This window comes from Pomacea canaliculata, linkage group LG10 (genome assembly GCF_003073045.1).
Source record: "Pomacea canaliculata isolate SZHN2017 linkage group LG10, ASM307304v1, whole genome shotgun sequence".
Taxonomy (NCBI): domain Eukaryota; kingdom Metazoa; phylum Mollusca; class Gastropoda; order Architaenioglossa; family Ampullariidae; genus Pomacea; species Pomacea canaliculata.
In genome coordinates, this window is record NC_037599.1 from 3620447 (window position 1) to 3674118 (window position 53672).

Here is a 53672-nt window from a genome sequence, read left to right on the forward strand (position 1 = left end):
TACATGGCCTGGCTGATTTCACGTGTTGAACTAGATGAGCACCAGGAACATTCCAACAAGTAAAAAGGTTAACATAGAGGAAATATTTGGCACTCTTTATTTAACACAAATTTCCGTGATGTCAGATTTACGGACGTTTATATGTGGGCTGCTGTCTGTTTGCCGAGACCAACGGTGAGCCTTTTGCGAAGTTCTCTGCTATAAGTCTCTGCGAGCCTAAACAATGAATATGACTAAACCGGAAGCTTTATATACAGCAGCCTCATTCTAGTAGTTAAGATGAAAAATTGGCTAAACCGGAAGGTTTTTATACACCAGCCTCGTTTCAATAGTTAACCCCTGTAAGCAGTCCAGTAATACAATTTGTGGTCAGTTTAGTTTACAGCGGACATGGCGGCCTTCGTCATGAGTCAAACAGACTAGAACACTTTATAGTCTGTGGATCTGAGAAGGTACGCATAACATTCTCGATATTTTATCTCTGCTGAGCAGAGATCTGTGTAGACATCATCGAGATCTTAGCAAGCGCCAACAGTCCGTCTGCTGCACCGAGTTCCATTATATGACTATCATCTGTTGCGAAACCCTGCTGTCGTCTGCTGCCGTGAGATCAAGATTGACAGCATCGACATCAACCACATTTTGCAGGTAAAATTTCAGTTTTATAAATGAAAGCAATGAAAGAGCTGGATGAAACGTTTAGACTATGCTTCAAAACACCTATTCTTAAGAGGGCTAGATTAATAATTTTGTACGATACGAAGCTGACGAAACAGGTAAACAACAGAAATCTAATAATGGTGGCCATGGCGATATTTTCCACAATACAAACCTGTAAAAAATTCTTTATTATTAAATTAAATTGTTAGAAATGAACAAATTTTCTAGGGAGCAATCCTTGAGTTGAGTTTTTCTTGATTTAATCCATTCTGATCGCAGGAAGGGAAACAGCTTATTCAATTCATTGATTCTGACCATGAGGCTGCTGGAAAGCTACCGTATGACCCATATGTTAAAAGAAGTGCCCTTTAAAAAAAGTTAGATCTGAGATATATATACCCATGCATGTTGAATATTTCCATAATTTTCTGTGTGATTGTATACTTTTATTTTTTGTAATATATAAACTAGAACGTACCAATTCATCACTTCATTTTAGTGTAAGTTGCACATAGATTTTTTTATGTGGTAGAGGGATGCAGAATGGTAACAATTTTCAAGTTTTCTTTCATATAAACATTTAGTAAACGAAGTCAGTGGGAAACTGACTGTTCCTTGAAAGATTCTTAAATTTTCTGAGACCTGCTTAAAAACAGCAGCAAAGAAAATGTGTGGGCAAAATTTGACATGGCAATGACAGACCAAGACAATTTCAGGTCAATTGATAAGATGATCACTTCAGTTGTTTCACCATGGTTGTGTTTTGGAGCTTTCATTAGCACTGCTTTTGATAAATTTTGCAAGACAAGAATTCAATGCACTGAAAAATGAGATCAAACACTTAAATATACAAAGAACATTATATCAGAGGAGCAATTTTGCAAAACTCAAGCAGAAAGCTTAAAGATGGAAAAACCAAGATGCAACAAGCAGTATCTGGATGTAACTTTGAATGTATGTGTGCATACTGACTTGCATATAACATGCCCAAAATATGGCTTTGGTCATTTATCAATAAAGCAACACATTCTTGCAATAACTCCCTTGTCACACCTTCGCATATTATACATATGCAGTTCAGGTTTGTCCAGCTTCAAATTTTCCTTGTTCACAGTCTTGGTGAGAGCATAGACTATACTAACACATTGTTATGATTACTATTAGCGTATTCAAGCTGGAGCATATGAACAGTTTTCCAGCCCACATCACAATTACACCAGAAATAATTATCAGAGTTGAGTGAGAGTAAAGACACTTAAAACACATTATTTCTTCCCCTTCTCCATTCCTCCACCTGAAAAGGATTCTAAGAATTAAAGGCTATTTAGTTAGTTTAATTTAATTCATCTAGAGTACTTCCATTTAACATAATCAAATTAATTTTTGTATTCCAAGAAAAGATGTCATTGAAATCCATAGTAATTTTAGTTTCTAAGGGAGGTCAGCATAATTTTTTCAGTAATTTAAAAATATTTTATGTACATGCAAATCTAGGTAGTACTAATGGTGACCTAGTATGAGTTTTTTTGTGGAATGAGATGTGTGTGTTGAATATTCAGCCAACATTGGGGAAATAGTATTTACACTGCGCTTTACCCGACAATGAGAAGAAAAGAAAAACTGTCGCAAACCATTGGCACCTTAAGTAGCGATTCGATGTTAGCGCTGGTTTTCGCTGCAGTGTTAAACCTGGACCGATGCCTCCTCGGAAAACCCCCGACCAATCTTCCAGCGCTTTTCATGGAGATGAGGACTCTTCGGGTCTCGTCTTGCCCGAGGAAATCGGTGAGGACCAAGAGGAGAAAGAGCATGACAACCTTTTCTTCGAGCAAGACGCATTGGACAAGAATAAAGAGGGTGATGAAGAAGAATCCCACGTAATTCAGACCAGCAGCATTTTCTTCGACGAGGACTTGACCATCTCAGGTAAATCTTCAGGTGTAAGTTCTGAGGTGGGTGAAACCCTTTTTCCTTAACGCGACCTTTTTCTGTGTCGTTGGTGCCTTATTCCCATCTACCACCCGAGTCACTTTGCTTAATGCGTTAATTTAATATACTATGTTTTGACATGTTCCCTGCTTGTAATGCCACTAATACAGTGAGGGTTAGCTGTCCTGGTTCAGCTTTCGTCTCGGGCACGCTATTCGTTCTCAGCATGCGACATTTGTTTGACTGCCTTGCCATGATTTACCCTTATTTGCTGGTTCGGCGTAAAACGACGATTCCCTCATCTACTCCTGCTTGTAACTTCCTGTCATATTTATGTGTTTTAACGGGCTCTCTGCTTGCATCCCGTTTGCTTGTTGTATCGCTTGTCATATTCATGTACTTACATGTATGTTTTGACATGTTCCTCGCTTGTAAATTTGCGTATTACGCTTCTTAAAACACCATCTATTGACTCATCTATCCACGACGTAGCAACTTCGACTAATCCGTTTTCCCCCTTCCCCTTGCTCGATTAAATATCGTGCCGGCAGACGATTTCCTTCTCTCTCTGACTTCTGCCAGCAATTAGTCATCGTGTGTTCAGGTCTTGCGCCACAAAACACCTGGTGTAACAGCACGGACAGCCAAATCCTGAAAGACTTGTACCACAAAGCCTGTGAGGCATTAAAGGTCATTCCGTGCGGGAAGTTTCTGCGCGATGCTGATCAGAGACGACTGGTGCTCAACAACCAGGGGATCGATTCGCTAGGCGTCAAAGCCGTCTGCCTTTCGCTCGTGGTCAGTAGACATCAGTGTTTCCAGTAACTACACGTGTGAGTATTTGTTGGTGTTCAAATACGTTAATTATTTGGATGTCTACAGACGCAGAATGAAAGAAGAAACCATCATATGCTCGAAAACGTCTTGTACTTGTGGTTTAGAATCTCAGGTAACAGGTACCCAAGACCATAACCGAATGTCCGTATATAGGAGAGGGGGAAAGGTAGTGAACAATGTGTGGTTTACTGTATCTTAAACAAGGCATATAGAAGGTGATGCTCAGTTTGCTCTTTCCGATTTCTTTTGAACTTACTTTAAAAATGAGGTAGTTATTGAATGTACAGGAACGTTTTCCAGTCAATGGTCCGTGGAAAGCTCGTATCATGCGCTCCTGGTTGATCCAAGCTCTATACAGTATAACACATCCAGGGCATGCAAAACTGTCAACTATAATTACTCTAGTGTATTTTTCCCCGAGTCTAAGGCACAGGATGGAAAGTTGTAATCAACCCTCCTCTTCCGATGCCATTTTTCTTGATAATCATGTACCCATGGCAACTGATAGACACACATATATATAATTACCTCTCATTTAAGCTCGGATCTCCGAGAACTTCTTGACAGAATTTACTATTATACTGTTAGAGCTATATCCGTGTCTGTCAAAAAAAAAAATTAAAAAATTAATAAAATAAAGTCTTGTAAATAACTGGTGCTAATTTTTGTGGTTCTCAGGGTAATTTGACCATCCGAGAACTGTACCTTAAAGGCTGCAGGATGGATACCGAGGGCATGAAATGTTTGGCAGACATGTTAATGACAAACCCAGCCATCAAGGTGCTTGTAAGTTGCACGGAATACTTTTTCTTTCATAATGATGAGACTGGTTTTTTAGCAGGAAAGTCGAGCGAGCGTTTTAAGATTATAAAAATCTACCTGTTTATGCATCTCTGTGTCTCTCTTTCCCTCTCTTCCTCTGTAAAACAAGATTGAAGAAGAAAAAAAGGTGGATATTAATGGAGTAGAATGGGGAGAGTTTGAGAGAGAGAGAGAGAGAGCTGTTAAGACTGATCGAAGAGAGAAACATGTGTGACGTCACCGTGTCGCTGGGTGTCAACAGGACGTGTCTAACAACGATTTGGGAACAGTCGGCGCCAACATCCTGAGCGACGTCATCGCGGTCAGCGAAACTTTGGAAAGGATTAGAGCATCATGTTGGTAGTCCTTACCCCATTCCCATCTACAAACAGCACCTTCTGTCCACCTCGTCGGGTTCACGGGTAGGGGTAGGGTGCTAGAGAAAGAGCACGGCGCCGCTGACTGGGGCAGCAAAATTGTCCACAGCTGGCGCCAAGCTTTGGCGTGCAATGACCTTAGCACGACGAGTAGTCGTTATACGTGCTTAAACTATTTCCCCTAAAGAATGTGTGTGTAAGTGTTCAAGGGTGATAATAGTAGTGGTAGATATGCATAGGATAATTAGTTTTCATTGCTGAATGTAGCGATGATAAACGTTACGAAAATAGCGTGATAGCCTTACAATAACCTTACGTATATGTCATGTCTTATTGTTATCGTTCTTCGTTTTTAATAACCAGTGCAACATTTTACCCTCTACAATATTATTGTGTTGTTTCGATTTTCTTTGCAGCTAATAACTTTGGAGTCCAAGCTTCTCAGTTTATAGGCCAAGCACTTGAGGTATAATACCGTCATTTAACCTCCATGACCTCACTCTCATGATGTAGTATTGTTATCATTCTCTCTTTCACGATATACATCTCATGGCATAATTAACAAAATCGTCTAACTCTGCTTGCCCTTGATTAGACATTGTCATCAGTGTTAGCCTGCAGGTTTCAGAGCAGTTTGAAGTACTAGAAGATTTTCAGCCTCATAATAGCATCTGCGAAATATCTTTAACACCAACAAGATCTCTGCTGTATTTTAATAGACTTCATGAGACATTTTACGGTTTATAGCATGCACGACTGTGAGCAAGCATCATTGCCAGCATTATCAACGTATTAGAATATCTATATGACATGAATACAAAATGCAGTCTTTCCAACACCTGCAACTGGTTCATAAAATAGGTTTGCTAAGTCTGTGTACTCTCCCCTAAATCACTCAACATCTTCCTTGAAAGAGCCAGGTATATGCACTAAAAATAAAAACAAAAAAGGAGTGTTCAGTCAGCAGTGGCAGCAGGGCATCTTGCAGTTTACAGATGATGTGGATTAGCTGGCAGAAAAACAAGAGCTTACTGATCTTGATGACCGCCTTGAAAAAAGTGACTACGTCATTAGACAAGTATAAAAGATTAAGCTGATGATCTACAACGGACTGAAGATTAGAATCAAGGAAGATAAGCTAGATACAGTCACTGACGAGGAGGTGCAAAAGTAAATAAGGGAAATAATTAGGCCCAGCGAAGATCTCTTCACAACGAAGAGATGCAAACTTCAGTGACCTGGGCACGTCTCAAGATAGTCAGTGTTCACAAAGGCCATCAGGCAAGAAACAGCACATGATGGCAGAGAAAGAGCCAGGCAATAAAAAATGGGAGACCACTTTGAGAAAGTTGGCGAGTGTTGGTGGTAATAATTATGGATATTGAAATGCTAGAAACCCCTAACACCCGAACGTTCAGCCAGCCACCGTTGTAGCATCGTTGGGGCTCTTTCGAGCTTCCTATTCACCGATAAGACATCAAGCACATGAAGCACATCACATGCTCGACCCAAGGCCCGTTAGGGAAGCGTGTGAGTGTCCAGGATAATCCAGCAAGCAGACTGTTTAAAAGAGCACCTGCTGAAGGTAGGTGCGAGACCAACAATCGACTGTGTCTCTCTGTCTCTCTGTTGAAGCATGGTGATTACAAACACTACCAGGACTGGCATTACAATCACCACCAGGACTGGGATTACCATCACCACCAGGACTAGCATTACAAATACTAGCATCCCTGGCAGTACAACTATTACCTAGGGCCCTAGGCAGTCATTACATCCACTACCAGCACTGACATTACAATTATCTGGAACATTACATCCACTACTAGGGCGCAGTTGTCAGTTTTCTAACGTGTGCTATGTTTCCCTGTACATCATGAGTGTGCTTTATTTATAACTGCAGCGGAATTCAAGCCTCCTAGTCTTGGACCTTAGCAATAATCATTTCGAGGCAAAGAGTGGAGTGTTCCTAGGCCAGGGGCTGAGTGAGTTCCTTGAGCGATTAACTAACACTAACTCTGACTACTGCTTCCTCTTCAATCATTTGTTCTCAGGTCTTCTTTCTCTCCTTCCTTTCTCTTTCTGTGTGTTTGTGTGTGTGAGAGAGAGAATACCAACTTCGATACATTAACGTGCGCGGCCTTTTAAATAATTGCGTTTTAGTTTCCATATGAATATATTAAAATTTATAAAGATGTGTGTGTGTGTCGAATGGGTGGCATTGGTCGGGCGATCGGTTGTTTGCTTGGTCTTCAGGTAAGAACTATTCTCTCCACACGCTAGACATCAGCTACAATCACTTAAACGAGGCTGGAATTCGTGGCCTGGCCCTGGCGCTGAAGGTAATGTCATCTTTTTTTTTCTCTTCACCCACCTATTCTCTCCCTCATCTTGTGCGGCGGAGAATGGGCCTGAATGTGAGTCGGGTACGGAAATGTCAGCTCTTTCTTTAAACAGGAGGGGACGGTCCTGCGGAGCCTCAACCTGTCCTGGAATGGTGTAGGCAAGACAGGCGCCGCACAGCTGGGCATCGCTTTTTCACAGAATACACATCTCGTCTCCCTTAATCTCGCAGGCTGCCGCATCCCCATCGATGGTGTTGTCGATTTCTTAAAACGTCTGGACTCCAACAAAAACCTCAAGACCGTGGATGTGAGTGTGATGGGGTAGTGGGATTTTTTTTTCTCTCTCTCTCTGAATTGTGTGTATGTGTGCATTCAGCGAAAGTTTTCCAGCAGGATTAAGCTCATGACGACTGGATACAAAAACATAGCAAGGGGGTTCATAGTAGTTATACAAGGAAGAAGAGATGACGATACATAACGGAAAAGACCATGTTTTCGCGTTTATGCATGGAACGCGTGACCACACGGGTAACGAACCGGCGACGTCTCCAGTCTGACGCTGGTGCCGTCTCCCCTCTAGCTGTCCTCTTTCCAAAAGAAGTTGGAGGGAACAAACTGGTGTGTCATCAGTCTTTTTTTGAAATGTTTCTCGTGGCAGTTTTCTGACAACCCTTTGACATCAACAGACTCAACAACTTTATTAAGCGTTCTCAAATCAAAGCCAAACAGCGGCATCGACAATATAGAAATCAAGGTAAGAACTTCAGTTTGGATCTATTAACAGCTTTGACACCTACCTTCTTCGGCAGCATCAGTAACTTTAGTCTCTGTTGCGATGAAAAACTTTCAGGTTAGCTAAGCGTATTCAGTATGTTAGCAGTAAGAGTTTTCTTTAAGTCTCTAGGTTCACTTCTTCCCTTTCCATCATTTCCCGTGTGTCACTGGTGTACCCGTCCGAGCACTTGGTCTTGCCACCAGCTATATTTCTCTCAGCTCTTGTCCCGGATTCTTCATGTGCATGTCTTTTCCGATTCTCATTTTTCATTTAATTGTTCCCTTTGTTCTTACAGGCTTGGTTTACCACTGTAACTTCTGTTATGTGTTATGATGATGATGATGATGGTGATGATGATGATGATGATGATGAGGAGGAGGAGGAGGAGGAGGAGGATTGATGAAGATGATTGATGAATGATTGATGGATGATTGATGATGATGGGCCTGAAGTTGAGTGAGGTACAGAAATGTCAGATTTTTCTTGTAGCAGGGGTAGACGGTCCTACGGAGCCTCCACTGTCCACTGTAGAATGGTGTAGGCAAGACAGGCGCCACACAGCTGGGCAGCGCTCTGGCCCAGAATACACTTCCCGCCTCCCTTAATCTTGCAGGCTTTATTATTATTATTGATGATGATGATAATTGATGGTAATTGATGATAATGATGATGATGGATGATGATGGATGACGATGATGATTGATGATTGATGATGATGATGTAGAGATTGCTGAGTATTTCTTTCTACACGTGTTTGCTCACGTGCGTTTGTGTGTGTTTTTTGCTTGCCTCTCTTGTAAAGAGCATCTCAGTGCCACAAACATTCATGAACATGCTCGAGGAGCTGCGGGAGATCAAACCCACCTTCACAGTAGTCTACGGCACCGTGCTAGGAACTAAATCCAACCACGATTACACCGGTTTTGACCTGTTAAGCAGTGACCCCATGTCCATACTGGTGAAGTTTGTGAAGGCCAAAAACATGAGCATTTTGGACTTATTCGACGCATCTGGTACGGACGCGTCCTACAGCCTCTCCCACCAGCTGCTGGTCGAATACATGCAGGTACCATGGCCACCAGATTTGTGATAAAAGTGTGATTATCATAGATTCAGATTTCGTCCATGGGGGTCACAGCTGGAAATCCCTCCCCCAATATTAACCTTTAGAGACCAATGCTGTGATTATTTACAAACGCGTGGGTTAAATGTGTTACGGTTGTTAGAGGAATCTGCATCGGCTAAAGGTTATAAAAAAGCTGTATTGTGAGTGACTGTAAGGGACAATTTTGCGTTCTTGAGTGAAAAGATTCAGCGGTAGTTGTTAGTGGTAGGATACAGAGGTAGGTTGTGAGTGACAAGACACACTTATGAATGTATGGAACTCGCTAGGAGAAACGTAAATCTCATTTTGATGATGACGTGTGTCTACCATGATTACCTACAGCAGCATTTACGAAAAGGTATAACAATAACACTGATTTATTTCTGTTTCTAGTCCTTGTTGTAAAGGTTTTTTAAATGTTGCTTTTGTTTCTGAATCCCTATAAACTTGAGGTTCAAACGAGTGAGGTTTATATAGTACTTCAAGGCTATACCGAATTTCACGTTATTCTTCAATGCTAGAGCAGAATACAGTAAATTCTTCCAAGGAACGGGATACATCATTATGGCCGCTGCGCACTGTTCATATGCATGGACTGGCGATACCACTATGTCGTGGTAGGATATTTGCGCATGGGAGCGAGATTTTGCAAAACTTGCTGATTACAGGTGCAAATCGCAAAATTTAAAATCACATAATAAATAAACGGTTGTATGTCACGCACTGAAATTTACGGATATATAATTGTATTTTACCTACATGAATCTGTGTAAAACGTGGATCACCCGACTAGGATTTTAAGCATTTGCGAGTGTTTCAAAGTAAGCAGTGCAATTAATGCTAAGAATTCGGTGGCCTAAACCTCTGTTCTCCTTTCCCAGCCCCTGACTGCTACTGTCGTGCATTGCAGGAAGCTGGCCTGATGTTGAGCATCGCGCAGATGGACAAACTGCTGATGGTGCTTGACAAGGACGGCAAAGGGAAAATCATGTTCTCGTAAGCTGAAGAAAAGGAGGACACCGTCTGTTCCTTGCTTCGAAACAAACTTTTCCTCATTCGCTCCATATTCTTCCCTTTCTCTTTTCCCTCGTTAATGCATTTACTCACCCACCGTCCCATCCACGCATTCTCTTTAACTGGAATATTTTATTTTACATAGCTCCGGAAATAATTTTATTTGAATTTTGTTAATGCACATCAGTTGTTGCTGCTGTTGTTTTTGTTTTCTTTTTTCAGGGAACTTATGGAAGCGTATAACAGTTCCATGGAGAGGATGGTGAAGAGAGGAATGTATTCAAGAAGCAGCTTCTTAGAGTCCCACGACATGCCGAAGTCCACAAAGCAAAGCTCTGTCCATTCGTCCCATGAGGAGTTGGAACACATTCCCTTACCTTCTGTATTGCCAGAAGATTAGAAGAATTCAAGCGTCTCAATGTCCAGGTATTTTCGTAACCTTTCAAGTGATGAGACAAATAAAAATACAAGTCGTTCCCCATATATCTAGAGAGAGATTCTTAATTTTCTACTCACATTCTCAGTTATCCAGACTTCCCTTTTTCTCTCACACACACGTCCCCATCCATTACCCATTCCTCCCAAAAAGAGAGAAAGGTAAAGTTATAGACCCAAAGAGACAAGATCGCTGCTGCGGATACTGGCGTTTCAGCCATAAAAAGTTAAGCGTTTCACACAGTTTAAAGCCAGAGTTTACCAAACGGGGACAAAAAGCTTTAAAAATGTTATGATACTGAGGGGGAGATGATCATGTATAGCCTGACATCCACTGACGCAAAGAGGAACTTTTCCAGAAGAGTAACATTTCATTATTAATACCAGCGGTCTTTGTGTGGCCTAAAAGATGGCTAACACTTCATTGTTTTTAGAATTTTTCTCCGCGATTTGAACCTTCCCGTTTATTTATATTAAAAACGGATTTTGCATTTATTTCTTCATTATTTAGTCCACAGGAATGGAAGGATATCCTGGAAGTTCCCAGCCCATGAAGTATGTTCTGGCTGCTGGCAGCCGGTGGTTATTCCATATATAATTACACCCCACTGCCCTCCTGGCGGCTAGGGGGCGTTGACTAGGACCAGGACGGCTCCGGAAGCTGGGAAGCTTGTGCGTGCTACATATCTGAGTAAAACTCTGAGGCAAGACTGACTTGTCACTTTGTTCACGAAATATGTACATATGTTGCAGATACACACCAATTTGTTTCCCTTTCTCTCTCTGCGCGCGCACGTACACGTGTTTGTTTGTGATTATGTATGCGTATATTGGAAGGGGGCGTGCCCATATGTGTGCATGCGCGTGTGTTCAGAGTTTGTTTGCATTTCCCTAATGCTCATCCGGTGATGATTGGTTGTCTCTTGGGTTCAGATCTCATCTCGGGCACACTGATTTTTTATCTGCATGTAGCATCTGTTTACAGGGATTGCTGCTTTGCCATGATATGAGCCATAATTGCTGGCTCGGCGTAAAGCACGAATATCGTCCTCCTCCTTAGCGTCCTTGTGCGTGTTTTCATTTGTTTCCTCTTTCTACCGCCCACTTATATTCCTGAATGTGTTTAACTGCATTGGTGTGTACGTGCACTCGTTAATGTATATGCTCACATGCCGACTTTATCTGTGTGCAGGTCCATTTTAATGATAACATGCTTCTACATGTGCTCTTCTCTGCTCTACTCACCGCCACCACCGATTTCTATGACTTTGAGTATCAACAATAATTTTAAAATAAACAATGCTTTTTTGTGATCAGGGCATAAATGAGAGAAAAAAAAGTGGAATTATCTATCAGGAGAAGAGTGCTATCCACATTTGCATTACAAGAATTAACTATCAGGTTAAGAGTGCATTTAACATTCACATTCAAGAATTAGCTCTCACGTTAAGAGGGCGAGTGCTGTCTACTTTCACATTACAAGCCAGAGGAGAGCGCACTCCACGCGTGGGCACCCAGCTGTTCTCCAGCTTTTCGACAGCTGGGCCCAGCAGCATGGAGAACATGTTATCACTGGTATTTGACGACTGGGCCAACACCACCTAACGAGTGTTTTACACTGCTAAACTAATAATAATCTATTTAACGTGTGTCTATAATTTGCCTTGAGTGTATGTTGTAAAAGTGTGCGTGTCTGTTACATAGGTGCATGGTTGTTGGTGATTTAGTCTGTGTATTATTTAGGTAAAGCGCTCTTAGACAGTCTTTTGAAAGGCGCTATATTATTATTATTGGTGTCTGGTCGCGTAGTAGTTGAAACACTTAAGAGCCAAGGGTCTTTATTAGACAATGTTCGCAGTGGTCTTCATGGTGTCTTGTCCTAGAACTCGGGTTTCCTTCTCCCCATCCCCTCATAGTGCAAAATCCCCTCTAAGGGGAAACACTTTCCTGTCAGTGTAGCCAACCAGTGCAAGGCATGGAGAAAGTTCTTTTGCTGAGTGTGGAGTGTGGAAACAGCTTTTGCCACAGAATGAAGAGGGTGACGCGTTCTTCCTCCCAACCACCCACCCACTTTAAAATCGATGGATTTGTGTGTAATCATATGCATGTACATACCTAAACAATCAGACAAATTCTGTTGAAAGCACAAAAATTAATGTAATATTCTCCTTCGTTTGGGAATTTCTTTTACCCTTTTGATTTGCATAAAATGTCGCATACAGTTCACATATAAATTCTATGAAGAGTTCGGTCAAGCTGTTTGAATAACGTGAATGCCATTGGTGAACCCGTGTTTTACAGAAACTCAAATAGTTAACAGCGTTGCATGACATCAAACTGATAAACAATGAAATAAAGAATTTAAAGACATTGAGGCATGGTCCTGAAAGGTCACGCTGCCATCTTAGGAGAAGAACATTAAAAGTGCAGGCTTTTTTCTACAGTAAACGCCGCAAAGGACTGATGTAAAGTTGTTATAATAATAATAATATCACAACTAGAAGAGTCAGCGACAGAAATCACCACGGGGAAAAGCCGGGTACCTTGCTAGTTCTTAATGCTCTTTTTTTCCACACAGACCAGCTCCCAAGTAAGATTACTTTTAAAATTAATCTACAGATGAAGTTCGTTAACTGAAACGCACTTCAATTTCGCCAGTGTTGCACAGATCTCATCTGTTTCACACGCCTTTCTAAAACCTTACAGAACGAAGGAGATAACATGTTTAATAGCTTTAATAACTGAAGAAAACCATTTTGTTTCAGTGAAATGAAATTATTCAGACATGTTTTTTAGTTGCAGGATGACTAACTACCCCCTTCCTCATAGCGTTTCTCATTTTCTGTGCTCGCTAGAGGAAGCTGCAGTTGCGACGGTGCAGTGGGCCAACTCTGGCATTGTGTTAAGTGGCTGTCACTAATGGTAAAGCATTTTCTATGTTAACACGGACACTTTGTATCAGCGGGCAGGGGGCGCCACTTTCCACCAAAAAGAAAAAAAAAAAAAAAAAAAAAGACACGTGATCCATACACAACGTGCAGCGAGACGAGGTCGCTGGTGTGGCTACCTCCTCCTACCTCCCAACCCAGTCACGTGCCGAACTGCGTTGTCACGAGGATGCTCGCCATAAGTTCTCGCCTGCCAGCAAAATATTAGGTGCTGATATTCACGTTGCGCCTGCAATCCAGCAGTTACATGACAGTTGAACCTGGACAATAGGACGGGGGATGTTGATATTGCCTCATAGGGACACGATCTACACATGATATGAAGACACTGATACAGCACGAGGTGAGATAAAGAGTGATGAAGGAACTAACAGAGCGTAATACACAGTGGCATGAACAAACTGACAATACAAGGTGGTATGAAGAATCGGACATAATTCACTGTGGTATGTTAAGAAGTAACACGTTGGCATGAAAAATTGACATAATAGCTGACCGTATGCAGGAAGTGGCATAATACTCAGTGACATGTAACAACGGACGTGATACATGGGTGAGTGGTTTGGGGTAATGGGGAGGGGCACGTGCTTCTCCGAGGTAGTCAGCATTCGCTCCCTTTTCAGCCTACATGGGTATGGGCGCGGCTTGCATTTCATCTGCGTATCTCAAAATTATGCACTCTCTACAATCTCATTTATTTTCAATGTCTTTTCATGGTTTAGTGCTGTTTATGAGCTGCAGATTTATATTCTAAAATAGAAATGTATAACATGTGCGCAGCTTGAAATAATCTGTTTACTGCTTTTTGACATGTTCGACCCTGCATCTTGTGTAGTGAATGTCATTGGCTTTTTTAAATCTTCAAAGCTGTCTGACGTTTACGGAAAGCTGCACAGACATCAGAAATGTACATGGCCATGTTTACAAGGCCTAACCAACAGGAGAGCTGGAGCCATCTTTTAATTAGGCGCAGACCTCGTTCTGCGAATAATGTTTGTAGGCTTGACTCGTAAGAACGGAGAGGCGGAGATGATGGATGAAGGGGGATGATATGTCTTCAGATTTGTGGAAACAGTATTTTGTACCAAACTTAACTGAATTAATTTGGAAAAAAAACTGCACCCAACTAGAAAACCTTTTATGTACACCACATGAAGATACAGGTGTTTCCGATAAAGTCGGCCGATAACTTAATCATATACTTTGGCAGGCCATTACGTCCAGGAAAGTATTAAAATTACGCTCAACTCAAGCAACTATTGACAAAATGTATCGATACATCTTCGCACTAAATATCCCTGAAAAAGATGTCATTTCTTTTGTCCCTAACAATCAAACAATCATCCACAATGTTAACTGAAATGTCAAAAATACTTTTCTCCTGTAAAAGCGGCTCTCTCTATGTCAACGACTACTTGAATAAATAAAATCGATTTACGCTAAAATTCTGTTTATTTAAAGCAAAGACACAAAAGTTAAAAAAACGAGCCAACCCTCTCCTATCACTCTGCCTCCACCACCACCTTGACGTGGACAATATAAAGTAAGTGGATGTAGCATGCTGTACCCTCGCCTACACCTTATCGAGCTGAACTGCCAGAAAAGATTTAAATAAAAGCTGCCTCCTCTTAAAGATGTCTAATTTTAACCTGATTCATGCACTGGGCCAGCTGCATGGTGGCGGCGGCGTGAACGATCCTCCAGTTCCTGTGGCTTACTCAAACCGCTCTCCTTTACCTGGCCTGCATAAATCTTCGCCTCATTTGGGAAACTGTTGCAACACGTGGCGCATAGGCAATTTTATAGTTTCTCGAATTTTAACAGAGAAGGTCGATGAATGCAGACTTAAGTAATAATGCCCCCCTCCTTCTCACCCTACCCTCCTGTTTGACTATAGTTCGCTCACAGCTGCTGCCACATTTAGAGGGGATGAAAAGACAAAGAGAAAGCGAAGAAAACAAAGAGAGCGACTCTTCCCGTAGCTTCTTTTTTTAGCTGCTTACTTCATCTGTGTAAATCCTTTTGAACGGTTTTGTCACAATAATGCAAGTACTGCAACAGTTCTGTGTGTGAGGGTGTGTGTGTGTTTGTGTGCACGCTCAGTAGTGGTGACAACCCACCCAGTCTTGTGTTTAATACACCTGCATACTTACATTTATTGCTTTTATAACAAGCATAGCCTATCAGTTTGGTCTTCTCTTGTGAAAAGTAGCAAAGAATCGAAAACTATTTTATTAGGTTTGATACTGGCGTATTTTGTTTCGAAAACTTAGTTTTATAGATTCTTTTGATGTTCTTTGCATGAACATTATTCTTAGATGAGAGTGAGATGAAAACCGTTGTACGCATACAAAACGCACGCTTGAGAACCGTCGAAACACCTGCTAAACCCTTCATAAGCTAAAAGGACAGGAAGTCACTAAAATTTACATTTAGGATGCTCGTTACAATCATCATCATTATTGTCGTCGTCGTCGTCGTCATCGCCATCACGTTTTAGATGTAACACAACTGAGCTGAAACTAATGGACAGACCCTGGCTGTCTCTGCTTGAAGCGGACTAATCGCCATACTGGAAGTCGGAGGGTGATGTATGTGAAACGCCCTAGCGCTGTGTTTGTGTATTTTTCATGAGCTGTCAACTTTGCGAGCCTGTTGTTTTAAACTCCTGTAGTTCTATGAAATGTGAGGGGGCAGATGTCAATCTATTCATGTTCATTTATGACATTAGGATATGTAAATGACTGCATGATGACTTCAGCAGCGTGTTGGACTTCTCGTGAATGGTAGGTGACACCGAGGGACTCCTGTCACACACAAGGCAGACAAAGGACACGATTGAAGGCTTTATTTCAGTGAAGCGACCAAGCTGAGGCACAGTGGCATGACAAGTAAACTGCATATAGACTGACGAACAACGTTTTGATATCAATATGAAATATTGTCACAACACTGACAGCACACAAAATACCATTATGGACACACAATTTATAATAAAGTGAACGTACACATTCTAAAGAAGTAGGCATGATAGATAGAACGGGGGAAAAAGAGGGACAGAAAAAGGACAGTGTGTGAGAGAGAAAGAACCAATGGCAATGACAATTATTTATTAACGAGGGTGATATGATAAACAAATGATGTGTTTTTCTCTATTTAGTCACCACCTTATTGAGGGGGAGGTGGAGAAGGACGGGAAGAAGAGTGTTTGGATAGCACGAAAAGACCGTAGAATATTGGTTTATTCCCACTCGCTTGACAGGTTGCGAAAACATAGGACCTCCCCTATGATTGAAGAAAACAAAATTTACTTTTTATTAACTCTTTGACACATTTGAGGCAAACCATGGCTCTCCATACAATGGTGTTTTTACTGTTTCGAAATAGCATGATAATGATTTGGATTCTCAGTTTGAAAGAGTCAACTTTCCAATGTTGCTGTATTTATTTATTTACTGTTCTTTTGGTAACACTCAGTTCCTACACTGAGAATATCATTTTAAAAGGGCAGACGGCGATTTGCTCATTCATTAGGAAAGGGAGTGGTGGTGGTAATTACGATCTTTCAAGATACGCTTTCAAAATGTTGAAACAAGTTTACTGTGAACTCGTTACTGGAAACATTTTCCAACTGTACTTTAGTCTTCTTCGTTGTTATTCATCAAGTTTGTAGGCATCCAGCGATTTCGGTATCAGATACAATTTTTAACACTAAAGTTGTGAGTGCATGCACGCGCGTGAGAAGGAATGATTAGAGACATGGCCCTGGCAGAAAAACGTGAAGAGAGAGAGAGAGAAAGAGAGTGTGTAAGAGCGAATGAATAATTTTTTTTCTGTTTAGTGGCAGGTTCATGGCAATTTAACTGCTTGTTTGCGGTATGTTAGGTGTAATTCAGGGTATGTTCGCAGCATGTCAGAGGCACACGTGATTGTCATGCTTGTTAGCACTAAACAAATGGAAACAGTGAGAGCAACGAATGAATGTCAGCATTTCAAGATTAATAGCAAGACTTAGAGTGAAGTCATTACATGAGTTGTCAGAACAGTGTAGACATTACAACAGATATATCAGACAAGCAAATACAACCATTGTCAAAATACTAAATAAATTACAGAAGAATTGTTCCAGTCACACAGTTGCGGCAGTTGTCTAAATACTAGAGACATTGGAGCAGCATTATTCCATATAAATATATCCAGCAGTTTCAAAGTACCAGTGACATTATCACTAGTCCAGACAATTAGTCCCGACAAACTAATTTCTGCAGTTGCCAAAAATACAAGAGACATGACAATGGAATTAGTCCAGACAAGCTAATACTGCAGTTGTCAAATGACAAGAGAAAGTTTCGGGGAAGGTACTGGAAAACAAATGAGTACTTTGGTAATTGACCTCTTATCGTTGTACTGTTGACAAATAAAATGTCTTGAACACAGCTTCGTACAAAAATTGTGCTGGCGGATACAAAGTCGTTTGAGGCGCCAGACCGCTAAGGACACGCTTGGAAGAAAGGACTGGAAACACGGTTTTGGCATCACAAACACAAATTAATGATCTGCTGGTGTTCCCTGCCACCTTAGCCTACAGAAGGGCCAAGACATAGGAGGAGAGATGCTGCTGATGTTGCCAACAGTTAATGTTTCCATTCACAACATGACAGTAATATGAAGACAAGTACGACGACAGTTGTAGCGGTAACCATGACGATGGGGTGACAACAAAAAGAGGTAGCATCAATGAATATGACTACAAGCAGAAACAAAGCGTGTGAAAAAATTCTTTGCACAGAAATGTAAATTGAAGAAACACATTTAAACACCACAGTAAGTTTGTGGAAAGCAAAATATTTCGATCAATCCTCCGATGGTCAAGAGGGAAACCTTTGCACTTAAGTGTAAACATAACTCACTTGATGATGTGCCTAAGAGTACAGTGGACTGGTTGGACTTGGTAACTTAACAAATGCAGACAGAATTATTTAGGGTATATAATTCAACATGAATTCCAGCTTAGGACTACATAACTGACATATGTAAAAAACTAGATTTAGACAACTTTTCCAGGTGTGGACATACTTGACTGTCAACATTGCCGACAAAAGCCATTATCCAGTGAACCATGCACTCTTGTAAATGTAGACAGAAGTCGGTGAAATAGGCACTTAAACAAAAGACAAGCAGAGCTCATGAAATAAGCTCCCTTGTGTACAAATATTTTGTTGTTGCAAGAAAACATCATGTTTGATTTCACTACAGTGTCACGAAATAGAAAACCTTTACAACAGCAGACAACAACAACAATAATAATCGTAGGCTTACGAAAAAGATTTACCTGAAAATTAATCAATAGACGATATTAAAAAGCAAAAAGATCAATCTCAGGTATATAGAATTATGTGGTAAAGTCAATCGACTGATTCAGCCATCAATAGAAAATATAATTACATGCAAACATTCAGACTGTACCGGTTTGTTTGTCATGCTAGTCTTTCACACTGACTCCTGGCCTCTCCGTGATCCGATTCCTGGAGAACTTGAACTGGTCATCAGACACAAAGCTGGTATAAAATGACATTAGGACCAACAGACACAGTACAACAGAGAACACATCACACCAAGATGGTGTCACACCATGTCAACACATCGAAGACACTAACAAGAAGGAACGGGAAACATGTCCACTCCAGAATGGATGGGAGACATTCTGATAAAATAATGAGACTGGACAAGAGCTATTGTGTCTTGAGTGAAATAGTTGATTTGTTTGTCATTTTGTACGATTGCTTGACTTGTGTCAAGACCAGATGAGTCAACATAAATACTCGATCTAGAGAAAAAGTAGCCCAGTGATGTTCGAGAATTAAATTTACTTGCTCGTTTACAGAATTTGAGATTTGTTCAAGGGAAGACAATGAGGGGATGTATTGAATATGCTGAAACTACTGCAAATATATTTCAACATTTTTATAAATTCTTTTGAGGCCACACACACCATAGTTCCGATGACACTGTGCAGAGACAAAGTATTATACAGAAGCGACAGTTAACGTCACAACAACAACAACAACAACAACAACAACAACAACAACAACAACGACGACGACGACGACGACAAAAGACAACATTGTTTTCGTTCTTAGAGTTGAACTTGACTCCATGAATGCCCAAAACTCATCAACTATGAAGTCTAAGCGGAAAACAAACGAGCATCAGAAAAGCAATTTTTTCAGGTGAAAGGTTGAGAAACTAAAGGACTCCATAGTGATGCAAAGAAGTGTTCTTTGCAGAAAAGTGAGCAGGACCAGCGCCTCCATTTCTGGATTTTATACAACTTTCTTTCCGTCATAGAAGAAGAGAAGCTGTAAATTGAAATGGATGTGAACAGGAAACTTAAGACTACTAAACCATTTTTTTCTGATGACTACAGGCAAATTTGTACACAATTTTAATTACAGTGATGGTATAAGAACGAGATAATCAACATTAAAGGTGACATGAATTTACTGTATGTATAATCGTTTGATTACACTGGTGTTTTTTTTCTGTAGGGAAGTCAGTAGTTTCACTGTACAACTACAATAATCATTTAAAATAATAAATTTTATGCTAATGTTTCAATATACACGATCGTTATCAGTTGTTATCAAATGTCCTCATCGATACACTTTTTGATAAGTCTGTTGAATTAAGGAATGTGGTGGTATGGAAGACTATGAGAGAAGAGGGTGACGAAGACAAGAGAGAAGCAGGGAAAAGAGAAAGATAGAGAGAGAAATAGAATGAAAAAGTAGGAGACAACTTCCCCAAAGTGTTGTCTTTCTCTTTCTAACTACTGACATCTTCTAGGTTGCTAGTAACAAGTAGCTCTAGTTCACTCATCAGAGACATCAAGTGAACATTCTGTGGCTCCGACAAACAGACCATTCTTACCATCAAACAACCATGGATGAAAATATTTACAGTACATTATCTGCGTGACAAAATGCAAGAAGAATCGTTTGTTCGGTTTTCACCCACTCACTACTCGTCCAGTAACATCCAACTTTCTTCCCATCCTTCCTTCTCTTTCATCAACAAAAATATTGAACAAATACAAAATCAATACTGTTGAAACTTTCGAATGCTGTCTCCCCTCCTCTTGCTTTTCTGTGGGTGGGTGGTTGTTTGATTATCCTTGAAGGCTACATTGTCTTAAATTTCATTATAAAACATAAAACACATGTTTTGACGGTTGCCTTGGCTTCTGGTGCAGTGTTTATTTATGTACAAGTGTCTCTCAAACATTGTTTTCACCAGGTGCAAACCAGAAGCGACCTTTACATTGCCACGTTAAGGCAAAATGTTTGTCATTCAGTTCTGGGAGGAGTCTTAAGATTAAAGTTTGTAGAAACAGGAACCGTTATTTTAAGTCCTTTACTTAAAAAGCGACTCTTCAACTGTACTTTTTGTTTTGTTTTGTTTGTGGACTCCCTGGTTGCATGTAAAATTACAAAAGGTTACTTTCAGTAGTTCAACGGAAATTCATTTGAATTTTTCTTTCAAATAGCAATGTATATATTTAAATATCAGTGGGCAGGAACTATGCTTTTGTTTACACGTCAGTCTTCAGTAGCTTTTTTTTGTTGCACAAAACACTTGACGGAAACAGTCGTCACTGGTAGGGTGACAGCCTTGTCCTTCCGAAGTCGGGTACATTCCATGGGGATGAACACGACACAAAGCTGATCTCATGCGTTTCTCTGTACACCTGACATCCACAATCATCACAACACATGACATGTTGCTGTTTACAAGACAAGTGCTTGTCATCTACGATCGTCAGATATGGTGACTGCTTCAGGAAACCTCGAGCAAATACACGAGACTTGGCTGAGGCCTTTTAAAAGCCAAAGCAGGTACCCGTTCACTACAACCTTGAGATACCCGGCTTTTGCTGGCAGTATATTACAGGAGATAGGTCAAACCATGCTGTCAAACCACCGTGGAATCGAGATGGATGCCTGCATCCATCGCCAGTATCTTGACCGTCTGCTGCTGGAACTCACTAGGGCAGAAAACAGGACCAAGTCGACTCAAACTGTTGAACTGAAGCTGACTTCCACCCGGGGTAGCAGAGACATGGGACCAACGTCTACGTCATGGCGTGCGTTCTCGCCTCCGCGGTCAGAAGAGGTCGCGGTGGGCCGCTGCGCTGCGGTAAGCGACGCCGCGCGGCATCGCGGCTGCAGCATAAATGGCCGCAGGCGGCTTCCGCTTCTGGCAGCACAACACTTGTCTGGCGCTGCGCCGGAAGGAGTCCGACATGATGCTATACAGCAGGGGGTTGAGGGTGGAATTGAGGAACAACATTATCTGTCAGAGCGAAAAGACGAGAAAAATATGATTAAACATGTAGAAGTATACGTCAGTTTAAAACTTCAACATGAAAGTGAAACTAATGTGAGTTACTATTCACTTATTTCACCTTGCAGGAGGATTAATATTCTGTACCAGTCACTAACAATAGTCTTTCAGTTGACCTTTAGCATATTGAGCAATATACTGTTGAGTGATACTCGGGTTAGCCAATAATGCATAAAATTACGAGCGTGACTAACCCTCGGGGTTGACTCCAAAGGGGTTAAGCAAAACAAGTCTCGAAAAACAAGTCACCTTCATCATGTACTTGGAGACGCCTGACAACCAGAAGCTGCTTCCAGGCAGAAGCCAGACACGGCTGATTGCCCGGATGTGGTGCGGCAGGACGGACAGCGCGAACACCAGCAGGACGGCGATGAGCAGGCGGACCACCTTCCTCCGCATCGTCAGCACCCTATGTGACGTCACACGAAAACGGAAGGAAGTGTTGGCGGAGTTGCCGCGCCTGAGCACGTACACCCCGTCGCCGGAAGCGGAAGTGGGAAGCATGGCGGCTGCCGCTGACCCTGACGACGAGGAAGGATGGGTTAAGGTCGAGGTCGCGACCTTGCTCATTGTGGCAGCACCAGGCTGTGCAGGCAGCAGAGGCGTGGCCAGGTTGCCAGAAATAGTCTGGGGAAACGTAGCGAGAGACAGCGTCGTCGTTGTCGTTGTCGTCGTCATCGTCGTCCGGGTGGTGTCGCTGAGCGTGCCGCCACCGCTTCCGTCTACGCAGCAAATCTCGTTCAAGCAGGCTGGAATGTTATCCTCGATGGTGGTAATGGAGGTGCAGGCGGACGACGAACTGCAGCTGGTGCGGCTTTGACGGCTACAACGTCTGCATCGCCGAACACCTGCAACAACCTGAACGTCGTCAACGTGGACAAGAGCTTTGTTGTCCCAATCTGAGGTTTCTGTTAAATATTATTTTTGTGATTACTTTGTTTTGATCTTAATACATATACTTGCTGGAAACAGTTAAAGTGCTCGGGTACTTTCCACACCTTTCCCTTCTGAGGCCAAAATAATTTCTCCCTTACCCCCCAAATCCGCTTCAAGCCCTCTTATTTCAATGTTGCCAAAAATACAAAACTTTCTTGGGGGCGCACATGAATGAGTATGTTTACGTATTGCAAGCCAGTAATGAAGAAAGAAGGAATCACGATTGTGGGATTACTTGGCATCAGGACAAAGTGTAGCATGCTTATGCACGGCACACGAAAAGCTAGAAGCTTGCACTTTCTCTCCATCTCTGTTTTTGTGATGTTGACAACGGCTTGGCTGTGTGGAGGTATTGTGGAGGCATTGTGCCACTAATTTACTTTGACATGAGTGGGTGATAGCGCGAGACGGAAAGAAAAATATCAGCGCGTTCAAGACACGTGACAGTGTTTACTGAGATGTCAGTGTCACTTTGCACACATAAAAAACAACGAAATTTATCACGGGTAGATAAGACTGGTTCGACGAGGTTACAACATGAGAGGATGGCGCTCACCCACACACACACACACGGTTATGAGATAACGCGCAGTTGAACAGAGCTCACAGGGTGCCTGGCCGTAGGGAGGGTCAAGGGTCAGGAAGGTTTTGCTTCCCTGGCGTCCACACCAACATACACTCACGTCACACACACACACAAAAGGAAAGAAAGAGAGAGAGAGCGAAGGGAAGGAAATGATGAACAAGAGAGGTACACAAAATAAAAATTAAAATAAAAAAACACACACAAAATAAGAGAGTAAAGGAAGAGGGATCAGAAAGGGAAAAGAATCAGTCAGGAAGAGATTTAAAAAAAAGAGTGCGCAATAAAGAATAAAAGAGAAATGAAAAAGTAACCCCAAAAAAAGAAATGCTTGAAAAAAGAATGGCGAGAGAGCATGAAAGAAGAGAACTGTTGAATGAAGGTAGCACCAGAAGGGGGCGCTCGCGACAGAGAAGACTCTCAGAAGGCATCACCTTTGTCCGTCTGCTCGCCGCAGCTCACAGCCTGGCTGCCATCTTCATCCTCCTCACTGCTGCTGCCCTCCTCCCCCAGGTAACGGTAGAGGCTGTCGTCACCTTGGTCGCCTTTGCCGCTGCGCTGCTGTTGTTGCTGGTGTGGGTGACCAAGGCGGCGTCGTTGACGTTCGTATCGTCCTTGTTGTCGCGCCGGTCGCCGGTGCGGGTCAGCGGCACGTATTTGCGGTCAGCTGACTGACCATGAACCTGGCTGACCTTGCCGCTCGCGCAGTTCACGCCTTCCGCCGCGACACCCGACACTCGTTCTGTAGACGGGTGGGCGTTGCCAAACCTACCGACACACCACGCACTCGAATCACATAAGTTGAATTTATTTCAATCCTACATCGGGATAAAGTAATGATATGCAATGTCAGATTTACTAAATACCACTGTAAAGACATTAATAAAAATAAAATACTGCAATTAGATAACTCTTCAACCAAAAGCGTACATCGCTGACCTCCCTTTGCCCGATGACGAAATCAGGGTATGGGGGTCATCGGCACTAGCCGAAGCTCAAAGCATAGTTTGGGTTAGGTTGTTATATTTTATGATATGAGTGACAAAAGTGAAGGTTTGTGTGTGTGCGCAAAAAAAAGAAAACAAAAGAAAAGATACTCAAGACATAAAAATAGCTATGTCTGCTAAAATGTTGTTTTCATGTTTCTTTGAACAGATTCAGATAAATTCACAGCAGTAGGAAGTGCTTTGAAGATACATCGCAAAGAACATCCAGAAGCTACACCAGAGACATTTACTTTGGAATCTTTTGATCGCCTGATAATGAAATTCTGCCCCAATCACAGAGCATTTTTCCCATCTTGGAATGTACTGCATGTAATTATGCTTTGTTGTCTTGCATCACAATGAAGACAAGAAACACAATTGAATGAGGAGAGAACGGAGAAAATTGTATAATTTCTAAGAAGAGCAAATACAGCTCACCTACAGTTTGTGAGCATGCTTGTCTCTTGTAACTTGATTGTAATTTCAAGATTATTTTGTTGAACACTGGTCTATTTTCTGACACTGATATCCATTTGAAAAATATCCATTTCAATTTTATTTGTGGCTTTTACCTGACTTTATTTTATGCAAGAAAATGTTATGATCTACAACTTTTATGTTCCAGAGTATGTGTCACAGATATAGATACAGTTGCCGGTCCTCACCTTGCAGTGGAAGTGTCGGGCTGCAGCAGCTTGTGCGGGCTGCTCCGCCACAGAACGAAGGAAATGCGGATGTACATGGCTGACATGCAGATGAGTGGGAGGAGGTATGTGAGGACAAAGTTCAGTGTCACGTAGAGGGGGAGGTCGATGTTCATGGTCCAGAATTTGAAGCAGTAGCTTCTGCCAGAGGGCGTGGTCTCCGTGCCATACAAGAAGAGAAGAGGGAGGTTGTGAAGGCCCGCCGCTGTCCAGATGATGACCTGAGCATCGAAAAAAAATCCAACGAGCTTGAGAGCGACTGTCCAAGTAATGTCATTGCAGAGGGATATGAAAAAAATGTGAGCAGTAAAAATAGATAAATAGTTTAATGTGAAATTTAAAGAAAAAATAACACTGTTGTAACTCTGCAGATGATGACAACAAAGAGTCGATGAATGTATTCAATATTATTTCCATCGGTATGTGCTCTGAAGGCAAGTATAAACTTCAAGAAGACAGTATTAGCAGAAGTTGATAAATAAAGGTATGATAATAAGGTCTGATTTATCTACTCATCGATGTATTGTGTGTGTGTGTTACTCACCAGGATGCTGTACATGCGGCAGCGCGTGAACAGACGACGAGCGAAGAACGGGTGGATGATGGCCACGTACCGCTCCAACGCCATGAGCACGTGCAAGAGGATCGACACCGTCAGGTTGAACTCCTCCATGAAGTTGTAGAATTTACACAGAAACAGGCCCATCTGTCCACCCACAGAACAACAGAGACTGAAAATGACCGGTAAATACTCGTTTCGGACCATTCCCTTTCACCAAGACAAAAGGAGAGAAAGAAAGAACGAAGGACAAAAAGAGAGAACGACAGAAATATGGATAGAGGGAAATGAAGAAATTGTCATGAAACGCAAAAAGAGATTGAAAGGCTAGGAGAAGTCAGCAATTAGTTACATCACAACAAATAAATAAAGGGGAAAAATAAACATTATACTTTGAGCAACTGTCTGAAGCAAAATCCTGCAAATGAAAGTAGTAGTTACTGACAGATTTTCCACTGGTATTCTTATTATTATTATTATTATTATTATTATTATTATTGCTCAGCCAAGGAATGAAAACAGTAAAATATACAAATACAGACTCAAAATAAACATAGCCCACATACATAGACCAAAACATCAACAAACAAATTAAGACATGTTTCTGTCAAGAGGACAGAGGAAGATGAAGGTCTTAAAGTGAACCTCTAGGGGCACAACTACCCTGAGGGCAGAGCACAATCCTGCCACCGATGAAGCTGAGTGAAGACGACAGGTCGTCTACAAACATTTCGGGAGTAAGTAGAGGATGATACACAACACACGTGTAATCAGAGTGAACCAGAAGAAAACTTACAGGTCCAGCAAACCAGGTGGCGAGAATTCCCACCAGGAGGCTGGGAACAATGCAGATGATCCCCACACCGAGGTCGGCGGCCGCCAGGTGGCACAGGAAGATGTTAGTGCGCGTGCGCATTGATGGACACCGCGTCATGACGACCAGCACCAGTCCGTTTCCTGCAGGTGAGGGTGGTGATGACAACATTAGACATTTGTTTTTTATTTATCAGCTTTTTCAACTTGTAAATATGTGCGTGTGGCTGGATTGATTGTTAGTGATGTATTCTCTTTGTTTTAGCGAATTGTTTGCTTGATGCATGATTAAATAATGAATAGTCTGTGCAACAACCACACACACACACACACACGAATGACTGTATACGTGTGCGTGCAGATATGTGTATGTGTTTGGTGGATATGTCGGTATGTATGTATTATACTAGAGGACCGAAGGGGGAAAAACATAGGAGTAATCTAGATAAAATAAATGCAGCGAGACAGTCCATGGCTTGTTAAAGGTCTACCATGTAGTTATTTTTTCAGGTAAATGATCTTAGTACAAGACAACATTTACTCTAATGCATCCCACCTTCCTTCCGGGTTCCCGACACATGCGTTGAGCACAGGTAGAAATATAAAACCTTAAGAATGATCAATATGTCGGAAACACATTGTATGTCCTCAAGACTGGCCAGTAGGAGAGCTGGTACCATATGTTAATTAGTCTTACTGTGTACAGTCAGTTTTGATATCTTTCTATGTGTGATAATGTATGTCAAGCGATGAGGGTGGTGATGGTGGGGTAGTGGGGGTCATTTGTTCATATTTGGGGAAATAGGTTTTTGTTCTTAACCTTTACAGGGTTAAAAGTCAGCGATAAGGAAAGATGATAATATTAATGGATATTTTTTAGACTATACCAGTCACTCCAGGAAACCAAGCTCAGCCTAAACAACAGGGTGTTAGTGCTACCCCCCTACTCCTCCACAAACACTGAACTAACGGAGGCTTCAGGTGTGTGGCCTGGTTACGGGTGGCTGCGTCTGATCGCAGAGAAGAAAAACGAACCTAAGGCATTGAAAGTAGGGCTTTTAATGGTTTTTTTTTTTTGTTTGTTTGTTTTATTATTTTTTTTTTTTTGTATGTTCAGAGCGTGACTCGTAAAGCTCCCCCTTGAACAGCCGAGACAGCTGTCGACCCAGATTCATTACTTCTATTCAGGAATCCCTGAAACGAGACCTTGCAACACACCCTTGGACAACAATCAAGCCCAGGACAACCCTGACTGAAAGAAAACCTAACCTGAGACCCTTGCATGGCGGAAATGCAAAGCGGCTAACGGGAATAAAAGACAGAGAAGAAAAACAAAGCAAGAGGTGTCGTTTCGGTCCTAGGGTTTGTTTTGTTTTGTTTTGTTTTGTTTTTGGAGTTGGTTTCTTTGTCACGAGTACTGTTGATCTTTCTGCACTGCCACAAAATTCTGCACCGCCTGCGTCCTTAAAATAGCCTCATCCTGCTGGTTTCCGTTAAATAACGGTTCCTTATTTCAAGCACGTGATGCCGGTCGAAGGTTGAAGACCATGACCCTCACCTACTTCCTAATGCACCACATTTATGACAATATTCAGCAAAGAAGAGGGGAGAGGAAGAGGGACATTCAAACCGTCTCAAAATAGTTTGAAATCCATTGTTGTAATTAAATTAATTTTTTTGTTGAAATTGCTTCATGTGTGTATTGTCAAAACTTACCACGACAACAAACAAGAGATATGTACATTTTATTCTGATGTTCTCCAGTAATTTTCCACGACAAACTGAATCGAATTCCGGTTTGACATGTTTATTTTTAACATGAGATAACTTTGTTTTGATTCTGGACAGGGTAGTGTTCTGCTTCCTTTTGATGGAGAAACGTTCATTAATATTCTTTTAGTTCATCATTTACATGGTCAAAACTCGTTTAATAGTATTTTTTCATTTACTGGCTAATTAGTCTTAAACCTTAGGATTTTTCAGTTTAGCTTCGCTAAACATTGGCAAGTCAAAGATGAAAATCTCTAATCATATTTAAACAGGAAGTGAAATTTTCTAGAATGTTCTAAAACAATTCTCGTGAAATCCAAGACAAGAGCTTAGAACAGTTAGAAAAACGACAGGAAGTCTGAGATGTTGGCGTGTGCAGACGCCACTGTGTCTCTGATGGATTTTGTGAACAAGAAACTGGCGGTGCTAGTGCTTCGTGCTGCAACCAACTGTCTCAAAATACCGGTGGATTTAAACTGCAAAAAAGCTTCGAAGCTTATTTCTGTTCAAACATTAGTGGTTGCGACCTTGTGCGTGATTGTGTGTGTGTGTGAGAGAGAGGGGTGTGTTCGCGTGCGCGCGCACCATTGCAATGTCTATTCCTCAATCCACAGTTCTCCTGTTTTAAGTGCAAGGCCTTTTATCAACTCTGAAAAACACAACTTCCGTAGTTCTTATGGTAGAGAACAAGAGAACCACAAAGTTCGAGAACTGAGCGGTGTTCAGACATAATGATAACGATGATATATTGAAGAGTATGAGAACGACAGCGACGGCGACAAGGACGATGACAATGAGATGATGACGACGATGATGGCAAGACTTCAAACAAAAATAAGTCTCTCCTCAAACTCGCCAGAAACTGTTTGCGTGCCACCCTTCACTTTCCTGTCTTCAGAACTCAAAACACCAGCACTACTAGTACGTGGGTAGGAAGCAGAACTAAAAAAAGCCGGATCCCTCAGGAATGACAGAATAAATAAATGTTCATGGAATCATGGGGCTACCCTGTGGATGGTCTTCAGCATGGCGCTCGTTGGTAGAACTAAACCACACTGACAAAAGAAACGCCTTGACACCCCTTATTCAAGATAATGGAGTTAGTCTAGCAAAACTGATCAGGTGACCAATTACAGATGATCATATATCCGACAGGTTTCTTCTTGGAGTTCGGAATCTTCAGGAGATCACTTGTCCACAGCTCTTTGCATGACCTCATGCGCTGATTATTTTCATTATTATTCTTTGCATAGTTATTACGCTTGCTCAGATTACAGAAGAAGCACTGAATTTCTTTCTTTTGTACTTTTCATGGGCAGTGGACTCTTGTTGACATGTCTTGATGATGTTGTTCAGTAGACGGTAGGCTTTTTTTGCTGTCATCCAGTACCATTCCATTCTCTATGATCTGAAATTGGTCATGGATCCAATTCTTCTTCACCTGCCTTTATCGCCTTACTGATGTCGCAATTGACAGCTTTGCATTTCTAAGCTGTTTGGTGCTTGTTTTTAAATTTACAATATTATCAGAAGACAATGAAAGTGACAAGAGACAGAGGCGGAGAGACAGAGACAGTGAAACAAAGAGACAGCGAGACAGAGGGCAGAAACGGAAATCATGGCTCAAAGGTTTCTCCCAAAAGACCACCATCTTTAAAATAAATGAAGAATTATTATATAATTCGCCGTAAGAGACAGCTAAATAGTTTCTGCCTCTGGCATGATGATTTGTCAGAAAACTTCAGCCTGCCACCAGCTCAGCCAACAAGCAGCTGCTTTAACAATGACAAAGCTGGAGGAGCCCTGGTCTTTCACCATTTAATTGTCCCTCAAAGGAAGATTAACCTCGGTACAGGTCAATGACATCTGACACAGAGAATGTTTACTTTTAAATGAGAGTTTCTGAAATACAGACAATAATGCATGTTAAGACAGCTGTTGCCGGAGTGCATTGTGGGATGTTTATTCCTACATTTCTGTCGTTTACCTGTGTTGGATTCTTGTGTTTCATTTGTTTGAAAAGAAAATCTTTCCATCTTTATTTACAATCACTGGAGGTTTAGAAAAACAACTTCGCTAAATAAACTCACTTTTGAACATTCTTTTCGTAAACTTTCTCATAAATAATAAACTGGCTTTACCGCTCAGAGAAGAGTTATCCCACAGAAAATAGTTCAGAATCGCATCTTATGAGAGATCATCAATTAGTGTGAAATCAGTGGCGGTGGGGATAATTTTTGGTGTTCCTCTAGGCAGCATGGCGCCCTGTAATGTGATAAAGTTTTTTTGCTTTTAATGTCTCCGAGATCCTGACACCTTCTGTGTCTTCTCTCCCCTCGGCTGTCGCCAGGAGGATAGGAGACGACCAGAAGCACAGACCCGATATGAAATTACAACATTTTATTGCAAGGGGGGCTTCGCTCGTCCCTTTCGGCGAGGGATTTCCCGTTTGCTCAGGCCCTGTATTAACATTTTTCATTCTGAGAGGCAGAAGTTTGAAAGAACTATGAAGAAAAAAAAAAAATGGAGGCAAAATGCCAGCTTAGAAAAGCCACCGGAAGAGCGGCAAATTAAAGGATAGAGTAATGTTGAGGAAAATGAGTCCTTTCTCTCTGCCTCCTGATAAAAAAATAAATAAAAATAAAAAGACAGAGAGAGATAACAAATCCCATGTAATGAGACAGATTCTTGCAAGAACACATACATAGAAGTTGCTACAGTGACTAGGAAAGCTATGGCCACGATGGATACCCAGCTTCTATAGCTTCAGTTTGCGACCAATTAATTAATTAATTAATTTAACTTGCCAGTCACCTCACAAATACAGGTTAAACAACAATCAGAAAATGTCTAAATTCTACGAACCAAAGTTTGCAGGTTGAGGAGAAGGTGAGCACTGAAGTAGGATTTGACTTACAGGAAGATGGGGTCGAGGATGGCTTAAAGGGAAAGAGAAGAAGAGGAAAAGGAAGAGACAAAGAATGAGAAGCAATGCCGTGAGCAAAGGATTCTTCCTCCAAATTAAAAAAAAAAATCAAACAAGAAGCGGAAGCTGTTGAAAGATTTCTGGAAAAAGGACAATAACAAATCCGGCTGGAAGAAGCCCTGTCCTATCGGGCATCATTTTGGAAATGTCTTGAAATCTCGTGTCAGAAGCTGAGTGAGTATGAAGGCTCTGCGGGAGATATCCTTCCAAGTTCTCGTCTTAACATCGGAAGTGCTCGTGAGTTCGTTTGTGCTCGTGATAAATGGAGAGACAGGAATCTGAGATCACAACTTCTTTTGTCCTGCAAGCCTCAGAAATGTGGCCGTTAACAAACCATTTGCTCACTCAAGATGGTTTGTGTAGTTTTACTCAAAGAGAACAGGATGGAATTCTTTGCCATCCAGCCCCACCTTCCCCCATCTTCACCATCTTCATCCTTTAAGCAAAGACATTGGTGGAGAAAATACAGGATTTTTTCCAGAAGAGTGGGATAATTGCCAGACTAAAGTGACATTAAAAATGAGCTTCCGAAACGAAATGCACACGTCTTTAAGGCCATTTGCTAATTATCTCCTCTTCATTTTTTGATCATGTTGATGTTGGTTAACCAACATTTCCGATTAGGATATAAAAAAGAGAATATTTGTGATAATGCGTGACTGGGGAAAGTTTGCTCCTGGGACTGAATAGAGCTGAAATGAGAGCCAAGTGGCCAGCCTCCCACCCCGCACACCATCTCTGTCCTCCACCCCTTCCCTCCGCCAAGCAAACGTGAATCTTTCAACATTATCCTCTCGTCTTGCAGAAACTAAATGCCAGCAATCGCCCAAACTTTGTTGGCGACATTTTGAAGTCGTATGCATGACATTCAACGCAAGATAATTTTCCCTGATAACCCAATACCTCCTGGCGCCCAGTCCCAAGAAAGCAGTGCGGCCATAATTATTGAATTAAAAATATTTTGCAAATGGCGCAAAGAAAGTAAAATGACAGCTCACCCAATGCTCACATCCCGCTGTCTCTTGATGGCAGTCCACCAAGACATATATAACACCGCAGAATACAACACTGGGGATGAGGGGGACAGAAGAGGAAAGTTGGAGGATGACAGGGGGGCGACAAAGAGAGTTGAGATCATCAAACCCGGAGAACAGAAAGACTGAAAGAAGCAGGTCATGAAAAACAGAAAAGAAGAGAAAATAAGAACGATGGGATATGAAAGACAAGAGTAAAAACAAATAAAGAAAAGAAGTAAAGATTGTTTTTTTGTAGGGGGACAGGAGGGGTGATAGTACTCTAGTATTTTAAAATGAAATTCATTCAGGACTGACTCTATGACAAAACATTGACAATTGCACTAATGGTGAGGGGCTCAACACTGTATCAATAATCAACGCCTGTCCACCCCGGCAACATTGTGATCACCTCTTGATCTGTCTTGACATTTGCCTTCGGCATCTTCGTGTTCACTTAATTACCCGAGTTGCAACGGAAGTGAAGAAGCTGTGTCCCTCCATGCTCGGACTTATTTTCAGACACATGGAACATGAGCTCTGAGTCCAAAACTTTCCAGACATGTTGCAGCAGACGACAGTGGAGAATAACCCCTCCTCTCTCAAAACATTGTGACAAAAATAACAAGTCTTACATTATTTTAATTCCATACTTCAGACTTTTAATGTGTTTACTAGTATTCGTCTTATTGAGTGCTTTCTGCTTTCAGAAAATTGAGCAAATGATTGCCATCTATATGGCTATCTTTATTGTCAATGAATTCCCTGATTGTACAAGGCGGAAATCATGAACCAAGATTATTTTATTTAAAAAATGAAAAAGTAAAGTGTTCAATAAATTGATAAAAATAAATTAATAACTTCCTGGAAACTTGTTTCAGAAGCACAGCAATGCAGGCTCGCGAAATTGGACTTGCACGGTTGATGGTATGGCTTCCAGAGAAACTGTGTAAGCCGCTACAGCCACAGTGTAGTTCTTTTTTGAATTTTATTGCGATTATGTCTGACAATTTTCTTGCCACTAGAGAGAGATGGGTAGAGGCTCGTGTGTGTGTGAGAGAGAGAGAGAGAGGGGAGGTGAACACCCCCTCACCTAACCCCGTTCCTTAGAAAAGTGCAGTCTCACTTCCCACGACCGAAATATTGTGAAACGACCTTTACCTTAGTGAAGATCGTTATGTCCTCGACTGAGGAGCACATCTTAGGATGTGACAGCTGTTCGCAACTACCCGTGTGAGGATGGGGGCTTTTCTAGGTGCTCCAGGTCCTGCCCGTTGTTTATTTCCACCACCAACACCACCACCACCACCACCACCCATACCGTATCAATCAGATACAAATGTTTCTTATTGATGTTATCAGTTTTGAACCAGACGTTAAGAGCACAAACTGAATCTCATTATCCCACGTCTGGTCTTCATAACATTTTCGCCTTTTCCATTTCCTGTTTACCTCCCCTTCTGTAAGGCCGACTACTCTCTATCTTCATGCAAATTTGGTGTATTATATTTTTTAAGGACAGGAAATCTTATTTTCAAATGCATGTGCAAAACCAAGCGTCAGGGCTAGTGGTGAGCTCGTGACGTCACGATTTGCCTAACGAACATAAATTCCCAGCTCTCCCATTGGCTGAGGCCCTGGTGACGTCAAGGTGTCCATGCACGAGCAGGACGTAGGTGTTGCTGACGTCTGTCTGTACACAATGTAGACGTGCAGGTCGACAAGGGAAGAGATTCGCAGGGATTAGGGGACATAGTATTTAATTAGCAGAAACAAACTCCACGCATATTCGTCCTTTAAGGAATTATTTAAGAAATTCTAAATGGATGAATAAAATATTCTTTGTCTTCCGTCGTAAGAGAAAGGCGGCAAAGTGTAATCATAGAGATAAAGAGTTAAACTCCCTGACATCACAGAGATGCATCTTCACTGACATGAGGGTAGCCGAAAGCGAACTCTGAGTGTATGAGTTCTTATCCAGGAAAGATACGATATTACATGTACAAGATATCAGTGAAGAAGAATAAGCTTGGATGTTGCAGTCACTGGCAGTTGAAGATGTCGGCGACTTTATGAAGTATTTTCAATACGATGAACTGATTGCAGTGGCTAACACACTTCTGTAGTTTGGAGAATTCATGAGTCCATGCGGGGATCGGGGGAGGAACTAGTCGGGTACATCTTCAAGGTTTTCTCAGCCAACAGCAACAGGAAAACAGAGACTGCAGAAGAGGGGATGATGTTATTTTTGTCAGATTTCTGTTAGACGTTGGACTTCTGTATTTAAATGACAGCCATTAGATAATCCACTTCCGGCGGAGAAGATGACGCTGATGTGATTTGCTGCTTCAGACGGGAATGGACCGGAAATGCTTCATGTGCGTGTCTTCTTAGCGTGTCTGACACAGAAACACGACCTTCTCTTTGTACCTCCCTCCTTCCTTTTTTATTTTCTTTCTCTCTTCCTCGCTGTATCAACCCTGTCTTATCTTTTCGACAAAACTCGCAAAAATCCTGAGAAGCTCACCAACAATTTTCGCTGCCATCACTCAGTCAAAACAACCTTATAGCAGCGTTTACTTCACACATAAACAACACTCACCAGCAACCCTGACTCACACATCAGTTGACAACTATGTCCATCCAAAACAACTCTGTACGGCAACAAAAACCAGACATCAGCAATCTTCGCTTTCACTCATCAAACCAGCGAAAAGAAAAATTAAAGCATAAATACTCACACAACCCACACACATAAACACATTCACCAACCCCCCTCTCTCTCTCACACACAAAAGCAAACAAAAGCAACTCACCAACAATGCAGGAAACGGCAAGGAGAGTGTAGACGACGATGAAGACGCTCTTGACGCTGGGTGCATCGATTGTGTCCTCTTCATCTTCATTGTCGGAAGAGGTGTACTCCGGGAAACTGCGCGGTGGATACGAGGCTGAAGATGTGAGCATCGTCCAGGTGGTCCACCTCCGACATGTTGGTGTTGTTGAATATGTTGTCTCTCCAAGGGATGCAATCCAAGAAGCTCCATTTCTGAATAAGACAATATCTCATCAGTATTTTTTTCTTTTTGGTCTGGATGTTCGCAAATGTAATAGTTAAGTCTCAAACGGATTATAAAGCTATAATAAAAAAGGCAAAAAAAGTGAAACTTTTATTAGTTTCGGGATTCCATATGAACAGACGTGGGCCATTGTACAGTAGGTGTGGCTGGTTTTTTAAACAAAATGTCTGACTGCATGTCTACTACATTTCTAGTTTGTGCTGCTAATTCAAAAATCCTGTGTCACTGATTATTTCTAAGATTTGAAACCCCAGCCTCTAAACCTGAAGCCTTATGTTTCTCAAAATCAGTCTGTGGCCGGGCGAGTAGTTGTCTACCGCGGCATTTATTGTATTGATGTTGTTAAACCCACATTTCCAGCTGATGATAACTCACCGAGAAGAGAAAAAAAGACAACAAAAAAATCAACAAAATAACAAACATAACAAAAAATACTAGGAGATTCTTGGCGTGAACATACGACCAAAATAAATATAAAACGACAGGAGGTGGCTCCAGTTTGTTTTAAATATGCAACAGTTGGTCTGTCTTTCCTTCCTTTTTCTTCTTTGCTTTTTGCTGAAGGTGGAAATGCGAGATGAAGTAGGTGCCAGGCAAGACAGGCAAGTAACACCACATGCAGAGAGAAGTATGAAGGTTGCTCCTCTTTGCCACTAGAGTGTACTTTAAAGAATGCTTGATTGCAGGCTCCAGAAATATTAGGAACATTGCTCCTAGTCACCTGTCACAAGCCAAACTGAACACGAATGTCCTTACTTCCATGTTTAGCTACTGAAAGGGTTCAACTCTCCAAACTTTCACCTTTGTGTACTTCCGAGAGTGAATATCTTACATTTACGAACCCATCACCATGACAAGCTCTAACATGATGATGTTCTGGACTTGTCACAGAAGTCGGTGAAGGGGTGAGTGCGATGAGCAACTGAACAAGACGATGGCTACTATCCAAGAATGGCTGGCTGTGCAAAAATGAGGGAATTGTGGTGGCGGTGTTTTTACTTGTAGAGTTTGTTCTCTGTCGAGGAAGACCTCCATCGGTCCTGACAGCGCTGAAATGGGAAAATGGAGACCACCTGAGGGCAAGCAAATTGCTGAATGCGATGAAGGCCTTCGCAATTAATGTCGACACAGCTCTCCAGTAGATGGTTGACAAAGTAGTCCTTGTTAGGTATCGGTGTGATGGTGTAATTATGTAGTGGTGTGATGGTGTAGTGGTGTAGTGGTGTGATGGCTATGGCTAGACTTCAAATGCTCTTTCTGCAAGAACCTCCTTAACGAGAAGTCGAGGAAGAGAAGAATTCCAAAGAACGTAGAGGAACGAGTAATGTACTTGAACTAGGAGAAATATTTTCAAGAACTCCTTGAAGTGTTCACAAACTCGATATTGAGGTCATCACCAACTGGGATAAAGAATAGAGAAGTGTTTCCGAACCATATGTGTTCTTGAAACAAAGAAGATCACGAGCTCGGACAAGTGTTCTCGAAATAGAAGCGTTCTCTAAGTAGAAGAGGTCAAGAACTAGGAGAAGAGTTTTAAATGAAAGTGTTTACGAGGTAGGAGAAATGTTCTCGAATAGTGTTTTGTCTTGTGGACCTAGCTCAAGACATTTAACAATAAATAAACAACAGCAGGTCTACAGGCTCGCACGTTGCGCAATCAGAGCGCGCGCTAAATCATTGTCTCAGGGGGTCGGCGTGACCTGTGACCTGTGTGGACATGTCAGGGGTCACCACCCGCAGCATTGTTTCAAAGAGGAAGAAAAATGAGATCCATTTTTGAAAGATCATCCTGGTCGATGATGTTAGTGGATTACACGAGGCATAAAAGTCATCCCAACATGTTGCAGTTTGGAAAAAATAATGTGTTGTTTACTCTCTCTCTCTTATTTTCCCTTCCACACTCTTCTATCTATCCTCTCCCCATCTTTCTGTCTCTCACATTTATTTTACAAGCCCTGAGCCTCCCTAGTTCCTTTTTCCTTTGTGTGTTTTGTCCTTTAATCAGTTTTCTGTTTACTTGTCATAATGTTCGGTGCTTTTCTTTTCAATCCAAGACCTTCTGCTATTTATTTCTTTGAAGAGACAAAGTACAAAATGTGTTCGTACTTTTATCGTCTGTTGGACAGTGTTTGTGTATTATTCTTTGTGCGTGTGTCGGAAATGCTGTTTATTTTTATAGTGCTTTCGCTAATTCCCAGTGTGGGGCATGAAGGATGTCGCTATTCCCATTTTCCACCGGAAGAAGATGGAAAGGACGGGAATCCCAAAGACGATTTTATAGATGACTGACACACCCACGATGCCTTTTCTGCACGTGCGTGCGGAGGTTGGTCTTCACCTGTGTGGGCATACATGGATGGACAGCAGTTGGTGTGAATACATCATGTGTGAGTGGGTGATTGGGAAGAGTGGATGAGTGGGTGAGTGGGTGAGGGACAGCACCAGATGTTGACCACAACTCACTGAGAGGAACAACAAGACTGACAGATATGGGGGTGGACTGAGGGGCGAGGAGTCATGTGTTGAAAGAAGTATCTCCAGAATGTAGATCACACCTTTCTCACATTCACTGATCTCTAACAAAAGTACAGGTAGCTAAAATAAAGGCTCCGCGGGGTGGACAGATAATTCTCTGTATGAAGCCCACGTACTTTAGAAGCTGCAGACAGAGTAGACTGGAATAGACTGGGGACAGACCGGACATCCATGTAGGGAGGGACTTCCAGTTGGCTGCAGCAAAACAGAGGAAGTGCGAGGTTGATCAAACAAAAACTGATGTTCACACAGGTGACTGACAATGGCCTGCAAGATGCTACACGCGCAGACCTATCGATAGCCAGTGACACACAATGACATGCGAGTCCACACATCAGACCGACAAAAGAGAGAGTGACAATCGCGATTGTCACGTGCGAGTTCCGGTTCCTCCTGCAGAATGTGCAAGAGTGGAACTGAACACAAAGCATATGTGAACTTCCAGACTCTGTTAGGAATTCGCTTGCAGCCCTTATCAACTTATAGCCATGAGAAACATTCACGATTTAAAATAGGAGATAAATTAAGAAAAAGAAATCTGCGTACCCAAGATGAGATTTGAACACAGGACGCCGGATCTTCATTGCATTAAGCACAGCAAAGGTGCTAGACTATTTCAAGTATAAGCTTCCAGCCCCTACACTTAACCTCGGGAGCAGACAGTCAAGCTAGCAATGCAGTCCGGCATGAAATATCATCGACAAGGCGCTTGAAGAAGTCAGGTTAAAGGAAAATAAGAGATTACCTACAAAGGTGCAGGTAAACACCGCCGCGCGTGTGAACCCGCCATGTGAAGGCGCCACTTATCGTCTAGAGTGAGTTATCTACCCCAGACATCGGTGCAGCTGGCATGCACTGGAGTGTATTTGATAGTGATACTGATTTGTCAGAACAGGGGACTGATGCAAAATTAATGGATGGAACACAGCTGGCCTCGCATGATGTTGACTTGCTTCACATATTGGTACTTTCTCTCTCTCACACACACACACACACACACACTCTCTCTCACACACACACACACCCTCCCACTCACCCCACACACATATATGCAACACATATCCACACATATACATTATACACATATGTACATAATATATATACACGCTGTACTTACCGGAAGTTGCACTTTTCAGACAAACCAGTGGTTGCTGGCATATCCTTAAATTTCCAGTTACACTTGAAAAATACTTTTTAGACTAATTTATTCTTAACTTTCACTTGCAGCGTGTGCTGTTGATGTGTCCCCACTGCTTTTCAATTTTCTTGTAATCTTTTGTGGGAAATTTCGGGATGCGCCGATAGCAAAAGCAACACGCAGAAGCTCAGCGGGGACAGGTAAGGCACCAACATACATCAACGCACAATGTTTTGCCAGTTTTTACAAGAAGCAATAAAATAAGTGAACTGAAATTGAAAACAGATGAATGCTTACAGAATGCGAAGGAGTTGCTCACCTGTTGGTGATGCCAGACACCGCAGGTAGCACCGAGTCTTGTCAGACTTGAGTGGATGTGGCGTCAACTGGGGGTGGATGTAGTGTCGAGGGGTGGACGTAGTGTCGAGGGGTGGACGAGGCTTTTAGAGAACCTGTCTTCACTATCACGAGGTCAACCACACAGACCTATGTTTAAAGAGGATCAGAAAGCACTCAGCACTTATATTTCCCAGAGTGATCTTCCTTGTCGAGGCGAAGAAGCTGGAAAACATCTTTAAAGTTTTGACTCTTCAGTACTGATCTCACTCGGTTGTGTCAGTGCCAGTGTGTTCGAAATCACACAGACCTTGGTTGTTTAGCAAAGTTTGAGTCTTCTTATCTGCAAAAGTCAAACAATGAAAATAAAAAAAATTACAGCACCTCATTTTTCTGTCTGTCATAAAAGTTACACAACTAATGTCTTTGAATACTTATGTTCCTCGCTGTTCCTTAGAGACTCACTGAAATTTTCTCGAGAGTTTTGAAAGACCTATTTTTTCCCTGACATACGACACAATAAAAACAGAAACATCTTTAAGTTCGAACAGTTGGAACACACCACCTTACCAAGCAAAGCTAAGATGGGTCGTCAGATGTCCTGATTGTTGACAAGATGTGTAGTAATTCACAAAGAGGAAGAAACAAGCAGAACTGTACTTAACTTTCAAACATCTTTGTCAATACGAGCTTCTCAAGAGTCGAGGTGCGAACTACTCTTATATAAGCTGGACACCCTCCACAAGAGGAGCGAATCGGTGAAAACGATTTTAGTGTCTCAAGCCTCTCAATATGAAGGAGAAAGGGACTTAACGCCAAGGGACAGCAGCAAGGGAGGAGTGGTGAGGGTCGGGTGGTGTTCGGGGTGGGTGGGTCTTAGGGCAGGCGTTGTCAGGAGGCGGCAGCTGTGTGGTCGATGTTTGCCTGTCTCCCTCGGCCGTGTCATCCACGCGATTAGCATCCAACCGGAGGCGCGTGGGTGTCTCCGGGGCGGGACCAGTGATTGGCTGGCCGGCTTGTTACGAGCTCAAAGATTGGCCGGTCAGCTATTACGGAGAGGACACAAAGAGCGAAAGGGGAACAGGGGGAGAGAAATAACTTGCTTGCAAATTGATTGATTGATTGATTGATTGATTGATTGATTGATTGATTGATTGATTGATTGATTGCGTGCTTCTTTTTGACAACACTAAAAAAGAACGAACGTCTGAGAGCTGACATCGATGTATTAGTTATGAGATCAAGAACAAGAAAAATCAAGACTATCTCGTCCATGTGCCCACACCTTTCTCTATACATACCCGGAACGAAGACGTGTTTCAGCTTCCAAGGAGCACACATCCCTGGCGCTATGGGTGATTATTTTGAAGACAGACACCCATCGGTTCTTGGCATGGCGAAGGTTCGAATCTGGCCGAGACGCAGGCGGGATAACTTCGGTCCACCTCTTCCCACGTTGCCCGACATCTCGGAATTGTCGAAGGAGACAACCCACATAACTGAGACAGACATTGCATTCTTCAGATCACGATCTCAATCCCCTCTCATCCCATTTGTAAGAGCGATGGGAAATCAGTTTGTTTTCTGATTGGTTTGGTTTGTTAATTTCACGGTAGGCCACGTGGATCTTATCAACGCAGGGTTTCTTACTTTTAGGAGAGGATCACTCCTGTAAAAACGTATTTTCAAATAACTCGTTTAGACTTTCCTCTTGCTATTTGCGTTTTTACCAATTTGTATTTTCTCAGGGCAGCCAAAGTTCAAAAATGCTAAATGAGTTGCTTTAATTTTATTATTGTATTTTAACTCCTAAAATCTCAGCCAATAAACCCTGTTCTCTGCTCCGTCCGTAGCTCTCATCTGGCTTGTGGAGAGAGGTCAAGGCCTCACTTCGCGCTTGCTGATTGGACGACGCATACACTCCAAGCTCTCTCATTGGGCACGGCCTTCAATGACGTCAGCAGTTAGAATTTAGGTCAATTTTGGTGGTTTCCTTAATTAATTAAGAATGATAATTAATATCAACTGTTTATTTGTAACGAACTGATGGCGATGGGTTTTTAAAAAGTCGCCGCATTTTTGTTGTTTTCTGTTTTTTTCATTTCTTTTTTCTTGGAGAGGCGTTTTGTTTCTTTTCATGACAAAGCCGGCCATCGGGGTTATGATGATGACAATCGAGTTGATGATGGGATGTGTTGGGAAAAATATAACACCGACCAGGAGAGGGTTTGCAGGGGTGGGTGGGAACCAAGAAATAAATTAGTGACTGGTTGTCATCACAATCGACGAACCATCACCGTTGTTTATGTAGATAAACATCCTCCCCACATCCATCATCTACCAGCTTGGCTTTACCACCTCCGTCGTTTGTCAAAATATAGATACATGGAGAACAAAGGCTTGGCCTCCATTGTTGTGGTTCTTGTCAAAACTATAGGAGGTATAGCAAGGCATGAGTCTGATATAATTTACACGAAAAATCTGCTCACCGTCGTCAAGGAAACGAATCTGGAGACCACCTGAGTACGTTAGTGAAACCTCGGCGATAAAACTTGTTTGTGAAGCATGGTTAAGAAACACATTGGTGAAGCATGCAATGTCTGCTGGGAATTAGTCAAAGAGTAATTGTGTTATGCATTAGTTTGTTGCTTTAAATGTACTTCTTCCACGTGCATAAAAGTGCTCGTAAAATTGTTGATTTACTGAAATTTACGGCTACTGTTATGTATGAAATGGAAATACTAATGCTAGTGTGATTCAGTCCTTAATGTGACATTAATATTTACCGAGCTGTTCAATGTGAGTCCATTTCCACCATTAGTTTTGTTAGGCGTTCATAACAAAAGCAATTTTTTTTCTCACAATTTTCCATCTTCCAGTTATTTTTTCTTTTTTCAACCCGACCAAAAAAAAAAAAAAAAAAAAAAGACATAAATTGTTTCAATCAGACAGACTGAGGAGGCGGTATGTGCGTGAGAACTCATCAGGCCATACCACATGTATTTTGTATGCGTTCCGGGTGAGGTAGTTTTTAACAGAAATGTCTGGGGTACATCCGCCACTGGCACAACGACAGATCATTACGAGTGTCAGACGATGGCGTGTTGGACAATCTTCAGCAAATCAGTGTGTATATATATATCAATAATTATAGCATGCTATTCTCTCTTCCTTCATCCTTCAGTTTATTTCTTTGGAGCTCCACTAACCTCTGTCTCTGTTTCTTTTGTTTTTCTCCCAAATAATTTGTGTGTGTGTGTGCTTGTGAGTGTGTGCATAAATTGCATTCTCTGAATAGTCTCTGTTTGCCTGTCTGACTCTCGCTCTGTGTCTTTTCATTTGTCTTTCTTTGAACCCGGCAAGTTGAATTATCTCAAAGCACAAAAAAAAAAAAAAAATAAAAAAAAAAAGAATAACGAGACAAGGAACCAGCGTCAGTCCGCAGCAAGGCATCAAGACAATGCACCAGACCACTTGTTAGCAGGTAAGACATACACAGCCACCTGTTAAAAAACCACAAAAACTCGGGAGGACGCAAGCAACAGGCTCCAGGGTTGTGGCCTCGACGACTTCGTTTGAATTTCGAGGTCAGGTGACGGGTGGAGGCTGTGCACTCTTGTGTCGGTTGGTTTTAACGTCACAATGTTTACGATCACGCGCCTGGCCAGCGCCTCCTCACCAAGTTGGTATATGGGGAGAGCGGGGTAGGGAGGGAGTGGATAGGTGATAGGGAGGGTGTAGGTAGGTGTAGGGAGGGAGTAGATAGTGGTAGGGAGGGAGTGAGTGGATAGGGGAGAGGGAGGGAGTAGATAGGGGTAGGGAGGTGTAGGGAGGGGATGCAAGGCATGGGGGGAGGTATAAATATATTGATCACAATCGTTAACCGTTGGCTGATCAATTGCCGGCACGTGTTTTCAACCTGCGCGCGCAACTATACTGACAACTTGTAACTGCTCGTGCTCACGTGCGTACACACAAACACTCCGATCTCTCTCACTCACATCCACGTTTCACTTGTAGTGTCCTTTGGTTGTCTCCTACACTCATAAGCGCGCGTGTGCACACACACACACATGAAAACACACACACACACAATTTTCGCTACACTCCTCCTTCACATCGACCCCCAGCCCGTAAAGATGCACAGACCGGGGGATGCACTTTTGTGCTGAGCTACGACTCGTCCTACACACGCAAACATCAGTGCTTACATCACAGTTTGACTCAAAGGTGGACATGGGTGGATTTATAGCAACAGCCACAGACTTCAGTGCATTGTTAGCATGCTTTCCATCTTCGTCCTTCTGAAAAACAAGTATTGTTGGTAGGTTGTAAACAACGGGGCAGATAACTCAGCCCTGGCTCGCAAAGCATGGTGAAATCAATTAAATCAGAAAAAAGTAGTTTGATTATCTGTGAGGAAACTTTGATTAATTTTCTCCTAGTAATTTTTAGCCTTGGATTGTATTTATGGATGATTTGATTCAGTTTGGTTTGCAAACTTTCAGACCATTCTTGGCCACCTCATTTCATTGGAAATAGTCGGACCGTGTGAAGAAGGCTTTAAACGTCTGGTTTAACCTATGTACACCAAGAATCCAGCTGTCAGAACCTGACAGTAAATTCTGAGAGACACAAATCTCGTATCCACGTAGGCTTTGTTTAGGTACGAAAGCCAGTCACACCTGAGCACACCTGCTGCTCACCCTGAAACAGTTTCCATCCGTCCTTCCTTCGCCCGTCAGTGACGATGACCGAGGTGTGCGATGCCTTCACTCTTTCTTTGTTTCATCATTTATTGCCATCTTTATTGCTTTTTGAAAGTGTGTTTTAATCGGGTTGTGTTCCTCAGTCCGAGACAGAAATATCATAGAAAATCTCAATCTTACATTAATACAGAAGTATACTTTAGGGCTAGAGAGATAAATGAAATCAGTTCATATTTTAAAAAATATAATGAATTTTTCAGTTTGAAAAGTATGCGTGTTCACATGCTAAACTCACACATATATGCACAAACAAGCACACTTTCTCGTATATATATATACACACAGAGGGGGACGAGAGAGAGAGGGAAGGAGAAAGAAACTATAGTCATCTGCATCTCAAGGGACAAGGGGAACAATTCAGCACAATGCTGTGTCTACCAGACACACCTAGCAAGTTCTCCTTCGTGATCAAACATTTTACCTTTTTTTACCTTCGATCCAAGGTCTGGGCTGGCTAAACATTGTTACCCTTGATACCCGTCTCAGCACCACACAGGCACCGGTACCCGTATTACAACTGTCTGCTCGGCACAAACTACAGAAAGATGAACGAATACGTCAACAGCTGACAGGCAGGCATTCAACTCTCTCGACATAATGGTTTGCCGTTAATCACTGGCATGATCAGACAAGAATATGCACTCTGTAGTCAAGCTTGGCTTTTGATGGACGCCTTATATGGCTACAAACTCCTTCTTTCTTTCTTTCTTTGTTTCTTTGTTTCTTTCTTTCTTTCTTTCTTTGTTTCTTTGTTTGTTTCTTTCTTTCTTTCTTTCTTTCTTTCTTTCTTTCTTTCTTTCTTTCTTTCTTTCTTTCTTTTTATGATTGTTATAAAGAAAGTTTTTCTCTATGAAGTTTCTGCTTCTTGCAGTCAACAAAGAACTGACCTGTGCTACCCGAATGTAAACAGAAACAGCCCATTAGAAGCGAGAAAACGATCTTGAAGGACCTTCGTACAGCTGATCAGACGTGCAGATATGAATGTGAATGAGAGAGAGAGAAAGAAAAGGTATGACAGGATGACTTCCTTCAATCGACAGGCGCCTGACCAGGTGGGGCGGATCTGGTTTTCGAACCAGGTCCATGTCTGTCTGCAGAGGAGGCACCACATATAATTTTTTTTTAAAAATCACCCTTCCTGTCACATTGTCCTGGTTTCCGTTACTGTCCCTAGAATGTGAACTGTGAGGCTTCCACTAGTGTCTCCATCCGCAGTTTAAAACTGTCGTTCAAAAACTGTTTGAGTTGCATAGCAAAATATCAAGTGTGTATGTGTGCGTGTGTGTGCCATCTCTCCTGTGATATTTGTTTTAAGAATATAAGCTTAGAGCCTCCCCCTCCCTTGATTATAGAATAGTTTCCAAACAGAAAAGTCATCAGTGGTGTTCTTTCCCGCATAAATATTTCTTGAAGCTCTTTGTCCAAAAGATCCAAATGTTTCATCATTGCCTATTTATTTATATGAAACACGTGGCTTATCGTTGTTTATTCATTTTCCTTTTCCCTGTCGTAGTATCATTTTTTAAAAATTTTACTGTTATTTTTTTTTATTTTCCAAATTGTTCCGCGCAGTTTTGTTGTGGTTATGCCGCCATTTATTCAGAAGCTGAAGGGGATTAGCAGGTTGTGAAAGGGAGGCGGCTGGTCGTCTGTGACGAGGGAAAGCAGCTTCAAAAGAGGGGATTACCTAAGTGCAGCTGCTTTCCCTTTTACCCTTTAGCGATTCTTTTCCAGCTGTTCACTGGAAAAATAACAATGACAAACGAGCTCGCAAAGATCTGTAAAATACCGATGATTTATGATACTCGCTGATATAGTCTTTAGATGTCGTCCATTCATCCGCCATTTTGCGAGACTTTCCGCGGGAGTGTGTCGACCTCCAGCAGCGCCCCCTACATCCGTAGACGTGAACGAACGCTAACCTTTGGTGGTTAGAAGCGCAAGACCTTCTCAGTTCTGCCTCTTGGCTTAGTCTGAATGACAAACTGTTGTGTCGATGTTCAACATGACACAACCTCCGTTAACCTCCGCCATTTGTCATCGTCGTCTGCTGTCATCGCACGCAGTCACAGTAACTAATGAACCGCATTCACGCGCGGATTTTCCCGGCTTTCCAAAACGAGGCTTCATGGGCTTCGTGGCTGCGAGGAAGAATGGCTGAGAGCTCAGTGAACAAGTCAAATCTTACAGACACTCCTGTGTGCTTCTCTGTACCAATGATTACAGACACAATATGGCGGCCTTGACTCGTTGCCAGTGAGACAAAACTTTGGATCTTAAAAAAATTGAGGCGACAAAGATTCAAGCTTTCAATTTGGTTACAGGGCTGTTTCGCTTGTAAAAACTTTCACCTTAATAATAAATAAAATGGCAATGCATACAAGTTTAGTTGACCTCTTCTACAAGTAAAGTTTATATCAAACTAAAAAATATCCAATAAATTATACAGTCTCTGAATGTCAGCCTTTGTTAAAATTAATTTCCACATGAAGCTAGTCTTGCAGAGAGGAGCGTAGTACCGAGCAAGTTGAAATTCTTTATTTTATTTGTTTTGTAGTCAATTCATAGTGCCTGTCAGACTTCAAGCTTTATTTTAGTTCTATAGAGATTTATTCATTGTCTCTGGGTAAGGCCGCTTTCATTTCTTACATTTGGTGCGCACTCCTGGTTTGTCTCCGATTCTCCTTACCGAAAATAACATTTGATATATATAGGTCAGTATGCCAGTAGCCACTACACTGGTGTGCTGGACCTTGTTCTGTTTTCAATATGGTGCTTGCATGAATAATGTCAAAGGCAGTGAAAGCTGATTGTGGGGTGGGTGGCTGTGAAGAAGGGGTGGGATCGCGGGTAGCAATGTCATTACTGAACGTGCGAAGAGCTCAAGGCTTTCTTTTCCTTCGACACGACTTTGGCCTTGGCAGCAGGTGCGTGCCTCCCCCACCCCAGGCCCACCACAGTCTCCCCCACCCCAGGCCCACCAGACCGCAAGCCCATCTTTACTTCACATGGTGCTGACTAACTTTGTGTGCCCCAGGAGTATGCTTTTCTGTTTTATGACCCTAACATGTGCTGTCGGCTCTGTTTTAATCATTGACAGAAACCGTTCTTCTATTGTGGGAAGACAACAGTGTCTCTGTAGAGCTGAATGATAGCCGCGCGATTGATCCACCCCACACACCACACACCATCCCCACACACCCACCCACCCACCCACACACCTACCCAACACACCCACCCCACCCACCCCACCCACACCCCACACACCCACCACACACACTTGGTGTAAGAAAAGAAAGGAAAAGAAAGATGCGAACAGTGGACAAGGTAAATGGCGTTAACCCCCCGGCAGAGATGAGGGTGTGTGTGTGTGCAGGTAGGGGGGATGGGACGACCGTGATGCATGGCCTTGGCCTGTAACTGTTACCTAAGACACCTAGATATACTTATTTGCTTCAGGCAATACTCTGTCAACTGTCGGCTTTTTATCCAGAAGCAGAATAGCGTTGTTTGTATCGTTTAATAAAGATCTGTGTGTGTGTGTGTGTGCGCCCGTGTGTGTGTGTGAAGAGAGTGTATCGTGAAAGACAGAAAATGAAACAAAGAAGGCGAAAAAAGAATGTAGTAGTATTACAGTGTAATTGCAGACCAAAGTTTATGATTTTTAAAATCAAGTTTCTATATATATACATCTCTGAGTAATTTTTCAATGTCTTCGTTGTGTGAGAAAACATTTCTGTAAAACCACCTCTGGCTTTTTGTACCAGCCATTATATCCACTGTGTATTGTTTCGTGTTAAGAACACGTTCTAGACAGGGATCTTCCATTAAGTCTTGAAAAAATTGTGTGCATGGCTCTCTTCTGAAACCTGATTATTGATTGTCGTAAAATAAACCTCTTGGAGACATAATTATAATTGTCGACAGGAGCATTTTCCATAAAATCCCAAAAAAGCTGATACGATTCTGATTTCCTTCTAAAACACCAACTCGATTGTCGTAAAAAAGGGAGAAAATATCTGAGATTTGATCACCGATACTGTGCAGACAAGCTCCGTGAAGCCGACAGAAATGTGGACCACACACCACACACACCACACCACACCACACCACACCACACCACACCACACCACACCACACCACACCACACCACACCACACCACACCACACCACACCACACCACACCACACCACACCACACCACACCACACGATGGATCATATGTAAAATAAGACAGAGATTCTGAATCTGTGTTCCTTTACTACATCCATCCTTTCACCACCTGTCGTAGGCAGTCATCGTCATTTTTTCTTCTACTTCTTTATTTTTCTGTCTTTCTTTCTTATTCTTCATATGTGATACGCAGCCACCACACCACAACCGGTTGCTAGCAGGACTACCCTGATATTATGCACACAAAAAAAAAAAAAAAAAAAAAAAAAAATGAAGCTGCGGCATTGACGGTTAGGGTTACTCATAGAAAGGTTGACCTGAAATGTTTCTCGACTCTAAAATCACTTGTACCCCGGTGTTTGGCTGCAGGTGACTTTTTGTTAGATGCATGGAAGTGAAAGGCAACGGTTTTGTTGTTCCTGTTGTTAGCTATGCCCTGTAGTCATTTAATCTGAGGACGACAGGAGGGAATCACTGACTACGGGACACGGTAACACCAGCAAGATGACCGGAGAGCTGAATCTGCATACACGCACGCACTTTTTTTATAGCGGTTTACGTTGAATTAAACATTTTTCCCTAACTTTTCCTCAAAGCATTAATTTGAAAAAAATCACAGCAAAACCTGCTGGTACAAACTGTTGTGAGTGCATTCACCGGCACTATCGATTAACTTCAATGCAGGTGTGCAGGGTGATTAAACAGGCATCAGTCCCCGACGTAAATCTCGTGGTAACAACAATGGCTATCCTCTGAGACTTTCAACCTGGAGTGGGTCTTTTTTTTTTCCCTTTTATCATTTTCTTGGCATACATCATGGATCCCATTTCTGCAGATGCTGCTGAGCATTGGCTAAGTTCCATTGTTTTCTCGTTGGTAGGGTGCTCTGTTTCTCGTTCTCACTGTTACTTTTTGGCCTCAGCGGGAGGATAAAGGCAAATTTAGCCTCGCTGAATTCTTTAAAAGCCCCATTTGTGCCTTCGACTTTCAAATTCTTCAGCATAGAAGAACATTTTGCGAATGGACTGGATTGTATAATCACGGGATTTTCTCTGAGTACTTTGTTTCTTTTCCCATACCCTTAAAACTGTGAAAGCGTCTCACCCTTTTTAACTGTCCAGTCCCCCCCCCCACCACCACCACCACCACAACCCTTTTGTTGTTACGACACCGGTGTTTGCGTCTATTGTTTTAACGAGCTAGTCAAGAAAGGAAACGCAGTTCTGGAAATTCGCTCATTATGCATCTCATTAAAAATCAGTTCTTAAAATGTGCATTTAGAATAGACCATCTCTCGGGCCTGGAGGGAATTACCACCCATCAATTATTAAAATGTACAATTGGCTTTCACGAACAGAGTGGAAAAAAGGGACAAAGGGAAGCCTCGCACTCACATCTTTCTCAGAAACATTAGAAACGCATTTGCATCGTGATGTTATTGTTAAACTGGCATATTTAGTAAATAAAATAAGCTGGGTTTATGTGCGTCTTGCGATTGTAAATTAGTTCTGAAACAGCTTGCAGTAGTTGTTCACAATATTGTGGCAGCTGTGACAAATTAACTAATTATATTACAAACAGTTAAATTATATTACAAACAGTTAAATTATATTACAAACAGTTAAATTTGTTTTTATTAACATTAGAGTATTTTTATCTTGCAACATATTTATAAATCTAGAATTTTTTTTACAGTTTAGAGCGTTGGGAAAGAGAAGGTCTCTTGCGCTTCAAGCGTACGTGGGCGCGGTAGACAACTCTGTCACACTTCCTTGTGCTGTGAGAGTTATCTGCCCGACAACTAACAGACGTGAGGCGAGTAGTTTCGGAAAAATAATCAAATCAAGTGCTGCGGTAAGTTTCAGCAATTCTTTAAACGCGTGTATGACATCTTATCAACCTTTAGACTATCTCTGCTTGCCAAATATGAGGCTGTGTCCCATAGTTTTTAATGCTAGTCAAAAATATCGTGATTTTACTGTCAGCGATTTCATACAATAAAATTGAAGAGAGGAAAGTAGAAGCAAGTTGTGCTGAAAAATATTACAGAAATTCAGAGCTCAAAGTATGGTGCAAGGAATGTTAAAAAAGAAAAGCTCAGTGCTGTTACGAATAATATTATTATATCATCCAAAGGTCATCCAGCCCTCAATGAAACACAACAGACTGTAGATTTACGATCTAGACCCCGATCTGCATAAGCACTGCAGCACTGAGTGCTCTGTTGCCATGGCAAACTGTGCACACTTCACTCACTCATTGTTGTCTGTGATGTACAGATGCATATGTGTGTATAGGTTCTGTGTGTGTGCGTGCTTGACCGGAAGTCACAAACTCTCTGGTCAGTCGCTGCATGCTGAATTTCACAGTCACGAGTCTGTTTGCATATCTGTAGTATCTGCGTCTGTGGGCGTGGGTGTTGACGGGTCGTCAGTGTGGATTTCAATCTTAAGTGGAGGACGACGTTCCCACCGCCTGCAGCACAGAATGTCGAAGTCGACGAATGGGTAGGTGCAACAAGTCCTTCTACCAAACTTGTTAGTATTGGCAAGTACTGCACTTTAGTAAACTAGAATGCACGTGTACTATAACTCAATTTTATATTTATTTATTTACGTTTGCAAAAGAGGGTGAGAGGAACGATTGTATTAACGCAATACATATTATTTCATTAAACACTTGGTTGTGTATTATGATTATCTCGGATGCAAGAGGTAGGCTACCAACTCGATTAATCTGAGATTTTCTCCTAATGCTTTCGTTGTCAGTCACTGATTCTCAGAGAAGCCAGCAGACAAAATAATTCATGCAAGACGATTTACATTTTACGATTATACAAACATACTTGGAAGTTTAAGACATTTTAATACAAATTATTACAACAGATGCTTTACTTTCTAAAGCATAACTATTACAGTATTGTGGATACTTCGCAGACCGCGTCCCTGTACCTTTAACATACTTCATTTTTTTCATTCTTACTCTGTCCACATTTTTTGGTTTTACCTTTTTGTGAGGAGGGGGTGGGGTGGAGGAGGAGTTTTATGAGAGAATAATCTACAAGAGAAGCTGTTGGGCAGGTTCTCTGGGAGTAGTAAGTCGTCATCGCCATGTGACCAGCGATCGATGCCTGAAGGCAGTTTGGGAGGACTGCTGGCGCTGACGCTGTCGCTGGACCAAACCAACGGCGATAAGAGTGGCGACACGTGTCGCCAATCTACAGAACACTCCTCAAACGGCGATAGCAGTGGCGACACGTGTCGCCTAGCTACAGGTCACTTCCCAAGCAGGACGCCGTCATCCGGAAGGTAAAGCTCTATTGTCTTCTCCTCCCGATCACCTTCCCTACACCTCGCGTTCATCATCAGCCAAGAGCTCAGCAGTTACCGAGTGAACATTCGTGAGCTCAGAATTCGAAAGCTCATTGCTAACTTATTTTGCAGTCGTCGATTTAGCTCTCACTGGCTCAGCAGTAATTGCTTCTTCAATCCCCAGACTCAGCAGTCACTGGCACAGTGGCGACGGCTTAGCAGTGCTTCCTCTCGACTTTGGGTGTGGAGAAAGACCTCTGACGATTGTCCTTGTCTAAAATATCGCATAATTTTCTTCTTTAGCGCAGAAGCAACAATTTGTATTATTATTAAAGTATTTTAATTAAATTAATGTAATTAATTAATTTGTTTCACCCACTTTCCTGACTATTTATTCTTCGTCCCCAGTGCATGGGCTAATCATGAAACCCAGACATGCCAGTCCATTCAGGAGAGGTAGGTCCGTCTCTCGCCCTCACATTGCAGCTTCCCTTTGACTGTTGTTGTTGCTGTTACTGGCTCTGCAGCGGCTACTCAGAGACAGACAGGCAATAACACCAGCAGAAGACTAACGACCAAACGTTGCAATTATGTCTGACGCCAGACCATTCCATCAGGTCCTATGCACAATCTCTCATTGCGACCAACGATAAAAAACAAAACAAAATAATGCAATAAAGCTAAAAAAAATTGTTTGTACGCAACAGTTCACAACACGCGGGCTTTTGGACAGCACAACCTTATCGCAGTCTCTCTCTCTCCCCAAACGCAATGGCGGCATAAATCGATGATTAGAGAAAATGGACGGAAGACTTGCAGCTTTTGCCGAGAGGACATCTGTCTCGGCCCGTCGCCGATTTGTTGATCGATGTGGACTTGATACCACCCCCACTATCACTAAAAATAACATTCTTTAATAATCATTATGATTTATAGTAGTGGTTACATATAGCGCAGTTTTCGGCTTCGCGGTGAGCTCAGTGCACTTAAACGCAAGAGCAGGATGAAGGGAAAAAACACAGTAACACATTACAAACTGAAAAAAAGTAGAGCTGGTGAAAAACGAAACTGAAAGACAGTGGAAAAAGAAGGCCACCGGACAACCAGTTACAGAAGTTATTTTAAAAAATTGTCCTTGGTCTTTTCGTCCCCACTCGCAGCAGGCTTAGTTTTTTGTTGGTCACGGTGCGCTGGCCACCAGTAACGAGAGAGAAACCGGTCACCGTGGTGCACGTGGAACTTCTCTACTGTCTGTGCGCGACCTGACACTTGCCTTGACAGAGGCCGCCATTTGGATTGGTGGTGAATGACACTTTTGTCCACGCATTCGCAAGGTGCTTCATTGGCAAGCAAGGTCATAAACAGTGCTTTTGAAATTTCTATTTGTGAAGTTTTGCTTTTTGTGGCCGCTTTTTTTTAAACTCTTCAGTGTGAACGGGTTCTTACTACACATAAGATGTAAGAGCTCAAGGCCAAAAAAAAGTTTGGAGATATTCGTAAATCCGTTTTTTAACTGTCTCTTGAGCCGTTTAGGTTGACCTCTTGGTAAATGTATTGGAAAGTTCTATGTAGAGGAAGAGTAGAAATTCTTACATTTTTCCGATCCCTATCAAAAGATGAAGACCGCCCCCCAACCTTTTCAGATCGATAGGGAATGAAATACTTTATTTTCTCGGGGCCAGCTTTACGTGATGGGGCAGTGCCCATTTCCTCTCCTTCTCTTACCTTACACTATGGAGTCGGGTGCCCATTTTCGCTAGCTGCGACGACTAGAGTAAATTTGCTGAGCTACTTGGGTTTCGAACCAGCTCGCCGCTCACTTCGCACGCCAGCGCTCTAACCACTCGGCTTCCACAGAACGATATCACAGGTGTGCCTGCGCCCCACTCCCTCCCTTTTCTTACCACCTGGTAGCTTTTCTCGTCTCTAAGCGCTCTTGTGTTCCTGGTTGAACATTCGGCAGTGAATTCGCTCTGTGTTCAATGGTGCGACAAGACTTTCTGTGGTTTTAAAGATTTCGTTTAGGCCTGTGCCTAGAAGTGCGGCTTTTTAGAAAGTGTGATAATCCATTTCTCTGTACTAAAGGCGCCTGATACGAAAACAGCTATGTTTGATGACCTGTTAAATAAACAGAAATAAATTGTGGACAGTAACGCCTGGACTGCACTACTGCTTGTTCAGACCGTGGCTTTATTCAGCCCATTGGAGATCCCGTTATTATAATATCGTTTTTCTCTCTTTCTTTTGCAATCCACTAGACATATCCTGGCCGTTAGCACAGGCGCGGCGGTAGCGTGATCAGCCGGCTATTTCCTGCAAACATAGCTTTCCCTAGCTTGCACTTATAAACTA

At 42.1% G+C, this 53672-nt stretch overlaps 2 protein-coding genes across 3 annotated transcripts; one reads left to right on the forward strand and one right to left on the reverse strand.

Moving 5' to 3' along the window:
* The first annotated feature begins 357 nt into the window (after window positions 1-357).
* LOC112574199 (leucine-rich repeat-containing protein 74B-like) lies at window positions 358-10978 on the forward strand. Its single transcript, XM_025255085.1, has 14 exons — window positions 358-648; window positions 2342-2586; window positions 3194-3387; window positions 4105-4212; window positions 4490-4583; window positions 5021-5070; window positions 6508-6589; window positions 6861-6946; window positions 7062-7256; window positions 7608-7703; window positions 8527-8790; window positions 9740-9825; window positions 10066-10269; window positions 10790-10978. The coding sequence occupies exons 1-13, from the start codon at window positions 563-565 to the stop codon at window positions 10241-10243; spliced, it is 1764 nt and encodes a 587-aa protein (XP_025110870.1). The 5' UTR covers window positions 358-562; the 3' UTR covers window positions 10244-10269; window positions 10790-10978.
* Window positions 10979-22343: 11365 nt separating this feature from the next.
* Window positions 22344-40339, reverse strand: LOC112574200 (trissin receptor-like). Of its 2 annotated transcripts, XM_025255086.1 has the most exons (8): window positions 39639-40339; window positions 39052-39411; window positions 34796-35028; window positions 26194-26354; window positions 25383-25544; window positions 24800-25059; window positions 23583-23916; window positions 22344-22477 (listed from the first exon to the last, which is right to left on the reverse strand). In XM_025255086.1, exons 3-7 carry the CDS (start codon window positions 34944-34946, stop codon window positions 23607-23609), a joined length of 1044 nt encoding a protein of 347 aa, XP_025110871.1. In that variant the 5' UTR covers window positions 34947-35028; window positions 39052-39411; window positions 39639-40339; the 3' UTR covers window positions 22344-22477; window positions 23583-23606. The 2 variants fall into 2 exon arrangements, with proteins under 2 accessions (XP_025110871.1, XP_025110873.1); XM_025255088.1 differs by lacking the exons at window positions 39052-39411; window positions 39639-40339 and having other exon boundaries at window positions 34796-35046.
* Between the last annotated feature and the right edge of the window lie 13333 nt (window positions 40340-53672).

What these genes read in the sequence shown, in the direction of transcription:
- LOC112574199 (XM_025255085.1), top strand. Translation starts at nt 563, where the DNA reads ATGACTATCATCTGTTGCGAAACCCTGCTGTCGTCTGCTGCCGTGAGA. An exon ending in GCCTGGCCCTGGCGCTGAAG is followed by an intron (nt 6,947 to 7,061) that starts GTAATGTCATCT and finishes TTCTTTAAACAG; the next exon opens with GAGGGGACGGTCCTGCGGAG. An exon ending in AAAGGGAAAATCATGTTCTC is followed by an intron (nt 9,826 to 10,065) that starts GTAAGCTGAAGA and finishes TTCTTTTTTCAG; the next exon opens with GGAACTTATGGAAGCGTATA.
- LOC112574200 (XM_025255086.1), bottom strand. Translation starts at nt 34,946, where the DNA reads ATGCTCACATCTTCAGCCTCGTATCCACCGCGCAGTTTCCCGGAGTAC. An exon ending in TGCCGTTTCCTGCATTGTTG is followed by an intron (nt 26,355 to 34,795) that starts GTGAGTTGCTTT and finishes CCTCACCTGCAG; the next exon opens with GAAACGGACTGGTGCTGGTC. An exon ending in CCACCTGGTTTGCTGGACCT is followed by an intron (nt 25,545 to 26,193) that starts GTAAGTTTTCTT and finishes GTGGGTGGACAG; the next exon opens with ATGGGCCTGTTTCTGTGTAA.